Below are 72,089 nucleotides of genomic sequence, written 5' to 3'. Positions count from 1 at the left end.
TGTGAAGTCAATATTCAGCTTCTTTTATCTCACATTAGAGACATTTGGTGAAAATAGAACGGCAGAATGACAACATTTGTGCTCAAAAAGCATCTCACAAAATTTCATTTTAGACTTGTTTTCTACATGTTAGAAAGCCCATGTTGTTTGTGATATTAATATGTTCAGTGAACCAAATACCATTCAGTTACATTGTGTTTTTAGGTTAGTTTACGTAATTCCGACGCTCATGAATGCATCGCGGTAATTCCGACGCTCGTAAACGCACCACACCTGTGTGAGATGCCGTAGCTGCAAAGTTTACTTTCCTTTTTCCTGATGCAGCAGTGGACAGCTCGTAATTTCCTTTTACCTGTACTTACCCAACCTTCACCTGTACATCCTGGGTTTATGTGTGTTAATGCCAGAAGGTGAGTTTATGTTGTTTACTGTCCAATTTGGACGCTACGTTGAGTTAATGTATTGTTTACCTGCTAATGCTATGCTGTTGTGATGGTCAGCTAATAAGCTAATTCTCACCGTGTTCTGTGAGCCTTGTGTGAGGTAGTTGTTTACAATATATGATTAATATCATATGATTCATATTACTGAATACAGTCCTTTATGTTAGTGTTATATTATTATGTACATTATGTATGGTGTGTTCTGTACTGATTGTTGCTTTGTATCTTATTATTATAGAACCACATCAAATAAATCCACCATAACCTGGACATCTGTATCCTGTCTTTTAACGGGGACACCCACCATACACCTTGCCGCTCTAATAACCCAGCTAAATCCCGGAGAACACCACTTTCTCCTTTTTATGGTCCTTCGAGCCGGATTAGAGTAACAACCAAGGTATGGATCCTACAGATGCCCAGACTGAGCCAGCACCCCCACGTGCTTCGCAGAGAGAGCGACACCCCCCATCTTACCTGAGTGACTATGTGGTTGCAACTCTCCCTTCAGAGGGACAACCCCACACCACACAACAGGCTCCCTCCACCCAGAGTTCACATAGCCGAAAGGCAGGCTCATCTCGGAGGAGCTCCAGTTCCAGCTCCAGGTCTGCACGCTCATCTCGCTCATCCACCAGCCGATTCCCCTCTCACATCTTGTCAGAGCTAGAAACAGCCCAGCTCGAAGAGCGCGTGAAGGAAATGGAGCTTGAGGAACTACAGCAGCACATAGAGGAGGATCAACAAATCGACCATGAGCGTCAGCGACTTCAAACCCAAGCCAGAGAAGCTCAACAGCTGCAGGACGAAGCCATTAGAACACAAGAATTGCTAACCAGACAGATGGAAAAACGACGTCAGCTAAAGAAGAGAGTAAATGAGCTGGAGATAGCTAAGATGGTTACTTCTCTCCTTAAAGAGAAATCACAGGATCCTGATGGTGCCGGATCCTCACCACCTCCATCAGATCAGCACAAGATAAGTAACCCTGTGCCTCTGCTTCCAGTACTACACATAGCTCCACCTCCGCCAACTCTAGCTCCGTCTCCCATGACTATGGCTCCATCTTCAGCTAACCAACCTCTGGTTCCGCCTCCCGCGCTCCACACCGCTCAACCTGCTGCAGCCCTGGCTCCGTCTCCAATGAGTGTAGCCTTGCCTCTCACGGTCCCGGCTCCGCTTCATGTGGCTCCACCTCCAGCTCTCCGTGCAGCGCCGCTTCCTGCAGCCCCAGCTTTGCCGCCAGCGATAGTGGTTCCGCCTCCCGCGCTCCATACAGCTCAGCCCATTGCGGCCCCAGCTCCGCCTCCAGTGAGTGTAGCCCCACCTCTCACTGTCCCAGCTCCGCCTCCAGCGCTCCGAGCAGCTCAGCCTCCAGTGAGTGTGGCTCCTCCTTCAGCGCCCCGCGCAGCTCCGCTTCCCGCTGCTCCTCCTCCAGCGCTTCGTGTGGCTCCGCCTTCAGTACCGTTGGCTCAGCCTATCGCGGCCCCTGCTCAGCCTCCAGCGCAGTATTCATCTCTTCCCCCACTGCTACAGACTGCTCCTCCTTCTGCATACTTGCCTCCTAGTTTAGCGCCAGTGAACTACAACTTGGTCCAAACTCCATACTCAGCTCATCCAGCCCAGTATCACCCAGCTCAGTCAGCCTACCCCTATTCTGTCCCAGCAGCGTCGTACTCCGCTTCAGCCTTGCCTCAATCCAGTCCACAACAGCCACAAGCAGCTGACGCGTCACCGTTCTTCACCCCATCCTACGGCATCCCCAAACCGATGATTCCCTGCTTTGAGAGTGGCAAAGAAAGTGACTTCGCCTTACTGAAGATGGCGCTCGACAACCTCCTGAACAGCCATGTGCACCTGAATGAGCAGTACAAATATCAAGTGCTCCTTGGCCACCTGAAGCTGCAGAGTGCTCTACAACTGGCCAAAGCCTTCATGCACGATCCAAGGCCGTACACAGCAGCTATGCAAGCTCTACAGGACAAGTATGGTCAGCCTCGTCAGCTCGTCCAAAGTGAACTGGGTGCCATCCTAAACGCTCCAGCCCTCAAGTTTGGTGACTCTGAAGCCTTTGATGCATTTGCCCTATCCATCCAATCACTGGTAGGCATGCTTCGGACCCTGGAGGGACAGAACGGCTACGAACTGCGATGTGGATCTCATGTCGACCGACTACTGAGCAAGATGCCACCAAGCTATCGTGATGGGTTTGTGGAATACTGCCTGAACCAAGGTATCCTCAGGACAGGTACCGACCAAACTTACACCCTACCTGATCTGAGTTCCTGGCTACAGATGAAATCCCAAGCTAAACGCATAGCAGGTCGAGCAGCTTCACTTTACAACTATGAAGCACCCAAGCCACCAAAGAAGGATCAACGTCCCTTCAACCGACCGAAGGAGAAGTCGACAGCTTTCCTCCTCACTGCCAGTGGAGACCAGAGCCCCACAGGACGGTCTTCACAACCAAAGTTCCCGTCCAAACCGAAACCATATTGTCCCCACTGCGACAATAAAGAACACTTCCTGAACGCCTGCACAGAGTTCAAGAAACTGAACACAAACCAGGTTGTGAGGTGGATAAAGGACGGACATCGATGTTGGAAGTGCGGACGATCTCACAAGCCCGAGGTTTGCACCCTCAAACGACCGTGCAACACCTGCAAAGAGCAACATCTCACAGTACTACACGATGCAGTCCAGCAAACCCAGAAGAGTGTGCTCATGGTGACCGCTCCGACTGCAAAAGTGTACCTGGATAGACCAAACAGATCCCCCAAGGTGATGTTGAAGGTCGTGAAGGTTCTACTTCATAATCAAGACAGAGTACTGGAGACCTATGCAGTTCTAGACGACGGTTCGGAGCGAAGCATCATCCTGCCAAATGCTGTACAACGCCTGAACCTCACCTTGCAGCCTGAAACACTTACCCTCCGAACTGTTCATCAAGATGTGGTGCAGCTTCACGGTGCATCAGTCGCTTTCTCCGTGTCTTCGCTGCCCAAACCTGAAGAGAAGTATCACATACGTCAGGCCTTCACCGCTGACAACCTGGGACTCTCAGAACATTCATATCCTGTGAGAATCCTCCAACGGAGATATAAGCACCTGCGCTACCTACCTTTGCCTCCTGTGGATCACGCTCAACCCCTGTTGCTCATCGGATCCGACATGGCTCATCTCCTGACACCTATAGAGCCGGTGCAATTGGGACCCCCCGGGGGACCCATTGCAGTCCACACCAAGCTTGGCTGGTCACTTCAAGGTCCCACCAGTGTCGACCAAGTTCCTGCATCCAATCAGCAGTGCTTGCTTACAGCAACGGTCTCGCCTACTTCTGAACTCTTCAAGAACGTTGAACGCCTTTGGCAGATCGACACGCTGCCGTACACAAGCGAGAAGCAGGTGACCCGATCGAAGCAAGATCAGCAAGCTTTAAACCTGCTCCAGACCTCCTCTGTCAGAGTCAATGTTGAAGGGGTCCAAAGATATGCTACACCGCTGCTTCGCCGAACCAACTCCACCCTCCTCCAAGCTCCCATGGAAGCCGTGTTGCCTAGTCTTCGTAGTACGGAGAGGAGACTCGCCAAAGACCCAGAGCGCGCCGAGGTCTATTGTCAGGAGATCCACAAGCTAGAGAAGATGGGCTACGTAGCAGTGGTGCCACCAGAGGCAGCAACATCAACTCCAGAATCCTGGTTTATACCTCACCATATGGTGCGACACAACAACAAAGACAGGATTGTCTTCAACTGTTCCTTTCAGTACGAAGGAAAGTCACTCAACGACCTTCTTCTTCCTGGACCTGCCCTAGGCCCGTCGCTGCTAGGAGTCCTCATTCGGTTTCGGCAGTACCCAGTTGCGGTGAGTGGTGATATCAAAAGTATGTTCCACCAGATACGCCTTCTGCCAGCCGACAAACCTGTTCTGCGCTTCATCTGGCGGGACATGAAGAGGACCGAAGAGCCGAAGATCTACGAATGGCAAGTCCTTCCTTTTGGCACTACGTGCAGCCCTTGCTGTGCCATCTACGCCCTGCAGCGGCACGTCCAGGACATGGGTGAGTCCAACAGCCATCTTGTTGATTGTGTTGAGCAGTCATTCTACGTGGATAACTGTCTCCGCAGCACCCACTCAAAGGAGGAAGCGAAGGATCATGTCGATGGTCTGCGCCAGCTACTCCTCACTGGGGGCTTCGAGATACGCCAGTGGGCTAGCAACATCCCGGAGGTCATTGAGCACCTTCCATCCGACGTCAGATCCGAGAGCAGTGAGCTGTGGCTTTCCCAATCCAGCATGGACCTGCAGGAGCCAACTCTTGGGCTACGTTGGGATTGCCTCCGTGACTCCCTAAAGTACAAACATAGACCAGTGGAGAGAACCGAACCCACGTTGAGGAATGTCTACAAGGTACTTGCCTGTCAATATGACCCACTAGGTTATATTGTACCGTTCACCACCAGAGCCAAGATTCTAGTTCAGGATCTTTGGAAGGAACAAATCGGCTGGGATGAGCCGATCCAGCCACAGAGCCTCCGTGACAGATGGATTGCCTGGGAACGAGAGATTCCAGACCTCATCCAGATGGAGATCCCCAGATGTTATGCACCAGCGTCAGCAGACTCGCCAACATCAGCCAGAGACCTGCACATATTCTGTGACGCTTCTGAGAGAGCCTATGGGTCTGTCGCTTACCTACGGACTGAAGACACTCAGAATGAAGTCCATGTCTCCTTCGTCCTGGCCAGGTCCCGTGTGGCGCCAAAGAAGCAGCTGTCCATGCCACGGCTAGAGCTGAGCGCCGCACTCACCGGTGCGCAACTAGCCAGCGTTCTCCACACCGAGCTCACCTTACCCATCAGGAAGATCACACTCTGGTCCGACTCTACTACAGTTCTACACTGGATCAAGTCGGAATCCTGTCACTATAAGGTCTTTGAGGGTACACGTGTGGCGGAAATACAGAGCCTTACGGATGTGAGCAACTGGAGGTACGTGGACAGTGCAAACAACCCCGCTGATGACATCACTCGGGGCAAGACCCTGAAGGAGCTGTCCCGACCACATCGTTGGCACCAAGGCCCTGATTTCCTGCGTTACTCAGAGGATCACTGGCCGACCAGCCCATCATCCTATCCAGAGACAGATGCTAGTGAGCTGAAGAAATCATCCTTCTGTGGACATGTAATTGTCGACACCTGTCCTCAACTCCCTGATGTCAGCCAGTTCTCCACGTGGAAGGACTTGATGCATACAACTGCACGGTCCCTTCACGGGGCGGCCGACTCAAACTCTGACTCACCCAGTGAAGCAGCTGACTACATCAAGGCTGAGAACCTCCTCCTGAGACGGGCGCAGTTGGAATCATTCCCAGAGGAGGTCAAAGCTCTCATCTCCGACCGACCTTTGCCAGCTTCCAGTCGTTTGGGCTCCCTATCTCCTGAGTACGACAAGGACGCAGGACTTCTCAGAGTCGGGGGGAGGTTACGGAGAGCAGAGCAGCTACCACAAGACACCATTCACCCGGTCTTGCTAGACCCAAAGCATCCGCTGACCAACCTCATCATTCAGGATTTCGATGAGACCCTCCTGCATCCTGGACCTGAAAGAGTGCTAGGTGAGCTGCGTCGTCGATTCTGGATTCTGCGGGGGAGGGAAGCGGTGAAGAGGTGTCAGAGTCGTTGCATGCAATGTCAGGCATGGCGAGCCAATCCTTCTGTCCCAAAGATGGCGGATTTACCACCTGCTCGTCTACGCCTCTATAAACCACCTTTCTATTCGACTGGAGTCGATTGCTTCGGTCCATTCACAGTCAAGATTGGACGCCGGACGGAGAAGCGTTGGGGCATCGTTTTTAAGTGCATGACAACCCGCTGTGTGCATTTAGACCTCCTGGAGAGCCTCGATACTGATGCTTTTCTGATGTCTCTACGACGTTTCATGTCCAGAAGAGGCAAACCTTTCGAGCTCCTGTCCGATAACGGAACCAATTTCACCGGTGGAGCCCGAGAGCTACGTGAGGCCTTCGAGGCCATGGGCCCTCAACTGAAGGAACAGTTGGCAGAACAGCAGATTGAGTTCCGCTTCAATCCCCCCAGTGCTCCCCACTTCGGAGGAACGTGGGAGAGAGAAGTGAGGTCCGTCAAGACTGCTCTCAAAGTGGTACTTAAGGAGCAGTCCGTGCCTGAAACAGTGCTCCGCACAGTTTTGGTGGAAGTGGAGGGCATCCTGAATGCTAAGCCCCTTGGTTACGTCTCGTCAGACGTAGCTGATCCGGATCCCATCACGCCTAGCATCCTGCTAATGGGACGCTATGATGCATCTCTTCCACAAGCTGTTTACGACCCCTGTAACACCCTCGGGAATCGTCGATGGCGACACAGCCAAGTCCTTGTCGACCACTTCTGGTCCAGATTCATCAGTCACTATTTGCCCAACCTGCAGGAGAGACAGAAGTGGCTGAAGGACGGGAAACAGCTTGAACCAAACCAAGTGGTGCTCATCGTGGATCCACAGCTCCCACGAGCTTTATGGCCTGTTGGAAAGGTAACAACCACTTACCCTGGAGCTGATGGACGCATCCGGACTGCGGCCATCAAGGTCAAAGAGCGGACATACGTTCGACCAGTAGCTCGTCTGGTCCAGCTCCCTAAGCTGGAAGATGCAGCCGAAGATTCAGTTACTTGAGTGGACTTTCTATCTTGGATTCGACTGTCTGTGTAGACAGTCGGGGGCGGCTGTGTTAGAAAGCCCATGTTGTTTGTGATATTAATATGTTCAGTGAACCAAATACCATTCAGTTACATTGTGTTTTTAGGTTAGTTTACGTAATTCCGACGCTCATGAATGCATCGCGGTAATTCCGACGCTCGTAAACGCACCACACCTGTGTGAGATGCCGTAGCTGCAAAGTTTACTTTCCTTTTTCCTGATGCAGCAGTGGACAGCTCGTAATTTCCTTTTACCTGTACTTACCCAACCTTCACCTGTACATCCTGGGTTTATGTGTGTTAATGCCAGAAGGTGAGTTTATGTTGTTTACTGTCCAATTTGGACGCTACGTTGAGTTAATGTATTGTTTACCTGCTAATGCTATGCTGTTGTGATGGTCAGCTAATAAGCTAATTCTCACCGTGTTCTGTGAGCCTTGTGTGAGGTAGTTGTTTACAATATATGATTAATATCATATGATTCATATTACTGAATACAGTCCTTTATGTTAGTGTTATATTATTATGTACATTATGTATGGTGTGTTCTGTACTGATTGTTGCTTTGTATCTTATTATTATAGAACCACATCAAATAAATCCACCATAACCTGGACATCTGTATCCTGTCTTTTAACGGGGACACCCACCATACACCTTGCCGCTCTAATAACCCAGCTAAATCCCGGAGAACACCACTTTCTCCTTTTTACTACACTTATCTATTACTGTATTCATATCCTATTTCAAGCACCAAAACAGTTCATTCTCATGACTGAAGGTGTGTTTTCACAAGGGATTTGAAATGTTTCAAAAAGCAGACCTCAAATTTCCAGCATTTGGCCTAAATTATTTCTTTCTACAGTGTTCTAGGACAAACTGGCCTCAGTGTGCTTACAGCGGAGGTTCTAATATTTAGACATAAAACACTTGAGTGTTGTTACATCTGCAAGTATCTTAAAACGATACATTTAAGAAAATATGTAAAAGTTGAGAAAATGGCCTCAAACCTCAGAGGGATAAACACGTCTGTATTCAGTTTTAACCAGTGATTTGGTGTTTGCGCTTAGAGTGCAGGGCCACAAACAAAAACCTTGTTTAGGGGGCCACCAAAATCCTAGGGCCGGCCCTGTCTATCTGAGTTCTTAGAGTTCTTGGAGTCGTGGCGTTGGGGGGCGGGGCCAGAGCTCGCCGGCGTTTATCTACGTCACGTGACTTCCTCTTTAGTCCAACCTGGAGAAAAAACATATAAATCGTCCTCAAAAACAGTTTTACGCTCAAACTCCACTCTCTCTCTCTCTCTTTCCTCTATTTCCACGTGTTTACAACAACCACACTGCAAAAACTCAAAATCTTTCCGAGAATAATTGTCTTATTTCTTGTCAAAATGTCTCATTTCTAGTCCAAACTAATCTCGTTCCCCTTAAAATAAGACTCATCACTTCATTTTCATCATTTTCACTTGTTTCAAACTAATTTTCACTTGAAATAAGTAGAAAAATCTGCCAGTGAAAGTAAGTTTTTTGTGCTTGTAATAAGGAAGAAAAACTTGTTCCACTGTCAGATTTTTCTACTTATTTCAAATGAAAATCTGCTTGAAAGAAGTAAAAAGTGTCTAAAAACAAGCTGCTTTTTAATGTGATGAGTCTTATTTTAAGTAGAATGAGATTTGTTTTGACTAGAAATAAGAGAAATATTCTCTGTAAGATTTTGAGTTTTTGCAGTGCATATTCTAACTTTGTTAATATGTTGACAATCAAATCTCATATTTCACTTTACACAGACTTTAATAAAAGAATATCATTAATGGAGACCCAACAAGTTTCCATGGCAACAGGTAAATAAAGAGCAGCGCCTCAGAGAAAGTGTCATGTGAGACAACAACAACCACAAATACTTAACTAGGCTATGGTCCACTAGACTTTATTTTCTTAACGTTACTGTAACAGCTGGATTAAATGGATAGTAGCATTTTTTTTAAAAGTGGGGTTGTATGATCTACAAATAGCCCCTAAGTACTTTAATTGCAGTAGAAGACTCTCTGCACTCCTCCCGTTAGCAACGCCAGCCCATAATAGCCCTGCCCAGAGATTTACAACATTGTTGTGAATGGACCCAAAGAAACGGCCTATTTTCACGGCCTAAAAGAGGTTTCACCTGAAAACAAATACACAGTTCCATTGTTCGCTATAATATAATTTATTATTAATATACGTTTTTATTTGGACCTAACCAACTGCTGATCGGCAGGCGCTAACCCTGGGCGGAGGGATACGTGAGTTGGTTAGGTCCAATTCAAATAAAAACTGTGTTTTTCCTGCACTTTGAAGGGCTGGAAAAAATTATATTATAGCGAACAATGGAACTGTGTATTTTCTTTTTCAGGTAAAACCTCTTTTAGGCCGTGAAAATAGGCCGTTTCTTTGGGTCTGTTCACAACACTGTATGTTGTAAATCTCTGGGCAGGGCTATTATGGGCTGGTGTTGCTAACAGGAGGAGTGCAGAGAGTCTTCTACTGCAATTAAAGTACTTAGGGGCTATTTGTAGATCATACAACCCCACTTTAAAAAAATTCTACTATCCCTTTAATGTTTAAAACATCATAATGTAAACATGTATCCATTCCTTTCTGTCCACCTCTCACACTTTCCCAACCCCCCCAGGTCAAATGAAAGGTCACTGGGGGCTGATTTTTGGCGAGGAGGTGTATCTTTGGGTCAACTCTGGATGTCCCGAGTTTCAAAATGAAAGTCAATTTTTTGGACTCGTAATACATTTTAACGTCATCCATGACCCTTCGCCACCTCCACCTATGGGTTTTTTAATGTACGGTATTTTAAAGTTTAAAAAAAAATTTAACTAACAGATATCACCATGAAACTTCCCAAGTTTATCACTCACATTAAGACAAATATTTTTTGTGTTACAAGTTTTGTCAAATTTTATGTTTAAATATGTAAATGAGGCAATATCTAATGAAATATGCGCTAATTTCCAGAACCGGAATCTGAATAATGGATAAAGCCCCTTTCAAAATTCTTGTTTTATTTTTTTGAGATATTAGTGAGTCAGAAGTTTTTACAGAGGAGGATTTTGGATTTTTATCACTCTGTAAATGAGAAAATACTGTCACCAGCCCTAAAGCCCATAGAGCCCTATATGGAAATCATGTGTTTTTGCAGCTAAAGTGGTTTTCATGTTTAGTCCAGACCACTGTTCCCTCTAAGGTGTTTTACTGTGAAATTGCACACTGCTCCCCACCTCTTTGCTCAGAAGACAAAAAAAGTTGCGCACTCAAATATCCCCGACTAGTTTACTGTTTATTTCTCCCTAATGTGGCTTCGAATTGTGAAATCTATGACCTTAACCGTGGTCTGTAGTGCAACTACAATTTAAGTTTTTGCTTGAGAATTATTATTACTGTTCATATCAAGAATGCTTCTGTGCCAAGAGTTGATGACATCAACTCGATGTTAGTTATTTTTTTCATATTGTTCATATGGCAATAAATGCAAAATCTATTTTGCCAAAACAATATTGTATTTTGTTACTGACCTAGATATGGAGCAGCCTAGGTAATGTTGTCAAAATAATCTGTTATTAATCATTATAGTAATAGCCAATAGTATTGATATTTGGAGTTGTAGAGGTGAGGCCACAGCACCAGCATGTGGACGTAGCTACTGTGGACGCTTAAGCTGTCGCTCACAGTCGCTCAAGCAGCTCATCAGGGGAGTTGAATTTCTGCTCAGGAGTTTTGAAAATTAGAGGGAACATCGGTCCAGACCCAGCCCTATGTGCATCACACATATTTTGGGAGTCACTGATGTCTAGATTTTGTCCAGGGGTCATGGATGTCGTTGAAGGATCATCATCCGAACATCATAATGTTAAACATGTAGATATTATTGTGGTGTGTTTGAGGCTCTACAGACACAGAGGTCAGAGGTCACAGACAGACTGTGACGTCCTCAACACTTCTCTGAAGCCGGTCGGACCAAAGTGTAAACAGGTGAAAACAGGTAAACAGGAAGTGATGAGAAGAGGCCGGTGTGTTTCTGTACAAGTCTGGAAACATGTGGAGTCTATGGAGACTGACTCACTCTGGTGGCCAGGAGAGGAACTGCAGCTGCTGCTCTGATAGATAGATAGATAGATAGATAGATAGATAGATAGATAGATAGATAGATAGATAGATAGATAGATAGATAGATAGATAGATAGATAGATAGATAGATAGATAGATAGATAGATAGATAGAAAGAACGATAGATAGATAGATAGATAGAACGATAGATAGATAGATAGATAGATAGATAGATAGATAGATAGATAGATAGATAGATAGATAGAAAGAACGATAGATAGAACGATAGATAGATAGATAGATAGATAGAACGATAGATAGAACGATAGATAGATAGATAGATAGATAGATAGATAGAACGATAGATAGATAGATAGATAGATAGATAGATAAATAGATAGAACGATAGATAGATAGAACGATAGATAGAACGATAGATAGATAGATAGATAGATAGATAGATAGATAAATAGATAGAACGATAGATAGATAGAACGATAGATAGAACGATAGATAGAACGATAGATAGATAGATATAGATAGATAGATAGATAGATAGATAGATAGATAGATAGATAGATAGATAGATAGATATAGATAGAACGATAGATAGAACGATAGAACGATAGATAGATAGATAGATAGATAGATAGATAGATAGATAGATAGATAGATAAATAGATAGAATGATAGATAGATAGAACGATAGATAGAACGATAGATAGAACGATAGATAGATAGATAGATAGATAGATAGATAGATAGAAAGAACGATAGATAGATAGATAGATAGATAGATAGATAGATAGATAGATAGATAGATAGATAGATAGATAGATAGATAGAACGATAGATAGAACGATAGATAGAAAGATAGATAGATAGATAGATAGATAGATAGATAGATAGATAGATAGATAGATAGATAGATAGATAGATAGATAGATAGATAGATAGATAAAAACACCGCAGAAAGCACACAATAAGATTTACAAGAACACATTGATCATAAAAATAGGGTATTGCACAAACTCGTTCGGTCGGTATCCCTCCCTCCCCCTCCAGCTCTGTGTTGGCAGGAGCATCATGTACCCTAAGACCACACAATTTATGATTAAAATGTATAATTAAACAAAATTAAATTAGTATTCCCCTTCACCACATCACGGCCCCACAACGAACCCACAACAAAGCATACAGTAGACTTTGTTGTGGGTTCGTTGTAGGGCCTTATAAACTACATCATCTCAATACTTCACTCATGAACGTTCTTCAACATGAATCAGTCATAAATCATAATCAGATAATCCCTCACATAAAGACCAAGCCAAACCGCCCCCCCATCCCATCCACTTGGTGGGACATGGTATAGACCTGCTTCAACAGGTAGCCACCACCACTATACAGCAGCCAAGTTCAGCTGCTCTGGTTCAGCCCCCAGGACCAAGAGCAGCAGCAGCAACGCTAAACATGATCCAACAAACCCTGTGTGTGTGTGTGTGTGTGTGTGTGGTGTATTTCTTCTATGTAAGTCTTGGCTATCAACCAACTTCCTGCTACTAAACTCAGCTAAAACTGAGGCGATAGCTATTGGACCCCCGACCGGACTTACAGACAACAGTTTGATAATTTCTATCTATCCTTCGACAACGATATCATACATTCTACAGATAGAGTAAAGAATCTCGGTGTTGTCCTGGATCAGTCCCTTTCATTTGATTTACACATAAAAGAGGTGACACGTGTTGCATTTCTTCACCTATACAAAATATAGCCAAGATCAGACAAATTCTGTCAATGAAAGATGCCGAGGTCCTTATTCACGCCTTTGTTACATCTAGGCTTGATTATTGTAATGTCCTCTTATCTGGACTATCCAAGAAGAAGAGCCTTCATGGATTACAAATGGTTCAGAATACAGCAGCTCGTATCTTGTCTGGCTCATCTAGGTATGAGCACATTACGCCAGTGCTGGCCTCTCTTCATTGGCTCCCTATTCAGTTTAGAGCAGATTTTAATTAAGGTGCTTTTACTAACATTTAAAATCTTAAACCAAACGGCTTGGCACCTTTGTATTTGAGTGATTTAATTAAAGCAGATATCAGCTTCACGGCCGTTTCGGCTAATGCTGCGTTCAAGGCAGGCTTTTGAAACCGTAAGTTACAGCTTCAAGTCACAACTACGACTTGGTAGCGTTCCAGGTAACCCGTAGCTCATGTTTTTACCATCCTGTTGTCTGTGAAAGTTCCCTATAACGGCCACTCGTAACTTCCGACCCGTGAACTCGTACCAGATCGAACTGGTATGACTTCACAGGAAGGAAAAACACAAAGTACGAGTTTCTTTGAACGCACCATGAGTTAGCAGCCCCCGCCCTTGTCAGGCATCAATTGGTCCTCGTGCTACGTCACCACATTCACGCGCATCCCTTGGCTGCACACACAGCCCTTCATGCCGTTCTCTCTCCTCATTGGATAACACTTGTATCCCACAAGGAAAATTTTCTCCTCGGGTTACAGCAGAGCAGAGTGACGGAGAGACTCGTGTTTAGGCTGAAATACTTCATGTAAGTGATTGCTGACGGAAAATAGGACTATTTAGGACTTATATTAACAAAAACATTCCACTGATATCTGCTTTAATGTGTATGTGCCCACGCGGTCTCTACGCTCCCAGGGGAGTGTGTCTCTTTGTGTTCCAAAGGTTAGGAAGAAGACGGTTGGTGAGCGTGCCTTTTCCTATCGTGCTCCAACACTGTGGAACAATCTCCCTTCGGACATCAGGCAGGCCTGTTCAATTGGGGTTTTTAAAACAAAGCTTAAGACCCACTTATTTACCGTTGCATATGGGTCTTAGGTTTTCATTATTAAAATCCTGCCCTGTTTTAAAGCAGAAGTAAGCGATATTTTTGTGTTAATATAAGTCTTAAATAGTTATATCTTCCGACAGCAATCACTTCTATAGAGTGTTTGGTCTGAAACACGGGTCTCTCAGTCACTCTGCTCTGCTCTGAGCCGAGGAGAAAACTTTCCTTGTATCCTACAACCTTTATCCAATGAGGAGAGAGAACGGCATAAAGGGGCGGTCCTCTCTGTGTGTGCAGCCAAGTGATGCGCCTGAATGTGGTGACGTAGGGACGAGGACCAATAGATCCATGACGAGGGCGGGGGCTGCTAACTCCATCGGCTGACAAGACGTTATGGTGCGTTCAAGGAAACTCGTAACTCGTGTTTTTCCGACCTGTGAAGTCGTACCAGTTCGATCTGGTACGAGTTCACGGGTCAGAAGTTACGAGTGGCCGTTATAGTGACTTTCACAGGTAAAACAGGTCGGAGAAACACGAGTGGTTTGCCTGGAACGCTACAAAGTCGTAAGTTGTGACTTGAAGCTGTAATTTACGGTTTCAAAAGCCTGCCTGGAACGCAGCATTAGCCAAAACGACCGGATCGCTTACTTCTGCTTTAAGACCCACTTATTTACCGTTGCATATGGGTCTTAGGTTTTTCATTATTAAAATGCTGCCCTGTTATTTTGTTGTTTTGGAATGATGTAAAGCGCTTTATAAATAAAATTATTATTATTATTATTATGTTATTGTAGGGAGTGTGTATGATGTTTACGTAAAGGGACAACGAGGAGTTTCTCCATCGACAGAACAAAAAATTCCGCGACAATAAAAAAGTCTCACGTTAATGTGGATGAATCTACGTTACCACTTGTTAATGGTCCATTTTAGATAAATACATGGTTTTGTCTCTATCGTTATTTTGTTATTATTAGTGATGGCAGTTTCGTGGACACTGCCCAGCGAGTCATGAGAATAACGCCACCGAATCTCCGTTTATGGTGGGAACTACGACGGTATGTGATCGTCTTCCAACCTCTGACTTTAATTCTTGATGAATGAAAACATGAGTCTGTCTTGCGCCGGTCAAAGAATTTCACAGTGCGGAGGCTCATAAATGTAGTGTGAAAACACTTCGCTTTTCCAAAACTCCTCGTTGTCCCTTTAAAAGAACATCCAAAGTGGCGCGTCGTGCACTCACCACAGCAACAGTGAAGAATAGCTATGTGTGGTGTTGTTGTTAGAGTCAAGTCAAGTCAAATTTTATTTATAAAGCACATTCAAAATAACCGAAGTTGCCAAAGTGCTGTAGCCTACAGGTAGAAAAGATAAAATAACATAGAATGCAATACAACACAATTTTACATACATACAGGCTCGGGCCTACTTGGGACACGACAGGAAGCAAAAAGGGCTCTACCTCAACCTGAGTGAAGGCCATGTCAAATAAATGAGTCAGGTGTTTGTCCTGTTTGTCGCACCGAGGTTGTCACGAGTTGCTGCACGAGTTTACCTGAGTAAGGAAAACACATTTTATTGGTTGTTATCGAGCGGGCGGGATATTCAATGTTTGGGGCGAGTCCGAGCTCGGTGTGTGTGTGTGTGTGTGTGTGTGTGTGTGTGTGTGTGTGTGTGTGTGTGTGTGTGTGTGTGTGTGTGTGTGTGTGTCAGACGTTTGATTGACGGATGACAGATCCAATATCAGTGGCTGATGAATCGTGAGCAGGCTGACGTATAATCCGTGCGCCTGCATTATCCAATGAGAAAAAAAATACCACACTTTCATCCCGGATTTACTCAAAAATAGAATTTTGCACAAAGTTTGGCCTACAACGTCTGAAAGATGAGTTATTACACTAATGTTTAGACCCACAGTGGGCTCAAATTCTTTTCTGTACAGCTTTAAACATCTCTAGGGTATGGACAGATAAATATATTATACTATATAAATTCTATATTCCAGAGCCTATGGGCTGCCACACTAAAGGCTATGTCGCCTTATATTAGTCCTCAGCCTGGTTTGAGGGACCAGGACTCAGTGATTTAGTAGTAGGAACAGAAAGGTTTAAAAGGTCGGATAAATACTGGCGGGCCAACCCATGTAAGGCTTTAAAAACTATCAATTAAAAGAAAAATGTATTCTAAAATGCACCAGGAGCCAGTGGAGTGAGGCAAAGACTTAGAGCAATCCAGCCATGATGTGATAAAAGCATGGATTAGCTACTTGTTCAAAGTCTGAAGGAGATAGATAGCCTGTTAGCCTTTGCCTGAAGCCTTCGATGGAACAAACTGTTATCTGCATAGCAGTGAAAGTAAATGATATGCTTCCTGAAAATCTATAAGTAGGCTATATAGCAGGAAGAGGATCGGGCCCAGGATGGAGCCGTGGGGCACCCCGGAGGTGAGCAGAGCTGTGCCCGAGGAGAATTCCCCTAGATGAACCGAAAAGCTACGATCAGTCAGGTAGGATTTACTTCCAACACACTGTTCCAGATCAGATAATAAAATCTGCTGTGATCTACAGTGTCGAACGCAGCTGTTGGGTGAAGGAGAACCAGGACAGCAGGGTTTCCTGAGTCAACAGTTAAAAGTAGGTTGAAGGTCATAGTGCAGTTTCAGTGCTCTGGAGTGGTTTAAAACCTGACTGAAACTTTTCATGAATGCCATGGGCAAACAGGAACGATTACAGCTGAGTAAAAAACTGTTTTTCTAAAACCTTGGACAAAAGGTTTTAGAAAGCGCGGCTGAAGCCAGCTTGAGCTCACAGGGGCGCGAGGCTGCTGCAGTTGGTTAAGTTTAGTAAAAAGACCAGGTAGAGGCTTTTGCAGTTAATTATGCACATGATCCGTTTGACCCCAAAAAGGAAAAAAGGATCAATGCGCACTGGGGTTTTCCCCCAATAGCCCTTTCGGAATAGCAGGGTCTTTAGAAAAAAGAGAAAACCCCGCTATTACGATGAATGGAAGTCTATTGTCGGAAAGGCGGGGCTTCGGAAAGGCGGGGTGTAACCAAGAGGAACTAAGAGAGGTAAGAGCTAGGAACTAGGGATAGGTGCTAAGAGGTAAGAGCTAGGAACTAAGAGGTAAGAGCTAAGAGCTAGGAACTAGAGCTAGGAGCTAAGAGCTAAGAGCTAAGAGCTAAGAGCTAGGAACTAGAGCTAGGAGCTAAGAGGTAAGAGCTAGGAACTAGAGCTAAGAGCTAGGAACTAGAGCTAGGAGCTAAGAGGTAAGAGCTAGGAACTAGAGCTAAGAGCTAAGAGCTAGGAACTAGAGCTATAGGAGCTATAGGCGGGTGCATATATGAAAAAAAAAACACCTAACCCTAAAAAAATTCTAACAAAAGGTTTCTCAGTTGTTTTTTTATAGTATTAGATGTCCTTAATAACATACTAAAAGTTTACCAAAATTTTACCACTAGAAAGGTGTTATTTTCAAGATGGCGTCCAAGATGGATAGGAAGCCTGAGGAGACACCACAGGTGAATAGGGTAAAAATTTTAACTAACAGATATCACCATGAAACTTCCCAAGTTTATCACTCACATTAAGACAAATATTTTTTGTATTACAAGTTTTGTCAAACTGTATGTTTGAATATGTAAATGAGGCAATATCTCATTAAATATGCGCTAATTTGCATACATTTCCAGAACCGAAATCTGAACAATGGATAAAAGCCACTTTCAAAATTCTTGTTTTATTTTGTTGACATACTAGAGTCAGAAGTTTTTACAGAGGGGATTTTGGATATCTCTCTTTATCACTCTGTAAATGAGAAAATACTAGCAGTCTCTGCTGCCCTCTACTGTCCTCTAACATTCTCTAGTCCAGGAGAATTCACTGGTTCTGAAGTTTTGATTTTTCTGTGTCATCTGATCTGTCTTTACTATGATCAGGGTCTTGTGTGCTTGGTTGTAAGTTGTGAGTAACGAATAGGACGAACTGGTAATAAAGGTTTATTTTAAAACTCAAAAAATCTCTACTGTCCTCGACTGTCCTCTCTACCATTCTCTACTGCCCTCTATTGTTCTCTACTGTCCTCTACTGCCCTCTACAGTCCTCTGACATTCTCTACTGTCCTCTACCATCCTCTACTGATCTCTTCTGTTCTCTACCATCCTTTACCATCCTCTAATGTTCTCTACAGTCCTCTACTGTCCTCTACTGTTCTCTACCGTCCTTTACCATCCTCTACTGCCCTCTACTGTCCTCTACTGCCCTTTAATGTTCTCTACAGTCCTCTACTGTCCTCTACTGCCCTCCACAGTCCTCTACTGTCCTCTACTGCCCTCCACAGTCCTCTACTGCCCTCTAATGTTCTCTACAGTCCTCTACTGCCCTCTAATGTTCTCTACAGTCCTCTACTGCCCTCTACTGGCCTCTACTGTCTTCTATCTAGTTTATTGATGAATTTCACCTACACCTATGAGAGTTGACAGATTTCATGTTTCCACCCTGACTCCTGAGCTTTGTTTCCTGTCGACAGAGGGAAACGACTGATCATCATCCTCACTGTGTGTGATGGTTTATTTATTTTACAGAGGCACCTGAACGCAACATGAACACAGCGTCAGGACGAGGTTACAGGACTGAATGAAGCGGCAGCAGCTGGACTCTCTGGACAACCCTGTGTCTTGTACGAGGAGGACTGACTGAATGTAAACATGGAGCAGAGCAGAGGTCACGTCTGACTGAGAGACGCCGGGGGGACAATGGACAAAGACACAGACGTCCTCACACATGTCCAGCTCTCACTCACTCACACACTGAGGATTGTTGAAGTGGGAATATGTGAGTCCAGCGACAGAGACACCAGAGCTGCCTCTAATGCAGCCGATGCGTTCACTGTCTGTCTGTGAATCTCAGCTCTGACCCGCTGTGGCCCGAGAGACAGTGGACGTCCCGGCAGGGCCGTTGCTATGAATTCTGGGCCCCCTTAAAGAATACTAAAGTGGGCCCCTCCCCCTAACTTTTCCTCTTTTTTTCTTAGACTACGTTTTTATTTTTTTTTTATTTAGCCTTCTTTGTTTTGATGCTAATGCAGCATTACACTGCAAAAACTCAAGTATCTTAGCAAGAATATTTGTCTTATTTCTAGTCAAAATGTCATTTCTAGTCAAAACAAATCTCATTCTACTAAAAATAAGACACATCATATTAAAAGCAGCTTGTTTTTAGACACTTTTTACTTCTTTCAAGCTGATTTTCACTTGGAATAAGTAGAAAAAATCTGATAGTGGAGCAAGTTTTTCTTCCTTATTACAAGCACAAAAAAATTACTTTCACTGGCAGATTTTTCTATTTATTGTGAATTTAAAGCAGATATCAGTGGAATGTTTTTGTTAATATAAGTCCTAAATAGTCCTATTTTCCGTCAGCAATCACTTACATGAAGTATTTCAGCCTAAACACGAGTCTCTCCGTCACTCTGCTCTGCTGTAACCCGAGGGGAAAATTTTCCTTGTGGGATACAAGTGTTATCCAATGAGGAGAGAGAACGGCATGAAGGGCTGTGTGTGCAGCCAAGGGATGCGCGTGAATGTGGTGACGTAGCACGAGGACCAATTGATGCCTGACAAGGGCGGGGGCTGCTAACTCATGGTGCGTTCAAAGAAACTCGTACTTTGTGTTTTTCCTTCCTGTGAAGTCATACCAGTTCGATCTGGTACGAGTTCACGGGTCGGAAGTTACGAGTGGCCGTTATAGGGAACTTTCACAGACAACAGGATGGTAAAAACACGAGCTACGGGTTACCTGGAACGCTACCAAGTCGTAGTTGTGACTTGAAGCTGTAACTTACGGTTTCAAAAGCCTGCCTTGAACGCAGCATTAGCCGAAACGGCCGTGAAGCTGATATCTGCTTTAAAGCAGAAGTAAGTGGTCCGGTCGTTTTCGCTAATGCTGCGTTCCAGGCAGGCTTTTGAAATCGTAAATTACAGCTTCAAGTCACAACTTACGACTTTGTAGCGTTCCAGGCAACCCACTCGTGTTTTTCCGACCTGTTTTACCGGTGAAAGTCACTATAACGGCCACTCTTAACTTCCGACCGGTGAACTCGTACCAGATCGAACTGGTACGACTTCACAGGTCGGAAAAACACGAGTTACGGGCTGCCTTGAACGCACCATAACAGTCCTCGTCCCTACGTTGCCACATTCACGGCGTCCCTTGGCTGCACACACAGCCCTGCATGCCGTTCTCTCTCCTCATTGGATAAAAACTGTAGGATACGATAAATGTTTTCTCCTCGGCTCAGAGCAGAGCAGAGTGACTGACAGACCCGTGTTTCAGACCAAACACTAAGTGATTGCTGTCGGAAGATATAACTATTTAAGACTTATATTAACACAAATATATCACTTACTTCTGCTTTAAGTGAAAATTATCTAAAAACAAGTAGTCTTATTAGGAGTCTTATTTTAAGTGGAAAGAGATTAGTTTTGACTAGAAATGAGACATTTGGACAAGAAATAAGACAAATATTCTTGGAAAGATGTTGAGTTTTTACAGTTCATCCTCCTGAGTGTCTCTATGATGGCTGAGGGCAAGTGAGCGAGGGCGACTCAACCCGCTTTTGGAACGCAGCCCATGTCTCAGTGATCCCTTCACTGAACACAAGCATAGTGACCTCTGACCTCTGTTTGTTTTGTTTTTTTAAACTTTTTATTGAGATATTTTCATTTTCCCACAAAACAAAACATTCACTGACATAGGACCCGATATATATATATATATATATTATTATTATTATTATTATATTATTCTTTTTAAAATTATGATTAAAAACACCACACACAATCTTAAACAACAGTATTCTATACTTTCACTTTCTCAAATATAAATAAAATGCAGCATATAAAAATATCTGAGCTGGTGCATCTGAAGGGTCGCCAGAAAATTGTGACGTCAAAATGGGGTCACGAGCCAAAAAAGTTTGGGAACCACTGGTCTAAGGGCAGAGGATGTTGTTATGATGGGATGTATGGACCTTTGAGACAAACTGGTTGTAAAAACGGGCTATACAAATAAAACTGCCTTGCCTTGCCTATGAATTAAAACACAAGTTAAAAAGAATGCAATAGAAATACCATAAAGGTAAATCACATGGAAAATAGATATTTGTACCAAGAGGAATTACAGCAAAACAATATCAATCACAGAGAAACACAACAATCTTATAATAATAATAACCCATATTCCTCCATCAGACATCCACATACAGAGTAATACACTTCCCCAGGGACAACAGATGAAAACTGACATGTTAAAGCAGAAGTAAGCGATATTTTTGTGTTAATATAAGTCTTAAATAGTTATATCATCCGACAGCAATCACTTCTATAGAGTGTTTGGTCTGAAACACGGGTCTGTCAGTCACTCTGCTCTGCTCTGAGCCCAGGAGAAAACTTTTCTCGTATCCTACAAGTTTTTATCCAATGAGGAGAGAGAACGGCATAAAGGGGCGGTCCTCTCTGTGTGTGCAGCCAAGGGATGCGCCTGAATGTGGTGACGTAGGGACGAGGGCCAATAGATCCATGACGAGGGCGGGGGCTGCTAACTCCATCTGCTGACAAGACGTTATGGTGCGTTCAAGGCAGCCCGTAACTCGTGTTTTTCCGACCTGTGAAGTCGTACCAGTTCGATCTGGTACGAGTTCACGGGTCAGAAGTTACGAGTGGCCGTTATAGTGACTTTCACAGGTAAAACAGGTCGGAAAAACACGAGTGGGTTGCCTGGAACGCTACAAAGTCGTAAGTTGTGACTTGAAGCTGTAATTTACGGTTTCAAAAGCCTGCCTGGAACGCAGCATTACAGCAAAACAATATCAATCATAGAGAAACACAACAATCTTATAATAATAATAACCCATATTCCTCCATCAGACATCCACATGCAGAGTAATACAACAACAAAAACAGATTCTGCTTAAAGATGAGTTTAATGAAGTTTCTGTGACTGAGGAGAGAAAATAATCTTTCCTGAAAATTTACTGTTTGTCAAGACACACACACACACACACACACACACACACACACACACACACACACACACACACACACACACACACACACACACACACACACACACACACACACACACACACACACACACACACACACACACACACACACACACAAAGACACACGCACACACAGCCTGGTACAACAGTAAACAATGAGACAAAAGCTCTCTGTGCTTCTGCTCTGCAGCCTCAGACCCACAGCTCCGCTCCGCTCAGTCTCACAGGGACACCACCACCCTCCAGGACCCCCCAGGACCCTGTAAGACCCCCAAGACCCCCCAGGACCCTGTAAGACCCCCCAAGACCCCCCCCCCCAGGACCTCTTTTAGGGTCTGTAGGACCAGGACCAGGACCAGCTCTAAGACTTCAGGGCGACAGGAACATGGACCCAAAGCGTCTGTCGTCCAGCTCACAGCAGCAGATTCGATTCAGAAGGGTGAGTGTGTGTGTGTGTGTGTGTGTGTGTGTGTGTGTGTGTGTGTGTGTGTGTGTCTGTGTGTGTGTGTGTGTGTGTGTGTGTGTGTGTGTGTGTGTGTGTGTGTGTGTGTGTGTGTGTGTGTGTGTGTGTGTGTGTGTGTGTGTGTGTGTGAGCAGCAGAGACACAATGGTGGTCACATGTTTATCACATGTTAATTGGTGTTGATGGGGGGGGGGACTCAACGTTTCACCTTCACCTGAGTGTGGGACCATGTGGACTCACACAATCAATAATAATCAATAACTAGAATTTAAATTTAAATTTAATGAAAAACATCTGATACAGGATATAAATCCTCTACATCAGACTCACATAGCCTAAATAACAACATACAAAAATTAAACACAAATATACCAACCCATACATAATCACTAGAATACAGATAACAGAATAATCCCCAAAAATTCTCAAGAAAACTACAAAAAAAAAGAAAGAAAGAAAAAGAAAAACAAGAAAAAGAAACAAAGAAACAAAGAAACGACAAAACAAAATAATTCATACCCTTGCCCTGTAATGATATAAAAAGTCCTTGTATTTATTTTTATCTATTCATACATCAATTTATTCATTTGTTTATTTATTTACCCACTTTTTCTCTTCCCCTGTCATCATCATTATTATTTTTTTATTTTTATTTTGTTTGTCTTTAATTTACTTTTAACTATACATGTCCATCTGCTGGGGCTGGGTGCCGGAGGGATGCACTGCAAAAACTCAAAATCTTTCCAAGAATATTTGTCTAATTTCTAGTCAAAACTAATCTCTTTCCACTTAAAATAAGACTCATCACCTAAAAATGAACTTGTTTTCAGATAATTTTCACTTGTTTCAAACTAATTTTCACTTGAAATAAGTAGAAAAATCTGCCAGTGAAAACAAGTTTTTTGTGTTTGTAATAAGAAAGAAAATCTTGCTCCACTATCAGATTTTTCTACTTATTTCAAGTGAAAATCAGCTTGAAAGAAGTAAAAAGTGTCTAAAAACAAGCTACTTTTTATGTGATGAGTCTCATTTTAAGTAGAATTAGATTTGTTTTGACTAGAAATGACATTTTGACTAAAAATAAGACAGATATTCTCGGTAAGATTTTGAGTTTTTGCAGTATGGGGGTTGGGGGGTTGGTATCTGTTCTGGGGTTATGCTGAATTTAGATATGTAATTAGAACAAACTCAATAAACAGACTGTTAAAAAAGAAAAAGAAAAAAGAAGTGGTCAGGTTGAGACCAGGTGTGAATGGACGTGATGCAGCGGTCTGAACACTTTGTGGCTCTCCCCTGTCTCATAATATTTATAATAACATTTTATTTGAGTAGGGACAGTGCATATTAATGAACATTTATTATCATTAAAAATAAATACTGCTGTAAATATGCCGGATTATAGCCAGGCGGCTAATTTGCATCCGTCGTCCCTAATTAATAAATAAATAAAATACAACAGTACACCACAAGACACCATCTGAGACACCTGTCTGTCCCACTCACATGTCCTGGGAGGTGGCTCATCATAACTAATCTAACAGTCAAATGAAATAATAATATCTAAACAGTTGTGCTCCAGTTCAATAATATGAATAATAATAATCAAACAAAATATGCAAAAATATTGATTATTGTTTATTGTCTTTGAGCCGTTATGAAGAACAAGTTGTTAAAGAATAGAATAGCCCCGCTGTCACACCGGTAATCAATCAGTGATCAATAACCACAACCTTTAAAAAATTAAAAAAAAAAGACTGTCAAAGTAAAAGTCTTTTATTGGAGGACAGGAAACCGGAGGAAATACAAAATAAAAGTCCGGGCAGAAACAATAACAGTGTGGTGTTTTGCTTCATGTGGTTCTCCAGCGGAGGGAACAGCGCCACCCTCCCTATAGCCTCCACTCAGCGGCCACCTCCGGTACTGCACCCGCTGTTAGTTTGTTGAATCTATAACACATTTATTTTTTCATTGTTTACATTGTCAAATGTTTTGGTTGAATGTACAAAATTTTATTGAAAACAAAACTGGACATTCACTACAACTACATGAAAAGGACATTTTGTTTTGCTTTGAAAATAACAAAATGGAAAATGATTTAATTTTTTTTGTACAACTTATTTTATATTTAGGTACATTTCACATACACAAAAAAGTAAGGAAAACGAATTTGATTGGTCGTTATCGAGCGGGCGGGATATTCAAAGCTTGGGGCGAGACCATAGACTGTAAAAGGGCGAGACGAGCTCCGTGTGTGTATGTGTGTGTGTGTGTGTCTCAGACGTTTGATTGACGGATGACGGATCCAATATCAGTGGCTGATGAATCGTGCGCAGGCTGACGTATAATCCGTGCGCCTGCATTATCCAATGCGGAAAAAAAATACCACACTTTCATCCCGGATTTACTCAAAAATAGCATTTTGCACAAAGTTTGGCCTACATCGTCTGATAGATGAGTTATCATACTAATGTTAAGACCCACAGTGGGCTCAAATTCAATTTTCTTTTCTGTACAGCTTTAATTAATATGTTTTTTTTTCTTTTCTTTCTCTCTCTTTGTATATTTATACCTTTATTTATTTTTCTCTCTTCCCCTGGCTTGACAGGTTTGGTTATGTATATAATTATTAAAAAAGTAAAAATAAATAAATAAATAAAAGACTGTCAAAGTAAAAGTCTTTTATTGGAGGACAGGAAACCGGAGGAAATACAAAATAAAAGTCCGGGGCAGAAACAATAACAGTGTGGTGTTTTGCTTCATGTGGTTCTCCGGCGGAGGGAACAGCGCCACCCTCCCATTAGCCTCCACTCAGCGGCCACCTCCGGTACTGCACCCGCTGCTGCAGCTCCCGTTGGAAAACCGTTAGTTCTCTATCTGCCTCTGCTTTGCCCTGGCTGCTGACTGGCAGTGGCACGGCCGCTCACTGCGCATGCGCAATGAGATGAATGGCCGCTGCACCTGACGGCCCACCAGGAAGTGTGGCGGTGGACAAATCCTCGGCCGTTAATCCCCCCTCTGCTCTGCTCGGTAACGTTAAGTTACGGTAACCGGTCGGAGGAGGAGAGGAGGTAACCGGACAGTAAGACCTCCAGGGGGGCTGTCCGTGTCCTCCCCCCCCCCCCCCCACCCCGCCTGTCGGTGCTGCAGAGCGGCCGCTGCTGAGCTGAAGCCCCGTTAGAAGCTCCGGGAGGCTCCGGGAGGCTCCGTGAGGCTCTGCAATGGGATGCTGCGGGAGCGCGGAGGTAAGTTAAGCACGGCTCGGCACGGCTCGGCTCGGTTTGGCTCGGTTCCGGTGCCCTTCATCTATCTCCGCCCGGTCGGTGCGTGTTTATTTGTCTAGTGTGACCGTGAAAGGGAAACCGGTCCCGGTCCCGGAGCAGAGAGAGGCCGAGCGGGATTAGAGCCAGAGCCGCTAAATCCTCTCAGCTGCTCCCGGTGACAGCGGAGCTACAGGCCGGGGCTGCTCTCCTCACCGTGTGTGTGTGTGTGTGTGTGTGTGTTTCAGAGGACAAAGAGAGAGTGGAGACCGCTGGAGGACCGGAGCTGCACCGACCTGCCCTGGTTCCTGCTCTTCACCGTCTTCTGCGTCGGCATGGTAACCACTAACCAGTAACCAGTAACCAGTAACCATGACACTCACCATGACTGTACTGATGTAGGCTACTGTGATGGTACTGATGTACTGTCATGGTAACCAGTAACCAGTAACCATGACACTGTACTGTAGGCTAGTACTGATGTAGGCTACTGTGATGGTACTGTAGTACTGTGATGCTGTACTGTAGTATTATATGATACAGTACTGTCATAGTCCTGTAGTACTCATAATACTGTGATACTGTACTACTTCAGGTTGACGTTGACTCAGTTTCAGTGAAATGTTCAGATTGAGTCTTTTGTTCCTGTTTCTGTTCTGAGCGTTTTGGAGCTTCAGCTGTTAGTACTGCTTTATTATTACAGCAGTACAGAGCTGTTAGTACTGCTTTATTACTTACTGACTTCTGGCTAAGCCCCGCCCCCTCCACTCACTCGGACAAACAGTCAACATTTGGAGACAGTTGCTATGGCAACAGCTGTCACAGTAGGATACATTTCACAGGAGGCAATTGATGATTTTTGGAGACAAAAAGATTAAATAAAACTTCACTTAACTTTACTGCTATGGCTGTCGGTTGCCGTGAAACGCCGATAGTGACGGGCTAATTTCTGTTAGCCTGTCTATGGAGTTTTACATTATACGTTAGCATTAAGCTAGCTGACTTTATGCTTAGTTGTGATACTGGCTAACATCTAAACATCTCTGACAATATGTTGCCTCAAATACGTTGTTGACTTAACTTAGAACAGATGTAGACATCCTTGTTCATTTTATCCACGTTTAGTTGGTGTTGTGGTCTACCGCATAACTTTATCCAGAGCAGACACTTCTCTCGGTTGAGATGTGGCTTAGGAAAAGGTAAAAAAATCCCCCCCGTGGCCTCTCGGGATACCTAGTGTCAGAGTTGCATGTACCCCATGCACACCGTTTGACCATTTTAAACTTAAAATGTCAAGAAAAAACATATAAAAACGAATGAAAACTGACTAACTGCAATGCATTTCAATGGACGTGGAAGCAGAGAATGTCCGAGTATATGGGCTAGCTATGCGCACTGTGATTGGCTCATCGTGTTTGGGGGCGTGGCTTAGCCATAGGTCAATTACACCTAGCTGTTAGTACTGCTTTATTACAACACTGCTCTGTGATGTATTTACTTTATTACAACAGTAATGAACTCCCAATGCTCAGTTGATTCCTATTACTACTATAGGACGAATCTCCTTGTTGTCTACAACTACTTCCTGGTAGAAAACCAGCATTCGAACAATAGTGATGGACGAGAGTTTCTCTATATATAACAAATTTTTCGTGTCACTATATCACCGTTTAGACTAATCTGATGTTTGTAAAGTTTATAAAACCAATGATTGGACAAACATTACTATTTCTGTGTACACATTTTTGTAATTAGTCATGGTTATCATAGATTAGCCGGGCTAACGGTTAGCTACCTGTTTAACTTTAATAACTCAGTGACTCAATAAACGCTCCATGAAAAAATATTTTCTCCAGCGGATATCTGAGTTACAACATGACTGAGCTAACTGGAGTAGTTTCATGTCGTGTCCCACAACGGGAGGGTTTTAACAGCTGACGTCCTGGTGTTAGCTTAGCTGCTGCTGGTAGCTTAGCTAGCGCCGTTAGCTTAGCTACCGTTAGCTGTCCCTGTCAGCTGAGCCACTGATGCTTTCTAGACACTGTGATTCCCCCAAACTGAATAAATACAACACATAGCAACACAAAACACACACACAGAAATAGTAATGTTTGTTCAATCATTTCAGATTTGTCTAAACGGTGATAGGGCGTGAAAGATATGATATATAGCTAAACTCTCGTTCGTTACTATTGATCTCATTCAAATTACGTGCTGGTTTTCTACCAGGAAGTAGAATGTAAACAACAAGGTGATTCGGTCTATTGATAAGTGATTGTGGTCGTCTAACCCGCTGCTTCCTGTGGTGCAGGGCGCCATCTGCGGCTTCACCATCGCCACCGGCGGCGCCGATCGACTCGTCTTTGGGTACGACAGCTACGGCAACACCTGCGGCCAACGCAACGAGCAGATCGAAGGCGTTCGGCTCAGCGGCCTCGACCACCGCGACAGGAAGTGAGTCTGGTTCTGTCAGCTGACTGGTGTTTGTGTGTGTGTGTGTGTGTGTGTGTGTGTGTGTGTGTGTGTGTGTGTGTGTGTGTGTGTGTGTGTGTGTGTGTGTGTGTGTGTGTGTACACTATCTCTAACCCTAGTACCCTACACTGCAAAAACTCAAAATCTCAAAATCAAGAACATTTGTCTTATTTTTAGTGAAAATGTCATTTCTAGTCAAAACTAAACTCTTTCCACTTAAAATAAGACTCATCACCTACAAATGAACTTGTTTTTAGATCATTTTCACTTGTTTCAAACTAATTTTCACTTGAAATAAGTAGGAAGTAGGAAGAAGAGGGGATTGCAGCTTGTTGAACGCGGAAGTGAGCTTCACTTCTCAGACCGACAACTGCCCCCTTGGGTGTCACACTTACTGTAGTTTATAGTATTATTGTTATACTGTTAGGGTAAGTTTACTTTAGTACAGTAACTGTAGTTTACTGTAGTACTGTTGTAGTTTACAGTATTATAGACCGAATCTCCTTGTTGTTTACATTCTACTTCCAGGTAGAAAACCAGCACGTAATTTGAATGAGATCAATAGTAACGAACGAGAGTTTAGCTATATATCATATTTTTCACGCCCTATCACCGTTTAGACAAATCTGAAATGATTGAAGAAACATTACTATTTCTGTGTGTGTGTTTTGTGTTGCTATGTGTTGTATTTATTCAGTTTGGGGGAATCACAGTGTCTAGAAAGCATCAGTGGCTGCAGCTGACAGGGACAGCTAACGGTAGCTAAGCTAACGGCAGCAGCTAAGCTAACAGCGGTAGCTAAGCTAACATCAGGACGTCAGCTGTTAAAACCCTCCCGTTGTGGGACACGACATGAAACTACTCCAGTTAGCTCAGTCATGTTGGAACTCAGATATCCGCTGGAGAAAATATTTTTTCATGGACCGTTTATTGAGTCACTGAGTTATTAACGTTAAACAGGTAGCTAACCGTTAGCCCGGCTAATCTATGATAACTATGACTAATTACAAAAATGTGCACACAGAAATAGTAATTTTTGTCCAATCATTGGTTTTATAGACTTTACAAACATCAGATTAGTCTAAACGGCGATATAGTAACATGAAAAATTAGATATATATAGAGAAACTCTCATCTGTCACTATTGTTCTCATGCTGGTTTTCTACCAGGAAGTAGTTGTAAACAACAAGGAGATTCTGTTAGGGTTAGTTTACTGTAGTACTGTAACTGTAGTTTACTGTAGTACTGCTGTACTTTTACTGTAGTTTACTACTGTAGTACTGCTGTAGTTGCTACTGTACTGTAGTACTGATACTGTTTGCTGTTCATCATGTGATGTGTTCAGGTCCTGTGGGATTTTGCTGTGTTGCTTGTGCTGACAGAGCTGCTGCTAGTCAGGGTGTGTGTGTGTGTGTGTGTGTGTGAGCTCACCTGTGTGTGTGTCCAGTGGGCGGAGCTTGGCTGCAGGTTCAGGATCAGATGTTTGGAGCTGGAGGAGGATCTACAGAGTCTTTGTTTCTGTCCCACGACCTCAGGCTGTCTGACATTCAGCTCACGACCTGATGGACAGATAAACAAACTAACAAACAGACAGACAAAGGAACAAACAGACAAACAAACAAACAAACAAACAAAGGAACAAACAGACAGACATCCGCGGAGACAAGTATACCCGACTATGTGTGGGCCTTTAATGTGAAACGACTTCCTCTCCTCTAAAGCCAGGAACACACCGCCCCGACTGCCGACCAGAGCGACCGAGTGGCGAGGACTCCCCCATAGAAATACAGACAAATTCTAAGTCATAAAGTGGTAGTAATAATAATCTTTGCCATGTACAGTAACCATATAAAATGTATTAGACTGATCGGTTCATTGTAAAACATTTATTTATTTAGGTAAATATGGTGATTTCAGTCCGTAGCCCAGAGGCAGCCCTGCTCACTTTTCATTCAAACAAACTAATGCCACTGCCACAGTTGTTAAATTTCATCAATGAGACCAACATTAATCTCCTAAAAACAATTTAACCAGCCACGTGTTAACAGCGCTAAAGCCAAAATTAAAACAGTTTTTAGCAGCTTACTGCTGTGGCTCCGTTGCTGCGAATTGGCGATAGCCGATGCTAATTTCTGTTAGCCCGTCTATGGTGTTTTACATTATACGTTAGCATTAAGCTAGCGGGCTCTATATGCTTAGTTGTGAGCTGTGTGTGTTTTGAACGTTGTTTCAAACTATGTGGGTTTGATTGAACATCTCTGATGTTTAAATATATATATATATTGCCGCTTAATATATTGCTTTACTCCTCTTTTTATTTTGTATTCCATTTTTACTGTAGCACAGGCTAGGACAGGACACCGTTTGTTTACTGTGGTCACTTCCGTCCCACACACCGCGCTGATTCGCTTAGGGCACCGCCAATCAGAATCGCCATAGCTAGCACACAGCCAATCAGAGTACCCGACGAGTCTACTCTCCCGACGGCCGACGAGTCCCGACTGAGCATGTTCAATCGGCCCCGACGAGACCCGACGCTCCCCGACGGAGAGGTCGGGCCGGTGTGTCCCTGGCTTAACAGCTGATTGGCTCCCGTCCTGTGACCTCTAGTGACCCGGTGTGTGTGTGTGTGTGTGTGTGTGTGTGTGTGTGCAGGTTCGTCTTCTTCCTGGACCCGTGTAACATCGACATCGTCCAGAGGAAGATCAAGTCTCTGGCTCTGTGTGTGTCCCTGTGTCCTCCGGAGGAGCTGAGGAGCTACCAGGACCTCAAGAGGTTCGCCATGCTCAACGGTGAGGGCAGAGCGCCGTGTGTGTGTGTGTCTGTGTGTGTGTGTCTAAATGTGTGTGTGTCTGTGTGTGTGTGTCTAAATGTGTGTGTGTCTGTGTGTCTAAATGTGTGTGTGTGTGTGTTTCTAAATGTGCGTGTGTGTGTGTTTCTAAATGTGTGTGTGGTCCATCATCAACACACTACACCATGTCGTTGCCCGACTTTACCCACAAACGATTCACAGACATGTCTCGTCTGAGGTAGGAGTGTATTATAATCCCCAGTGTATTATTAGTGTGAATGCTGATTCAGCACTCCTTCCTTTCTTTCTTTCTTTCTTTCTTTCTTTCTTTCTTTCTTTCTTTCTTTCTTTCTTTCTTTCTTTCTTTCTTTCTTTCTTTCTTTCTTTTTACTCCTCTCTATCTCCATCTATCTATCTATCCCTTCTATTCTTTCTGTCTGTCTACCCCCTTTCTCTGTCTTTTTGCTTCCTTCTTCAGCTGCTTTCAGCATTCACATCTTTTTCTAGTTTTATTTTAATGTTTATTTAACAGAGATGATACAAACAACATTGCCACAGAAAACTGTGAAAATGTGATGCATATAAAACGTCTAGCTTCAACCAATGTGCAGTCTTTGTTCCTGGTCAAGCTTCAGAATAGAATAAAATACACTGAATACAATAAAATATATACAAATATAGTGAATAGTAGAATGAATAAATATAAGTAAACAGTTTCAGTTGTAAGTTACAGATTAAAACACAAGTTGAATTTAACATTAAACACTGGTAAAGTGCTGTTGTGTTGACAATGACTTGTGAGAAATGAATGTTGTGTGAGTTGACCAGACTTCAGTCGCATTTCGTAGGATGTGTTGACATGGTTGCCTAGCAGCAGCAGGTGGTTAGCTGCTGGGTGTTGTTGGCTGATGAAGCAAAGCACAAGTTTTTTTTTTACAATCTGGACCTTATTTCTAGCATAAAATCCGATCATTTCCTCACCCAGATAACTTTGGTGTCATTACAAGTCGTTCAGATGAAAGTAGCTACGGTTCGTTTCTGAAATGAGCAGCTGGATGAAGTTCAGCTTCCACAGGCTTCCTCTCCTCAACCTGGACTCACTAAAGCTCCGGCTAGTTGAGATAAAAATGGACCCGAATGCCGAAGCAGAATGATTATTATCAGAATGAGCCGCGCGGCGCTCAGAGATGACATCATCCAGGTCAGAGGTCAGTAGGTCAACCTACAGACCCCGGATGTTGATAACAGCTAACCCCGGACTCAGAGGGGAATAGCACTAGCCTATCAGAACTAAATATTGGTGAAATGAAGGAGTTTCTCTGCAGATAATGTGTTATTTAGAGGCTGCATTCTGCTGCCCTGTAGACTCCATTATACGGATATACGCGCCTCTCGGCTGGAGCTCATTTCATCACAACCACTTGGAATGACACCAAAGTTATCTGGGGGAGGAAATGATCGTAGTTTATGATAGAAATAAGGTCCAGATTGTAAAAAACGGCAATTATCCTTTAACTCAACTATCCACATCGTAGTTTTTATCAGTAATTTTTTAATTAGCTACTAGACCTTCCAGGCGTCCCGACCCCGAGGTTGAAGTCAGTGTGTCAGTGTGAAGCTGCTGCAGGTCTGTTACATCAGCAGCTCCAGTCGCTCAGCATCACGTCATGCTCATGACTTCATGTCTGCACACACACAGTGTACAACACACACACACACACACACACACACACACACACACACACACACACACACACACACACACACACACACACACACACACACACAAACGCTGCCTTTGTCACTCTGTGTGTGTGTTGGTGCCACTCTGCTCCAGCTGTAAACGTGACACAGATGATCTGGTCATGTGACTCTGCTGCTGCAGCGGCGGCCATGTTGGTTCTGTCAGCTGACCAGCTGCTCTGACCTTTGACCTTTGACCTGAGTCACTGTGACCTCACAGCAGCTGTGACCAGAAACTATCCTCTCTCTCTCTTTCTTTCTTTCTTTCTTTCTTTCTTTCTTTCTTTCTTTCTTTCTTTCTTTCTTTCTTTCTTCCATCTCTCTTTCTTTCTCCTCCTCCATTTCTCTCTTTCTTTCTGCTCCGTTTCTCTCTTTCTTTCTCCTCCGTTTCTCTTTCTTTCTCCTCCATTTCTCTTTCTTTCCTCTCTTCCGTCTCTTTCTTTCTCTCTCTCTTTCTCCTCCATTTCTCTCTTTCTTTCTCCTCCATTTCTCTTTCTTTCCTCTCTTCCGTCTCTTTCTTTCTCTCTCTTTCTTTCTCCTCCGTTTCTCTCTCTTTCTTTCTCCCCTTCCGTCTCTTTCTTTCTCCTCCTCAGTTTCTCTCTTTCTTTCTCCTCAGTTTCTCTCTTTCTTTCTCCTCCATTTCTCTTTCTTTCCTCTCTTCCGTCTCTTTCTTTTTCTCTTTCTTTCTCCTCCGTTTCTCACTCCTTCTTTCTTCCCTTCCGTCTCTTTCTTTCTCCTCTGTTTCTCTCTTTCTTTCTCCCGCTCTCCCTGTCTCCCTCCCTCTCTCTTTCTTTGTCTCTCCCCAGTCTCTCTCTATTTCTTGCTTTCTTACCTTCCCTTCCCTCTTTCTTTCTTTCTTTCTTTCTTTCTGTCTGTCCTTCTCTCGCTCTTTCTCCCTCTCTCTTTATTTGACCCCCCACCCCCCCTGTTTTGAATGAAGTAACTTTATTGGCTGTTGCCGTGGTAACCATTGTCCATTGTTTGATCATCAGCTGATGAGATGATCCATCGAGTTGATCAGTTTGTTTTGAAAGATGCTGTGACACCTTTGATCATGATTGGTCAGTCGGACAGTGGCGTGTCTGTGTCAGAGCTCTGTGATTGGTCTAAGAGACAGGAACAAGGCGTGATGTCATCATCTCTCTGTGTGTGTGTGTGTGTGTGTGTGTGTGTGTGTGTGTGTGTGTGTGTGTGTGTGTGTTCCAGGCTCCGAGCTGTGTTCATACGAGTTAGCAGGTCACAAGTATCCAGGTTTACCTGAGAGGTTCGACAAGTGTCCCAGACTTCCTGTTCCACCCAGGTGAGTCCACGTCTTCACCTCTGACCTCTCTGACCTCTGACCTTTGTCTGTGACCTCTGACCTCTGACCTGTTTGTTTCCAGACACTTCTGTGCATGCACCAACATTTTTCCCGACAACGAGTTTCTCTGTCGTCTTTAGATTTAGATTAAATTGAATGTAGGAACGGTTACTTACTAAACGGTTACTGTCTCCATGGAAACATATAGAGATCCAGTTTTTTCCGGTCCAATCCGATACCGATACCTGGGCTGAGCGTATCGGCCGATACCCAATACCCGATACCGATCCGATACTACTGTTGAATGAATGAACCGTATACCTCGCCATGTGAGTGAAGGCATCAGGCTTGACATAAACATTTAGCCCTGTTAAAAAAAGGTAACAAATTAACACAGATATAAATGTAATTAAAGCAGAAGTAAGCGATATATTTGTGTTAATATAAGTCTTAAATAGTTATATCTTCCGACAGCAATCACTTCTATAGAGTGTTTGGTCTGAAACACGGGTCTCTCAGTCACTCTGCTCTGCTCTGAGCCCAGGAGAAAAGTTTCCTTGTATCCTACAAGTTTTATCCAATGAGGAGAGAGAACGGCATAAAGGGGCGGTCCTCTCTGTGTGTGCAGCCAAGGGATGCCGTGAATGTGGTGACGTAGGGACGAGGACCAATAGATCAATGACGAGGGCGGGGGCTGCTAACTCCATCGGCTGACAAGACGTTATGGTGCGTTCAAGGCAACTCGTAACTCGTGTTTTTCCGACCTGTGAAGTGGTACCAGTTCGATCTGGTACGAGTTCACGGGTCAGAAGTTACGAGTGGCCGTTATAGTGACTTTCACAGGTAAAACAGGTCGGAGAAACACGAGTGGGTTGCCTGGAACGCTACAAAGTCGTAAGTCGTGACTTGAAGCTGTAATTTATGGTTTCAAAAGCCTGCCTGGAACGCAGCATTAGCCAAAACGACCGGATCGCTTACTTCTGCTTTAATATTATTTATTAACAAATAACAAAGTGTACATTAGCAGAAAAAATAAATAAATAACACTAGATCGCTGTAACTGTATTGCTGTGTATGACATTTATAAAAAAGAAAAGACTGGATCGGAATGCTGGATCGGCCTCATTCATCCGATATCCAATCCAGCTAATTAGTCAATATTGGAAATAATCGATTTTCCTGAATAGAGAACAGGAGAAGTTACACAATGTCCCTTTAAAGAAACTACACTTGATTCTCTCAGAGTGATTCTTGATGCAGTATTTCACTAATGCAGCATGAGGTCTGAAATCTTTGTTCCACTGTAAAAGATGTCGCATGTGCAGAAGCGTCTGGAACCAATCAGGACCCCTGCCCTCTGCCCTCTGACCTCTGACCTCTGACCCCTGACCTCTCTGACCTCTGACCCCTGCCCTCTGCCCTCAGTAAGCCGCTGCCGCTCTTTAACCGCTGCACGCCGGTCGACGTGTCGTGTTACGCCAAGTTCGCGGAGGCCGTGGTGACGTTCGTGGGCGACAACAGCAACCTGCACCGACTCATCGCCGGGGTGGCGGCGAGCAAAGAGATCATCGTGGGTCTGTGTGTCCTCGCCCTGGGTGAGTCACATGACCTCACACACACACACACACACACACACACACACACACACACACACACACACTAGGGGTGGAACGGTTCGGTTCATATCAGGGTTTTGTGGTTCGTTGATCATTATAAAATCCAGCCAGTCTTGTATCTTCAGGTTGAAAGTGAATGTGACAGTCTGAGGTTACAGCAGGTGAGATTCTGGAGACACTGACAGCTCCAACATACTTTTAATTTATTAGTCAAAGAAAGTTATCTTTAACAAAAGCTGAGAACAATTTGTTATTCACTGAAATATATAAGATGTGGTTCTTACAGAAATTATATCTTCTGAAATATAAAAGTAAAAATGTCTATTAAAACTCTGACCTTTGAATTAGTGCATACAAAATAATTCAACTTTACAACTTTTATTTTTTTTATTTTTTTATTTTTTTTACGTGTCTAGAGTTTTGTCAGCTCTGAGACGAAGATCGGCCCGCCGGTTTCCGTTTAGAGTTGCTGAAGAGTTTCTCTGATGACTTTAGGTGGAGGCAGGCTAACACTACCCATACACTTCCAGTGTTTGAGCTAAGCTAATTAGCGACTTTAGGTGGAGGCAGGCTAACACTACCTATACACTTCCAGTGTTTGAGCTAAGCTAATTAGCGACTTTAGGTGGAGGCAGGCTAACACTACCCATACACTTCCAGTGTTTGAGCTAAGCTAATTACGGGCGATACGGCTCTATCTCCCTTGTTACTGCACGCACAGTCGAAAGGATGGTGTCTATCTGCTGGTCATGGACTCGGGAGTGAGGCAAGACACAAGAAAAAATGTTGGTGTATCCCTTTAACAGTGTGTTAACTCCTCGCTGCTTCTTCTTGTTTACTGGCGCTGTCATCCAGCTTTAGGCTCAGTGCTGCCACCTTCTGCTCTGGAGTGGTGTTAGTTGGTTAAAATCATAACATTTGGGTCCAAACAATAAACAACAAAACCCATGAACACACACACACAAAAGAAAGAGAAGATGATAAATTATTTATTACAGGGTTCTTACGGATCCTTAAAAAGTCTTAAAAGGCATTGAATTCATTAATCTAAAAACAAGGCCTTAATTGGCATTAAAATGTCTTAAATCAGTTTTTCAAAAGTCTTAAAAATGTTAACAATTGGTAAGTGGGATTTTATGATTGTAATTAGTCTCAAATCTCAAAATAATTGGTAACATTCTGACATAGAGAAGTTAGTGGCGGCCGTCAACGTTAAATTTCTCACCGCCACCAGCTCCCGAGTCAGTGTTTTCTTTTTTTTCAGACTTTTTATGCATTTATTTTGAAAGGACAGCTGGAAAGAGACACAATCCAATGTTCATGTAGCAGTCACTTTACCTTGGATCACATAGGAAAGTGGGTAAAATTGTCCCTAACCCTATGTAATTGATGTGGTGTTTTTTTTCTTTTTTCTGCATTTGTGTTTATTATGAAATCGGTCTTACATTTCATTTCAAGTGGCTTTAAAAAAGTCTTAAAAAGTCTTAAATTTAACTTGGCTTAAGCTGTAGGAACCCTGTATTACTACTTATCAGAGAGCTCAGCTCTGTGGAGTCACGTCTACGAACCGAACCGAGACCGTCGGACTGAACGGTTCAGATGGATTTTATAAACCGTTCCATCCCTAACACACACACACACACACACACACACACACACACACACACACACACACACACACACACACACACACACACACACACACACACACACACACACACACACACACACACACACACACACACACACAGCCCTCTGACCTGTGACCTCTGACCTCAGTCCTCTCCATGATGCTGATGCTGATCATCCGCTACATCTCGGCCGTCCTGGTCTGGATCCTCACCGCGCTGGTCGTCCTCGGCTCCCTGGGTGAGCTCACTTCCTGTCTGCTCTCTGTCTGTCTGTCTGTGTGTGTGTGTGTCTGTGTGTCTGTGTGTGTGTGTGTGTGTGTGCACTGCAAAAACTCAAAATCTTTCCAAGAATATTTGTCGTATTTCTTGTCAAAATGTCTCATTTCTAGTCAAAACTAAACTCTTTCCACTTAAAATAAGACTCATCACCTAAAAATTTACTTTTTTTGGGTCATTTTCATTTGTTTCAAACTAATTTTCACCTGAAATAAGTAGAAAAATCTGCCAGTGAAAGTAAGTTTTTTGTGCTTGTAATAAGAAAGAAAAACTTGATCCACTATCAGATTTTTCTACTTATTTCAAGTGAAAATCTGCTTGAAATAAGTAAAAAGTGTCTAAAAAATCACTGAATGGTTTAGGTCCAGAATACATGAATGACATGTTAGTAGAGTATAAACCCAGTAGAGCTCTGAGATCTACTGACTCAGGTCAGATAGTGGAGCTCAGAGTTCAGACCAGACATGGTGAAGCAGCATTTAGCTGCTATGCTGCAACAACTGGAACAAACTACCAGCAGAACTGAGGTCAGCCCCAACTGTAAACACTTTTAAATCCAGGTTAAAAACATTTCTCTTTTCACATGCTTATAGCTGAGAACTTAAAACTTTATCTTTTTTTCTTTTCTTTTACTTTTATTTGCTTTTGCTTTTAACTCTGTTTTTAGTGTTTTGTTTGTTTTTATTCTGTCTTATGCTTCTTTTTTTAATGTTTTGTCTTTATGTAAAGCACATTGAGTTGCCTTGGTATGAAATGCGCTATATAAATAAAGATGCCTTGCCTAGCCTTGCCTAAAAACAAGCTGCTTTAATGTGATGAATCTTATTTTAAGTAGAATGAGATTTGTTTTGACTAGAAATAAGACAAATATTCTTGGTAAGATTTAGAGTTTTTGCAGTGTGAGCTGACCGTGTGTGTTTGTTGTCGTGTCAGCGGGGACCAGCGTCCTCTGGTGGCTCTACATCGACCACCGTCTCTATGGCAACGACACCTCCCCCCCCAAGGACGTGAAGGAGGAGGAGCCGGAGCTCGGTCGGGACAGTGGACAGGCGCTGCTGGTCTACGCCGTCGCCGCCACCGTCTTCACCGTACGTCAACAAACACACACAGACACACAGGTTCCAGTTGTTCAAAAGGTGTAATCTGGATAAAAATTATCCAGATTATGAAATCTCTTTTTTCCCATCCAGGATCACGTAATCCATCTTAGTTTTATCCCAGTTGTTCAAAGCAAAGTGATCTGATCCGATCTCAGAATCCGTTTTTGGTTTTGAAACAACCAAGGGGGCAGTTGTGGATCTGAGAAGTGAAGCTCACTTCCGCGTTCAAAAAACTGCAATCCCCTCGGCTTCCTCTGGGGGCTGGTGTCAGAAGGGAGCATTCCCCATAGACCCCCATGTTAAAATCGCCGATTTTACATCCTCAATAAACATGTTAAAAGCCTGGTGTCAGAACGTTTTTTTTTCTCAATCTTTCAGATCATCCTGCTGCTGCTGATGCTGTTCATGAGGAAGCGCGTGGCTCTGACCATCGCTCTGTTCCATGTGGCGGGGAAGGTCTTCCTCCACCTGCCGCTGCTCACCCTGCAGCCCTTCGTCACCTTCCTGGCTCTGCTGCTCTTCTGGGTCTACTGGGTTCTGGTTCTGCTCTTCCTGGGAACCACGGGTCAGTTCAGAACCAAGACGCCCCGCTACGAGTCCGTTTCCTCTGTCCCTGTGTCCCGTGGGTTTCTCCGTGACTCCGCCCCCTTTAGGAGACCGGCAAACCGTGACTCCGCCCATTTTAGGAGACCAGCAAACCATGACTCCGCCCTCTTTAGGAGACCAGCAGACCGTGACTCCGCCACCTTTAGGAGACCAGCAGAGCGTGACTCCGCCCCCTTTAGGGGACCAGCAGAGCGTAACTCCGCCCCCTTTAGGAGTCCATCAGACCGTGACTCCGCCCCCTTTAGGAGACCAGCAAACAATGACTCCGCCCCCTTTAGGAGACCAGCAGAGCGTGACTCCGCCCCCCTTAGGGGACCAGCAGAGTGTGACTCCGCCCTCTTTAGGAGACCAGCAGAGCGTGACTCCGCCCTCTTTAGGAGACCAGCAGAGCGTGACTCCGCCCCTTTTAGGAGACCGGCAAACCGTGACTCCGCCCCCTTTAGGAGACCAGTAGACTGTGACTCCGCCCTCTTTAGGGAGACCGGCAAACCGTGACTCCGCCCTCTTTAGGAGTCCAGCAGACCGTGACTCTGCCCCCTTTAGGAGACCAGCAGACCGTGACTCCGCCCTCTTTAGGAGACCAGTAGACCATGACTCCGCCCTCTTTAGGAGACCAGTAGACCGCGACTCCGCCCCCTGTAGGAGACCAGCAGACCGCGACTCCGCCCCCTTTAGGAGACCAGCAGACAGTGACTCCGCCCCCTTTAGGAGTCCATCAGATGGTGACTCCGCCCCCTTGAAAATATAAACATCTCACTTTCATCTATGACAACTTTTATAAATCCTCACACACACGTTCACAACAGGACGTGGAGGGACGACGGTGGCCACGCCCACTTTAGGAGACAGGGAGTGAAGCTGTAACATTTCATATAATTGGAGCAGCTTGTAGTGAGACATCTTGGTAGTAATAGAGGATCTTTGTCCCCGCTTACGCTGTGTCTCTGTCCCCTCTGGTCCTGGTCCTGGTCTTGCAGGAAACCCGGTCCAGAACGAGGAGACGGGTCTGACGGAGTTCAGACTGACGGGTCCTCTTCAGTACCTGACCTGGTACCACGCGGTGGGTCTGGTCTGGATCAGTGAGTTCATCCTGGCCTGTCAGCAGATGACGGTGGCCGGAGCCGTGGTCACCTACTACTTCACCAGGTGAGTCCTGCACACCTGGACACACCTGGAACACACCTGGAGAAAACTCCTGAGGCTGGTTGATGGGGGTGTGGTCTCCAGGTGTCTTTCTCTTTTTATTGAAGGCAGGACACTTTGGCCTTTACAAAGAGTCCACTGGTGACCTGTGTGCGATTATCAGGAAAATCAGCCGTAAATGCAATAAATAATGCATTTTAATTGCATAATTTAAAGCAGAAGTAAGCGATCCGGTCGTTTTGGCTAACTTCCTGTCAGCCGATGGAGTTAGCAGTCCTCGCCCTCGTCCCTACGTCACCACATTCACGCGCATCCCTTGGCTGCACACACACTCTATGTAAGTGATTGCTGTCGGAAGATAGAGCTATTTAAGACTTATATTAACACAAGCTTTAATGCATTTTAATGCATAAATAATGCATTAAATACCTAAATCTCCACACCAGATAGTTGGACCAGTCCCAGCCTGGTCAGATGCTACAATAACTGATGAAGGTGAAACGTCTTCCTAGACAAATAACCAAGTCCAGTTGCTTTTGATTTACATTTCTTTGGGGATAACGATGACCTGGAAAAATTAGAATATTCACAGGCATGACATAATGCATAGATTTACTGTCTATTAATTTTACACAAGCTAAGACCAAGACATTCTCCTTCCATCATATGGAAGGAGAAAGTCAATTCACTGCAGGAAACAAGACAAAAATCTGTGCAGCCAGACCAGTGGGCATTTTTGTAAATAATGAAAATAATATATTTTGCATCATAGTTAGAGCCTTTATTCTTTTCCCCCCTGATCCACAAGACCTCAAAGAACAGGTATATAATGTCTAAAAACAAGTTTGTAATAATTTTCTGTGTGTTTCCAACAAATATATGTAAAATGTATTTTCTGGTTTTTATTTTCCTTTCTTTTTCTGATCATATATCTTTTCCTACATCCATATGACACCACTACAGGATGAATACTCTGAAAGCCCAGGTTGTCCTGAACAAAGAGAGAGAAACTCTTACAGACTGTAAAGGGTTAACCGGTTGACTTGATGTTTCAGGGATAAGAACCGCCTCCCGGTGACGCCCATCCTGTCGTCGGTCCTGAGGCTGGTCCGGTATCACCTGGGAACCGTCGCTAAGGGATCCTTCATCATCACGCTGGTCAAGATCCCCAGACTCATCCTCATGTACATCCACAACCAGCTCAAAGGAAAGGTACCCAAACCTTCATCACCTTCATCGCCATCATCATCATCATCATGGCCTTAGTTGTTGTCATGGTCGTCGTGGTAATGCGTCATGTGACCTCTTTCAGGAGAACGCGTGCGCTCGCTGTCTGCTGAAAACTTGTATCTGCTGTCTGTGGTGTTTGGAGAAGTGCCTCAACTATCTCAATCAGGTAACACACAAGCCCCGCCTCCTCTGAGACACCTGGTTCACCCAGCATTAACATGTGTTCTCAGTAATCAGATTACAATCATATAGAGCTGATAGACCACATGGAAGTTCAGGTGTAAACGCAACCAAGACACATTGAGGACAGATTGTGATCTGATCGGTCAAACCACCTCTGAAGGTCAGGGACGCACTGTGACCTCATTGAACACAAGTGTAAACAGTGATGAGTCCTGTATCCACATACAACTACACAGGCGGAAATACATCAACGCGATGCGCAGAAAACACAGCATTCAGAAACATAGTGTTCAGAAAACAGTGTTCAGAAAACTCAGAGTTCAGAAAACACAGCATTCAGAAACATAGTGTTCAGAAAAAAATGTTCAGAAAACACAGAGTTCAGAAAACAGTGTTCAGAAAACAGTGTTCAGAAAACTCAGTGTTTAGAAAACACAGTGTTCAGAAAACACAGCGTTTAGAAAACAGCGTTCAGAAAACACATTGTTCAGAAAACACAGCAATCAGAAAACTCAGTGTTCAGAAAACAGTGTTCAGAAATCACAGCGTTTAGAAGACTGAATGTTCAGAAAACAGCGTTCAGAAAACGCAGCATTCAGAACTCAGTTCTCTCCTCTTTTATTGGCCGTCAAGATATTGAAGACGGCTTCTTCCGCCGCTTCAAAAAGCCAAAAAAAGTGCGTACAATAGCGCAACTTCATGGATGGCTTTTATTGATTTCACTATTTACTTTATTTTTTATTTTTTAATTTACCTGTTAATGTGATTGGATCGTTAACGCCGGGTGGAACCGGGTTTGAGACACTTGACTCTGACTCCGCTGCCTTTTCTTTCCCAGAATGCTTATGCAGCCACGGCCATCAACAGCACCAGTTTCTGCACCTCTGCCCGCGACGCCTTCGTGATCCTGGTAGAAAACGCTCTGCGCGTCGCCACAATCAACGCCATCGGAGACTTCGTGCTCTTCCTGGGGAAGGTGAGGCCAAAGACGGTTTATAAACCAAGACCTTCCATGAGGAGTCAGCTTCCTGTATGATGTCACTAGGCTTCTGCTCGGCCACGCCCCTTTAGGGAGACCAGAGGCAGCCTGGAGTGTATTGACTCCAATGGGACAATTGAACGTGAACACAGATTATGGTCGATTCTTTCTCCCCACAGTCACTGAAGTAAATTTTGGACTCATTTTTCACAAGCCACATCTCTTCTGAACAGTTTGACACCAAAATGGCAACTTTCAGACGGACACATCAGGAGAAAATCCACTTTGTTCCAGACCTGTCTCTGTCTCTACGACACACTCTCGCCAGATTTGGCTCAGATCTCCATGGCAACGTCAAACAAACGGCCGCAAACTCCCGTGAAAATGATTTAAATTATTTTTGTCATGCTAAATATGACTGTTAGTAGTGTAAATATTTAATGTTATCATAAGAAAATATAAACATCTCACTTTCATCTACCTACAAATTGTATAAATCCACACACACGTTCACAGACGAGGTGGTGACGGTTGGCCACGCCCACTTAGAGAGACAGGAAGTGAAACTGACGGTTGGCCACGCCCATTTAGAGAGACAGGAAGTGAAACTGACGGTTGGCCACGCCCATTTAGAGAGACAGGAAGTGAAACTGACGGTTGGCCACGCCCACTTAGAGAGACAGGAAGTGAAACCGTTTCTATCATTGGAGCCTCTCATGGAGGATCTTTCCATTTATTGAATATCTTTGGTGAGGCCGTCGTTTCACAGCGGGGGGGGGGGGGGGGGGGGGCGTGACCCGGTGACCTCTTGACTGAGCCGTTCACGTTGTGTCTGTCTGTCCTCAGGTCCTGATCGTCACGACGACAGCGTTCGCCGGCGTCCTCCTCCTGAACTACCAGCGGGACTACGCCGAGTGGCTGCTGCCGCTCATCATCGTGTGTCTCTTCTCCTTCCTGGTGGCTCACTGCTTCCTGTCCATCTTCGAGATCGTGGTCGACGTCCTCTTCCTCTGCTTCGCCATCGACACCAAGTACAACGATGGCTCCCCGGGGAAAGAGTTCTTCATGGACAAGGCTCTGATGGTGAGACACCTGGACACACCTGGACATATAGTCCATGGTACCACTCAGAGTGGCAAAATCTAGTAACATTTTTTGAAAAGGTACATGTCCATAGATGATATTTTGGTATGATAACCCATCCTAAGTGGTAGCTTTTTGACAGTTATCAGCTCATAAAGTTATCAACCCCCTGCAAAAAATAGGCCTCTAAACGCAGGGGGCATATCTTGTTTTGTGCTCATTTTCAGACCTTTACTCATATGTTATGAGGGCATGTTTGGTAGCATTTTAAAGTGTACAATCCTAGCTTTCATTTAGACCTAGTTTTGGGCCTATCTACAAAATATAAAGGTCACATGGTCAAAGGTCAATCTGTCTCAACAACTATTTTTGTGGACAAATCAGAGGGTGGAGGAGGATGAAGAAGTTGCCTTAACTCTGGACTATAATGATGATGATGATTATAACTAGCCTATAGAAAACATAAAAACTCTTTGAGAAATACAGAGGAATTAGCAGTTATTGACAATTCTCGCCTGGGCCCATGTTCCACTTTAAGACCCATAATCATCCCTCATAGTAGGAAATTATGGGAAGATTATGCATTTCCTGAATTGTTACAGTCCTGTGAGTATTTCAGTTTTTGTTATTTGTGTCAGTGCTGTTCCTACATTTCACAGTGTTAAAAGAAAGACTTCAGTTTAGGCGAAAATAGTGGAAAAATAGTTGTTGAGACAGATTGACCTTTGACCATGTGACCTTTATATTTTGTAGATAGGCCCAAAACTAGGTCTAAATGAAAGCTGGGATTGTACACTTTAAAATGCTACCAAACATGCCCTCATAACATATGAGTAAAGGTCTGAAAATGAGCACAAAACAAGATATGCCCCCTGCATTTAGAGGCCTATTTTTTTGCAGGGGGTTGATAACTGTATGAGCTGATAACTGTCATAAAGCTTAGGATGGGTTATCATACCAAATATCATCTATGGATAATCTCTCAACATCACAGCTCCTCAGCCTTTCAGAGTATTTAATGTTGAACTTAGCTCTTCCTGCTGCCTGACAGGCGTAGTCCCTCCCCTGATGTTTTAGGCTGAATATAATAGACACAAGGCTGAAAATGACAGCACATGTCTGTTCTGATGATACAAGTCGGAGGTGTAAAACTCAATCACGTGGAGCCTCTGTTTATATATATATAATAGAGGGGGGGGGGGCAATATCTGACAGCTGTCAAGATGATTATTTTGACAGTTTTATGCTGCGTTCAAGACAACTCGGAAGTCGGAAAAAAACGAGCTCTGAGTTGTCAAAAATGAATTGAACGGCGTCGAACTCGGAAATTAGAGGTCAGAAACTCAGGTATCATATCAGAGCTCCGACTTTCGACTTTGACAGTTTAGGGGTCATGTGTAGTAGGAGACTCTTGGCTGAATCGTCCTTTAACAGAAATGTGCAGCTTTAAATCAGTGAAGCAGTTGAGGACCAATCAGAACCAGCTTTAAAGGGATAGTTCAACATTTTGGCAAATTGGCCCATTGCCATAATCCCTATAGTCATAGCAGTAGGTTCGTTACCTTTAATTGTCGGTGCAAGCTGTTTTTAGAACGACGGAGCAGAGCCGTGAGCTGCTCAGAGCTACGCTACGGAGGCTCATTATGGGATTTCTTGGTTTCCCTCATCATCAAACTCATCAAATACACAATCCAACAACTCCACAACGCTCTGGTAGACAAGTTGTGAGCTGCACATTCACCACGCTATGAGATAATAACACAACGTTACCAGACAGAGTTGTTTTAGAGGGAAATTTGTGCAAAACCGCTGATGCACGTTGCCTTCAGGGACAGTTTTTCATCAAGCAGTCTCTGTATTTCCCTCTAAAACAACTCTGTCTGGTAACGTTGTGTTATTATCTCATAGCGTGGTGAATGTGCAGCTCACAACTTGTCCACGAAAGCATTTTGGAGTTTGGGGATTGTGTATTTGATGAGTTTGATGAGGGAAACCAAGAAATCCCATAATGAGCCTCCGTAGCGTAGCTCTGAACAGCTCACGGCTCTGCTCCGCCGTTCTAAAAATAGCTTGCACCGACAATTAAAGTTAACGAACCTACTGCTGCTATGACTGTAGCGATTATGGCATTGGGCCAATTTGCCAAAATGTTGAACTATCCCTCTAAGGTGGATCCCTCTGTGATTGGCTGTTTGACCCAACATCCTCCTCTTCTTCCTCTTCCTCCTCTTCTTCCTCCTTCTTCTTCACAGGAGTTCGTGGAGAGCAGCCGGCGGTTGGAGCGAGCGGTGGAGCGCGGCCGCAGCCGAGTGAAGGAAGCGGTGTCGGTGTCGGAGGGAGCGGAGATGAAGCCCATGGTGAGTGACAGCGGCGGCGGCGGCGGCGGAGGAGGAGGAGGAGGAGGAGGAGGAGGAGGAGGGGGAGGCGGCGTGGCCACCAGGCGGAAGAGCTCATCGGAGGAGGAGAAAGAGGAGGAGGAGGAGGAGGAGGTGGAGGAGGAGGGAGTGTGCGGGGCGGAGTGGGAGGAGCTGCAGGAGTTCCAGGTGTACTACCTGCTGGTGGGCGTGCTGGTGGACTGGGCGCTGGCCGCCGAGCCCAGCGGCTTCGTGCTCTGTCTCAGCGAAGACGTCGTCCTCTTCCTCTGCGTCTACCTGCCCACCTCCACCCTCTTCCTGTTCGTCAGCCTGCTGCACACGCCCGCCGCGCCGCCCGCTGGCCCCGCCCCCCCCTCGGCCGCCGCCACCGACCCCGTTGACCCCTCCCACCACCGCGCCGCCGCCAAAAACACAGCCGCCGTCACCGCCGCCGCCTGCTGACACATGCTAACGGTGCATGCTAACAGACACGGTCCATTCTAATTGGACGAACACTGATGCATGCCGCTAACCCCTTCATCACCTTCATCACCTTCATCATCATCATCATCATGTCTCTGTGTGTGTGTGTTCAGAAAACGCAGCGTTCAGATAACGCAGCGTTCAGAAAACTCAGCGTTCAGAAAACGCAGCGTTCAGAAAACGCAGCGTTCAGAAAACAGTGTTCAGTAAACTCAGCGTTCAGAAAACACAGCGTTCAGAAAACGCAGCATTCAGAAAACGCAGCATTCAGAAAACGCAGCATTCAGAAAACTCAGCATTCAGAAAACACAGCATTCAGAAAACACATGCTAATGGTGCATGCTAACAGACACGGTCCATGCTGCTAATTGGACGAACACTGATGCATGCTGCTAACCCCTCACCTTCATCATCATCATCACCATCATCACCATCATCATCTTCATCATCTTCATCGTCATCATCATCATGTCTCTTTCTGTTTGTAATTTATTTTTTTTTACTTTTGTATCTTTATACTTTTTATAGTTTTTACTTTGCAGCTGTGTGTGTATGTGTGTGTGTGTGTGTGTGTGTGTGTGTGTGTGTGTGTGTGTTGAGCCTTACCTTCTCACTGTGGTGCTTTAGTTCAGGGGTTCCCAACCACCGGGCTGCAGAGAGAGAGAGAATGAAAAAATATAAAATAGTTTGTTTTGTGAAATTTTCACTTCCGGTCGTTCTATTTAAAAATGTTCTGTCTGTGCAACACGTTGACAGGCAGGTCCACAAACGTAAAAAGCGTAAAAAACACAGGATGTTTACGGCGCTACGCGCTGGTGCTCATGGGAGATGGAGTCTTCCTTCAGGCAAAACACTACCGCTTCGGGCCACTGGCGCCGCCGAACTCAACCAAAATTGAAAGTTCTTAAAGGTTCATGAGGCAAGATTTGTGAAGAAATGCACATGCGTTTTAAGTTTTTTACTGCTAATGCTAATTCTGGGTCCGAATTTCCCGCGCTGTCCGCGGATGTGACGTCAAATGACGCTGCATGCGCGTCCTCGACAGCTTCGGCTTTCCACCGCTTGCGACCAGCGGTCGGCGGATGTCTTGCAGCCTGAACAGTTATGTGAGCAGCGAGTAGAGAAATAACGTCACTTTCTTAAATTTTAATATTTTTTCATGCGAGAAAGTGACAGTTTAGATTCCCAATCTGTTGTCAGTTTATCCAAATAACGTCTGTAAGTAGATTTGCTCCGACATTTTTCGGAGGAGTGCAGAGCCAAACACGCAGCAGCAGCGGCTCGTCACAGAGGCTGCAGCCGGGGAGCTGAGCTCATCGGCCGGGCAACCTCTGTCCTCCTTACAGGGGAAGAAAACGAGCCGATGTACGGCTAATGAGTTTTATTCCTTGATCTTGCCTCAAGCTCCTTTAAGTACTGCTTTAACCGTCATAAACAAAAGATTAGGGGTTACGGAGCGCGTTTGTGTGGCGGTGCCACAGAGACAAGAGCTGGGACACCGGGGCGGCGACCAGGTACTACACTGATGTTGGAAGATTGGTTTTCAGCCGTGAGATGCCAGGTGAAGACAGAGAGCCTCCGTTGTCACGGTAGCAAGTCACAGGTCATGTAGTTAACGATCACAATTACTCCGGAGCTTTTTAATTAAGGTAAAAATGTAGCATAGCCACGGGAGAAATCCTGCTTAGTTCCACTTTAAAGCAGAATATCTCGAATATAATATAGTCAAAACTGCTTCTCGACTGGACCGTCACCCCAGATGACTGATCATATATTATTATTATTATTATATCATTGTGAGTTGGAACAAAGAACGTATTAATGAGCAGGCGATGAACAGGTTGGGAGCCCCCGCTGTAGCAGAGCGAGGACTCAGCAGCTCTGTCTGCTGTAAACTGAGCCCATCATCAGTACTGATCCTGTTATTAGTGATCAGATGATCAGAGTGTATCGATGACTATCGGTGTTGTGGCATCTAAACCCACAAGCTGCTTACAGCTGCCTTACTACTTCCTGTTGGTTTCCATGGTGACAGTGCTTCTGCTGAGTCTGAGTTTCTCCATCAGGACGTCGACTTCGTCAGAACCCGATCGGTACCGGAATAAGATGGAAAAACAAGCACGTCGCACCGAGTTTCCCTCTGTATTTAGATTTAAATGTAATTTAATGTAGACGGATCAGTTGGTTATAAAACATTTATTTGTTGATGTAGATGAGGCAGCGCTGCTTCTCTGCTCCTCTGTCCTGGTCACCTGAAGCTCCACAGACTGGGATCTAAACAGCTACTGTCTCGCATCAAGAAATGTTAAAACTTGATAAAGTAACAGAATTGAAGTGATACGCCAACATTTTTTTTCGTGTCTTGCCTCACTCCCGAGTCCATGACCAGCAGATAGACACCATCCTTTCCACTGTGCGTGCAGTAACGAGGGAGATAGAGCCGTATCGCCCGTAATTAGCTTAGCTCAAACACTGGAAGTGTATGGGTAGTGTTAGCCTGCCTCCACCTAAAGTCACTAATTAGCTTAGCTCAAACACTGGAAGTGTATAGGTAGTGTTAGCCTGCCTCCACCTAAAGTCACTAATTAGCTTAGCTCAAACACTGGAAGTGTATGGGTAGTGTTAGCCTGCCTCCACCTAAAGTCACTAATTAGCTTAGCTCAAACACTGGAAGTGTATGGGTAGTGTTAGCCTGCCTCCACCTAAAGACGCTAATTAGCTTAGCTCAAACACTGGAAGTGTATGGGTAGTGTTAGCCTGCCTCCACCTAAAGTCACTAATTAGCTTAGCTCAAACACTGGAAGTGTATGGGTAGTGTTAGCCTGCCTCCTACCCGAGCTGAAATCAGCAGTCAGAAGCTGATTTCATTTTAGCTCTAAACTCTGTAAATATATCACTTTATCAACATTTCAAACATGTTTAGGTGAGAAAGTAGCCGTTTAGATCAGCAGTGTGTCGTTAATTTGTCTAAATACCAGCTGTTTACAATTTTGTTCGGACGAATTCGGCGCTACTCAAGCTAGCCGTTGTGACCAACGCACTTCCGGTTACTTTCACAAAGTAAAACACCCATTGCCCTTTACATACAGAAAACCATGAGGATAGAATTTGTGCTTTTACTTTGAAATAGGAAGCTAACCTACCCTCCATGTAGCTAGCTTGAACCAAAATAAAGCGTCTTTGCTTGAACCCTCCGTTTTGACCGATCTTGTCCCGTTAGCGGCATTTGACCGCTCAAGATGCCTTACCGGAGAGTTTTGTCAGCTCTGAGACGAAGATCGGCCCGCAGGTTTCCCTTTAGAGTTACTGAAGAGTTTCTCTGATGACTTTAGGTGGAGGCAGGCTAACACTACCCATACACTTCCAGTGTTTGAGCTAAGCTAATTAGCGACTTTAGGTGGAGGCAGGCTAACACTACCTATACACTTCCAGTGTTTGAGCTAAGCTAATTAGCGACTTTAGGTGGAGGCAGGCTAACACTACCTATACACTTCCAGTGTTTGAGCTAAGCTAATTAGCGACTTTAGGTAGGAGGCAGGCTAACACTACCCATACACTTCCAGTGTTTGAGCTAAGCAAATTACGGGCGATACGGCTCTATCTCCCTTGTTACTGCACGCACAGTGGAAAGGATGGTGTCTATCTGCTGGTCATGGACTCGGGAGTGAGGCAAGACACGAAAAAAAAAAGTTGGCGTATCCCTTTAAAACAGCTGCTTTACACCACCGCTGTCGTTGGAGCGAATCACATTCAGGACAGACATGTGACAATGGAACCAGTCTTGTTCTGGTACCGATCGGGTTCTGACACCTGAACCTCCTCCTCTTCTCTTCTCCTCCTTCTCCTTGTTCTTCTCCTTCTTGTTCTTCTCCTTGTTCTTCTCCTTGTGCTCCTTCTTGTTCTTCTCCTCCTTCTTGTTCTCCTCTTTCTCCTTGTTCTTCTCCTTGTTGTTCTTCTCCTCCTTCTCCTTCTCCTTGTTCTTCTCCTTCTCGTTGTTGTTCTTCTCCTCCTTCTTGTTCTTCTCCTCCTTCTTGTTCTTCTCCTTCTACTCCTTCTTGTTCTTCTCCTCCTTCTTGTTCTCCTCCTTCTTCTCCTCCTCCTCTCCTTCCCCTTCTTCTGTGAGTGACAGGTCACATGACCCAAGACTTGTGATGTCACACCAGCTCAGTGTCTACAACACTATATTTATATACGTTGAGTGTGTGTGACTGAGTGTGTGTGTGTGTGTGGGGGGGGGGGGGGGGGGGGGGGGGGGGGAACCTGAAAACCCTGAAATAATAAAGTTTTAAGTTGTAATGACACGTAGAGCGGAGCAGGTGAGGCCGTTGTCATGACGACGAGTAGAGAATAAAGATCTGGTTTTGGACTCGTGAGCCGAGTGTCTCTGCTGTTCTGCTTTTCTTAACACCACCACCACCACCACCTGACTGACTGACTGACTTCCCATAATGCTCTGCTGCTCTCACCTCCATCACCATAACAACCACCCGCCGCCGCCGTAGCATCCTGTGTGATCGTCACCATGACGACCGACCTGTGACCCTGGGTTTTGTGTTTTCAGGCTCCGGGGACGAGTTCAGCTTGACCAAAATCAGCCACTGGGACTTGATAGAGAGAGAGAGACATTCCAGAAGTTTATTTTTACCAACGTGTAACATGTTTACTATGGTTTCACTCCAGGGAAAACGATATTTTAATAAGAACTGTAAAAACGTAACAATGTAATGAAGCACTTTATATCGAAGCGCTGCAGATTTTAAAACCGGCTGATGCATCTTTTTTCGTAGTGATGTCGTTTTTTATATAACTGAACTCATCGCTCACCTCTTCAGTTCCGACTTCAGCCAAGACTCTTTTCGTTTGTTGTCACGGAGACGACCTGCGGCTCACTGATGACTGACACACCCGGACGCCATGTTGGATCTGTTGCTCAGCAGGAGGAGGAGGAGGAGGGGGGCGGAGTGGGGGCACAGGCGGGGAAACAGCGGCCGCGAGGCTCCACATCCGACCGGTGGAGGAGGAGGTCGCCAGCCGACCGGGTTCGATCGCACTGTGAGCGCGTCCATCAATACGTCCGATTGATGCAGGGCCATAAACACTCTATGCGGTTGTTTAGGGCCACAGCCGTTAGGTGGGGGGCCACATGATCAGAAAGGTACCGGGGTTCATCAGGTCATTTAAACATCCTGAGGTCTGCACGTGCAGCTATGAGCTTTATATGTAATGTGAAGTCAATATTCAGCTTCTTTTATCTCACATTTGAGACATTTGGTGAAAATAGAACGGCAGAATGACAACATTTGTGCTCAAAAAGAAATCTTACAAAATTTCATGTTAGACTTGTTTTCTACACGTATCTATTACTGTATTCATATCCTATTTCAAGCACCAAAACAGTTCATTCTCATGACTGAAGGAGTGTTTTCACAAGGGATTTGAAATGTTTCAAAAAGCAGACCTCAAATTTCCAGCATTTGGCCTAAATTATTTCTTTCTACAGTGTTCTAGGACAAACTGGCCTCAGTGTGCTTACAGCGGAGGTTCTAATATTTAGACATAAAACACTTGAGTATTGTGACATCTGCAAGTATCTTAAAAAGATACATTTAAGAAAATATGTAAAAGTCGAGAAAATGGCCTCAAACCTCAGAGGCATAAACACGTCTGTATTCAGTTTTAACCAGTGATTTGGTGTTTGCGCTTAGAGTGCAGGGCCACAAACAAAAACCTTGTTTAGGGGGCCACCAAAATCCTAGGACCGGCCCTGGATTGATGTATTGATTATCAGTTGAAGGTCGACCGATCACCTGCCATGTAGCCGAGCCGAGACTGTTAGACTAGGGAACAGGAAGGGATGGAAACGCTGACGGAGCTCCGTAGACTCTATCGAATCTCCTTGTTTACATTCTACTTCCTGGTAGAAAACCCGCATGTTTGAATGAGAACAGTAGTAACAAACAAGAGCTTAGCTATAGCCTATATGTGTTTTTCACACCCTATCACCGTTTAGACAAATCTGAAATGATTGAAGAAACATTACTATTTTTGTGTCGCTATGTGTTGTATTTATTCAGTTTGGGGGAATCACAGTGTCTAGAAAGCATCAGTGGCTCAGCTGACAGGGACAGCTAACGGTAGCTAAGCTAACGGCCATAGCTAAGCTAACAGCGGTAGCTAAGCTAACAGTAGCTAAGCTAACAGCAGGACGTCAGCTGTTAAAACCCTCCCGTTGTGGGACACGACATGAAACTACTCCAGTTAGCTCAGTCATGTTGGAACTCAGATATCCGCTGGAGAAAATATTTTTTCATGGAGCGTTTATTGAGTCACTAAGTTATTGAAGTTAAACAGGTAGCTAACGGTTAGCCCTGCTAATCTATCGACTAATTACAAGAACGTGCTCACACAAATAGTAATGTTTGTCCAATCATTGGTTTTATAGACTTTACAAACATCAGATTAGTCTGAGCGGTGATATAACGACGTGAAAATTGAGATATACCGGTAGTAGCCTATAGCGAAACTCTCGTCTGTCACTATTGTTCTCATGCTGGTTTTCTACCTGTTAGTAGTTGTAGACAACAAGGTGATTCATTCTATTTTTTTAACGTTAATCTCTGCAGAGCTGTTGCCATAGAAACAAGATCTAAAAACATAACATAATCTGATTGGGCACACAAACTAATTATAATAACGATACGTTCTTAGCATGAGTCAAACACAAACATAGTGAAATGAAAAGAAGAAGTGAGGTCGTGACAGCAGAGGCTCCGCCCCCTTCGGGTTCCAGCCAATCACAGGTGTCAGAGCTGCGGGTGTAGGCGGGGTCAGTGAAGGGATCGAGGGACGCAGCTCTCAGTGTGACGCCCGTGTCGTCGACCTCCCGTCCACACGGCGGCAGCAGAGGCTCAGTGATGACGATCTGATCTGTCTTCATCTCCACCAACCGTCACCTGGACGTGAACTTCCTGTCCTGGACCTGGACGTCTTCACCGTCCCAAACCGCCGCCGTGGCCGCCGCCGCAGCAGCAGCAGAGTCAGGTGGGCGGAGCTTCCTGTGGAGGTGACGGCTCAGCAATAAAACAAACCGCATCATGTGACCACGTCATGACATCATCATCAACAACAACCAATAAGTCTTCCTGCTTCTGTTCGTCCACGGCGGTCCAGACTCACACACACACCTGAGCCACGGTCACACCTTGTCCTTCAGTTCAGAGGAGTCCACGTTCAACACCCAATCAGCACTCATCTGAGCAGAGTGGAGCGAGCGAGCTGATTGGCCGACCCATCTCCAGTCAGGGGGCGGGGGCCAATGATACTGATGCTGCGTTCAGAACAACTCAGAGGTCGGGAAATTCCTAACTCGAAAATTTCCGACTTCCGACATCATTGCGTTCACGCTGCAGGAACTCGGGAGAAAAAAAAAAACATGGATACCTGAAGGAAGTTTGGCGTATTGTGGCTCATCGCTGAATACGAAAAATAAATGCAGCAGTAAATGATGTTTATTTTGCAGGAGAGGAGACGCTGCAGATGAGTGCACATATGATGTTACAGCCTTGATAACAGTTAAACCTTATTCCCGTCACATATGAGGAACACAATTTTACACCATACAACAATCACAGCTTAAAGCAGAAGTAAGCGATCCGGTCGTTTTGGCTAATGCTGCGTTCCAGGCAGGCTTTTGAAACCGTAAATTACAGCTTCAAGTCATGACTTACGACTTTGTAGCGTTCCAGGCAACCCACTTGTGTTTTTCCGACCTGTTTTACCTGTGAAAGTCACTATAACGGCCACTCGTAACTTCTGACCCGTTAACTCGTACCAGATCGAACTGGTACGACTTCACAGGTCGGAAAAACACGAGTTACGGGTTGCCTTGAACGCACCATAACGTCTTGTCAGCCGATGGAGTTAGCAGCCCCCGCCCTCGTCATGGATCTATTGGTCCTCGTCCCTACGTCACCACATTCAGGCGCATCCCTTGGCTGCACACACAGAGAGGACTGCCCCTTTATGCCGTTCTCTCTCCTCATTGGATAAAACTTGTAGGATACAAGAAAAGTTTTCTCCTCGGCTCAGAGCAGAGCAGAGTGACTGACAGACCTGTGTTTCGGTCCAAACACTCTATGTAAGTGATTGCTGTCGGAAGATACAACTATTTAAGACTTATATTAACACAAAAATATCGCTTACTTCTGCTTTAAGATAAACATATTTAATATAGGCTACTGCAATAATACACAAAAATATGCATTCAAACCTCAACAAATAACTTAAAATGTCTAAATTCTAACCGTTCAAGACGAGGGCCGCCATGTTTTGATGTTGTCGTGACGTCAAGTCGGAAAGTCGGAGCTCTGATATGATATGATGATAGTTTCTGACCTGTAATTTCCGAGTTCGACGCCGTTCAATTCTTTTTTTACAACTTAGTCGGAGCTAGTTCGTTTTTTTCCGACTTCCGAGTTGTCTTGAACGCAGCATAATAAAGTCGCCACTCACTGATCCAGGTCCAGGTTCTGGATCTAGATCTGGTTTTGGTTCTGGTTCAGGTGTGAGGAGGAGGTCTGGGTTTCCTGTGATGATGTCACGGCTGCAGCTGACGTCATGGCGACTGTTTCCCATCATGCACCTCTTGTCAGACAGACTCTTCCCGCCCCCCCTCCCCCTTCCCGCCACCGCCACCACACACACACCGAGACGGACTGAAGAGCTGATGATCTGAGAGCCGCGTTCTTCAGTCACACGAGACACGTGGTTGTCGTGGTAACACCTGTTGGATGGACGTGACCTCTGAGCTCAGTGAGTCACAGGACGTGAAGCTCCGAGCATGTGGACTAATTGCACTAAAGATGGAGTTAATTCACCACTGACGTCCGTTTAACGTAGCTGTAAAGTATTTTAGATGAAGTGTTTGTAGCTCAGATATTAACACACACACACACACACAGACACACAGATACACAAACACACACACACACACAAACGTCCCTTAAAGAAAAACTTCAATCAATAGAATCAATAAATCTGCTTCTCAGACTTTTGGAGTTTGGGTCATGTGACCATGTTGCCGGGCAGATTTAAGCTTTTGACTGCAGGAGCTAAAGCTTCACTCACACAAACATCAATTAATTAATTAATTAAATTATCATCCGGTGAATTTTGGTATTGATTAATAGCTGGAACTAATCATATGTTGGTTTGGTCTGTGGCAGCAGCTGTTCAGGTGTTGAGTTTAAGACCTGTTAGTGTTAGCATCCTGAGCTTAAAGCTACGCATTAGCATCCTGAAAAGCTTACTACACCTTTACACAGGTGAATATTAAAGCTACATAGCATTAGCATCCTGAGCTAAAAGCTAACCACACCTTTACAGCCACATAGAGTTTGCATACCGGGCTATAAGCTAACTACACCTTTTAAACAGGTGAATATTAAAGCTACATAGCATTAGCAACCTGAGTGAGAAGCTAACCTCATATTAACGCTACACAGCGTTAGCGTCCTGAGCTAAAGGGCAATGACACATTTACACAGGTGAATTTAAAGCCACGGCAGCTCAGGTATAAACACATCATGATTGAATATTATGTTAATTCATGGAGAAATGTAATTACACAGTGAGACGTCTTCATACAGCTGATAATGATGAGATCTGTCTGACTGAGCTAACGTTAGCTACCTTAGCCAATGCTATTCAGCCATTTAGCCTAGCTAATATAATTAGCATGTTTTTAATTAGATTTAGTGCTAAAATTAATCTAAATGATGTGATCAAGGCTCATTCAGGCAGATGTTAGCAGGCAGATAGGCTAGGCTAGCAGTTAGCACTGTCAGCTAGAAGTTTTAAACCAGTGGCTCGTTAACACTGAGCTCATTAGGTTCAGTTCATCAGCAGCTGCTGCTCAGTCACATTCACATTGACAAGGTCGGTTTAGTTTCTCACTGTAACCAGGTGGACTCAGACCCTGGTCTGGACCTGGTCTGGACCTGGACCAGCTCCTCAGTTTCAACAGTTATTTCAGACTGATCTCAGTTCAGTTCAGTCGTGTTGAGGAAACATTTTTATTGTTGTCAAGGTGAACGTCACAGTTTTTACTAATCAACACACCTGATGAGAAAATATGATTTTACTGTGAAGGGAAAATGAACCAATCAGAGAGCAGCAGGTGGTTTGACCTCTGACACCTGCTGGTTTAATGTTTTTGTTCCTGTTTAAAGTTGGAATGAAACTTCAGCTCCTCCGTCACCTGCTGACCAATAATCTGCTTCATTCATCACATCAGACCAATCAGCACGCAGCAGGGTGGACAGGTGAGCTGTGGGGGTTAGGGACGCTCCAATCACAGCGTGGCGCATGAATTGTGCAGCTGCAAGGTCAAAGGTCACGATGACGACTCTGATTCCTCCACAGGTGATTGGCCGATCGATCAGCTGATCAGTGGAACATTTAAACAATAGATGAATTTAATTGTTTTGAGGTTTTTATATGTTTTTATATTAATGCTAACACGTTAGCCCGTCGCTCGGTGAGGCAGTGAAGGCACCACCATCCGTTCTACTGGGTTTGTTTCAGCATGTCAGCTGATTGGAGCGTCCTTAACTCTGCAGCCACGCCTCCTGTTTCTAATTACGCTCTGAGTCGCCATGGTTACGGCGTTTCAGACCAGAGCCACCGGCCTTCAGCCCTGACGTGGTAGAGAGAAGCTGATCCAGAACCAGTTTGCATGTCCATGTTTTTCTGCTCTGTATCACAGCACGTCATCTTCGTACGGTGAATAATCAGCTGTTAGATCCACGGGTCACGTGACGACGCCTCCGACACGTCTTCACACGAGGGACGAGTCTTAACGTCAGGTGTGACACTAGTGTTTAGCTTTTCTCTGCAGTAAAGACGTCGTTTGTAACATTGAAGAACTTTTTCTTTTTGTTCTGGGTTTGATTTTTTTTTTATATTTTTCATTTCTTATGTATATTTGTTTTTTAAGAAAAATAATAAAATGGAAAATTTGACTCTGTTTCTATCTGCTTCTTCCTGAACAGCCTCTCCACAGTTTTTTTTAAAATCAATTTTACATCAAGTTATTGAAACATTATTAAAGGAAGTTCCATTGATATCACTTATTAATCAGTCAGTCATTTTTCTTGTGTATCTTTAATGTCCGAAAATGGAAATATGAATCTCTGGTTTCTGGCTGATTCTCTGAACTCAGCGACTTTGGGTCGTCTGAAAAGTCATCAAAAATCCTTAATTAGCCAAGATGTAGCATCACATGACTTTAGGAAATCATGAAATTATTATATTTTTCAACATAATTGTTAGTATTTTCCTAAACAGTTGTTAAAGGAGTATTATCGCAAATCCAAATCCTTAATTCGGCCACTAGATGGAGCCAGGCGGAGCTTATCAGATATAAACAAGTGGTCAGCTGTCAGAGAGAGAGAGCAGCCTCGTTTAGTCCCCCCCCCCCCTCCTCCCTCCTCCCCCTCCTCCTCCCTCCTCATCCCCCCTCACCAGGCTGAATGAACGTGCAATCGCGGGAAAAAGAAAACTCGCTAGTGGAAGCGGCAGCTCTACGTCGCTCACAACCACAACAACGACAACAACAGCAACTGAAACGTCCTCCTCCTTAATAACGCTGAGAGGACAGCTGAAGAAAGACACAGGGACGTGGAGACAAAGTGTTCTACCAGCGATTCAGTGACTGTGAGCACCCTAACACTGCTACATTAGGCTATTTACTGTTGCATATTTGTCCGGTTCGGAGGTCGGATTTGCGAGTTCAGAGTGCATTTTAACGCAGCAAGCGCCGGGCCGGCTTGGATCATAACAAAGACAAATGCTGCATTTGCCCCACGGACACTATACTGTTGGCGATTTTTTTTGTAAATTTAGTTATGGCTCCCCCCGACCCATCTTTTGCATATTTCAGCTTATTTTATGCTATTACTGCTGTATTTGCGATAATGCTCCTTTAACTATCATTTATTTATATAATGGAGTTGAAAGGTCTCACAATAAAAACTATGAAATAGGAAAAGATACTAACACTTTCTTCTCTTTACACTTGGTTCTTCTAAAGACTTGAGTGTCAAAGCCGAGGACGATGGACTGAACCATTATTTTTTTTTAAACAGGTATGTTGTTATGGGTTTGAACAAAACTGGTGGACATGATAAAACATTGCTATTTCATAAATAATTGACATTTTCTTCACATTTTGTGTATTTTGGTCAAAGTACTGTATATTAAAGAGGAACTAAACCCCCAAACCACTTTTTTCTGCTGAAAACAAATATATTTGGGTATAAGGTAGTGTTGTCAGTTGATTCTGGTCCAACTTTTGACATTTTAGTCAAAATATTTCAATTTGGTGTATTTTGTAGTAAAAATGCAGTGTGACTGCCCTCTATGGGATGAAACACGGCTATTACAATCGAATTTTTCTATTGATAGCTTTCATGTGACGTCACGGCCCGTATGGAACGCCCCCCTGGCGGTCAAAACAATCCACTTCCCCGCTGTCCGCGGATTAGGACAAGGCAGAAAAACACACACTGCTCCCTGCTGCTTCAAAAATACCGGTGTTATGGCCCAACTGGTGTCTGATTTAACTGGTTACCGTACCGAACAACAGCTGTGCTGCACTTCCGTCCGCAGATTTGTCACAATTTCACAAATCAAGCCACAGTTCACATGTTACTGCAGCCAATATGCGTCTGTGAGTGAACCTGTTCAGGCAATCTACAGACATCAGCGCCACACGACACTCTGCACAACACTGCACAGTATGACAAAGCCTGTCATGTTAAAGTTACGAACTAATGGAAAACACTCTGAAAATACGCTAAACAACACCGGTCATCGTCCTCGCCGCGCCGCGGTCGGTCCCGACCCTCGTTACCGTGTCGCTGCCGCCGCGGGCGGTGCTGTTGCCGGTGTCCGGTGGCGGGCGGTCCCGCCGGGTTACCATCGCCGCCGCCGCCGCCGGTCCCGCTGCTGTCGGACCGCCGTCATCGTTGCCGTCGGTAGCGGTGCGTAGCAAAGCTCCGGGGGGTAAAGGGGGGGCAGCTGGTCACCGTGCAGCCCAGCTAAGGGCTCTGGTTTGTGGGTGAGAGGAGCAGGGAGCCTGGGCTCAGTGGGCTGGAGCTCAGACTGTGGAGCTCAGCGGAGCTGCGGTACCAGGACGGTGTTCCCACACAGGAAAGTTACAGGTACATTTCTACCACTTCAATGAGTTCAGAAACATTATTTTAAGATTAAAAAAAACTACAAAATGGGGCTTTTAATCAGAAACCAGTTGAGCCATAACACCGGAGGTATTGGTTGCAAGCGGTGGAGGATGATGGATTCTCCACCAGGTAAATGTAAACATCGCCCAACTCGAGCTTCGGCAGGGAACTGGTCATTTTAAACAGCTGGTATACAGCAGCTGGTGTTGAATATGGGTCACAAGTGCCCAAAACTTCAAAGTTGTTTTTATATCTTTCTTTCTCGGCCGCTGACAGATGATTTAAGTCATTACTCGGTTGTTTGTCCATAGAAAGTCCATTGCGGGGCCACTTTGGAATGTTGCTTTTGACCGCCAGGTCCCTGGGACGTGACGTCAGTGAAAGCTAGGCTGAGATGGAGGCAGATGACGTTTTGGAGGCAGCTTTCGTCACCGGCCACCAGCTCCCTGACCAATCAGCACCGGCTGCTGCCTGCCGCTAACGGTTGCTAGGCACTCTAGCAGCTCTGCTGCAGCTAACGGCTGCTAACAGCTGCCTGAACGGGAATCGTTAGTGCGGCCGCCGCTGGCGCTAACGAGCCGTTAACGAGCTAACGAGCCGGCGGATCAGCTGTAGATGCACTGTGTCAGGGCTCCTAGTAGTGTCCACGCTACTAGTGCTGTTAGAGTCGCTCGTTAGTAGCTCGTTAGTGCTAGCAGAAGTGTCGATGTGTGTTTATTACTTTTTTTTCTCTTTTGTGTGATTTCGCGGGTGTGAATGGGGCGCAGGGGAGGGGGGAGGGGGGATCGGAGAGTGCTCCTGAGTCCCGCCCATAATCAAAGCATTTTTTGAATTTCAAGCTTAGAGCACGTCATCCAAAACTGAGGGGTTTAGTTCCCCTTTAACCACTCCTTAGCAGGGTTAGGGTTGGGTTAGATGTCGATTGTTTCTTGTGTTTTATAATCCAAAGACACGATCCATCATTTTATGGCTTAAAAAAAAAGAAAGAAAAAAAAAAGTTATTTATTATGTAATATTTGGGGTAAACCTGAGGGATGTACAGTGACCGAATTCAGAAAATCACTCAGAGAATCAGACTCCAGGAGGTTTGATAACATTTTCGCTTTTATGTCATAATTTACATTTTTATACATCATTGGTCAAAACAAACTGGTTGTGATGAATCATCTGCTGCTAACTGCTAACATGCTGGTGTCAAGCTAACGATAGCCTTGATGCTTTGGCTAACAAGCTAAAGGAGATCATGGCCGACGGTTTGAAAACAGCTTTAGGAGATAAAACAAATCCAAGAGAAAAAGTTTAAATTATAATGTTTATATAAAACATACAGAACAACAACAGTACAAAAACATGAAGCAGCTAAAATGTCCATGCAGAACAAACAGTGCAAAGGTCACAACCTTTATGATCAGAGGCTGATTAAGTTTCAACCTGTTTTTATTTGGCACTTTGAGGCAAAAGCAGCTAGTGTTCAGCTAGCTGGCTAGCAGCTTAGTTTTAGTTAGCGTTTTTTTTGTTTTGTTTTTTTAAATCACTGTCAGTTTTCAGTTAGCCTAGCGGTTGCTAGCATCCACTGTTTATAAAGTCATGTTAGCTAGCTGAAGGTTAAAGCTAGGGTTGGAGATCATCAGGCCACATTAAGTCCCGATCTTTCCTCTTCTGCTCTCTGAAGCCTCCAGAGCTCAGCAACACCAGCGCTTGTTCAGTTTGTGAAGGTGTAGACCCAACAGGCTAATCCCAGTGTGAGCGACGTGGCTTTCTGTCGCTGCGCAGCATCACTAACTGTACGTTCACACCAAAAGCTTCCAAAGTGGCAAAATATGATTAGCCGCTTCTGTCGCTCTTCACGTGACTGATGTCAAAGTTTGATTGCGCTGGTCATTTAAAGGAGCCGAAGGACACAAATTCTGACAATTCTGAATTCTGGCTGTACTGAAGTGCTATTGAAGCTCATTCATTCTCCAGTCTACTCTCTGGTCGTGTTCATAAACAGAGATACCTTCAAAGTTATCTAGCAAACGTAACATTACCGCTACTAATGTCTTTTGAACTTTGTGAAGTTTTACGAGGAGAAACGGGAGATCGGCGGAGATTAAGCGTTAGCTTGTAGCTAACGTTAGCTAGCCTCGTTAGCTACTAGCTAGTGACCAAAACAATGATTTTTCGGAAAAGTCGGGTAATACCCGTTCAATTGCTATTAAGCCACGTAAGCGACCTGAGATCAGTTTAGTTTCCTGACGTGTCAGTGGTTCATTGATCATTAACTGGACTGGACCAGTTAAGTGTCTTTAAGGAGACGAGCTGAGACCTGATGGATCATTATCATTCATTCATGTGGGTCATTCCATGAAAGCTGTTAAGTTTGGGCTTTGGAAATTTGAGTTTTTTGATCTTAACGTTTTTTGTTTTGTTTGTTTCATTGCATGCAGAACATGTAACACTTAAAAAAAACATATTTTTCAAGCTCAGACACCCTTTTCCGATGGTCTTTTAGCACATTAAAACCCCGAAATCAGAGTTTCTTTTTCCACCCCGTCACAGGACAAAGGTTAACAAATTGAACAGTAATTTTAGATTAAAATAAGACAAACAAAAAGTTATTCACTTCAGAAGTTGTCTTTTTGTTCAAAAACACCAATAGTTTGTTTACAGTTTTTTTTTTTTTAAATCTTTTTATTTCATGTACAGCATTCATAAATAAATGTAATATGCTAGTGGTCATATTTTCTTTGCTAAAATTTACAGTCTTACTTCAAAATCTACAATAAAATGTATATATTCTGTACATTATTGCAATTACACACCTTGTGTATAATTGTTTTGACCACTAAATCACTCTGGTCTTTTTATTTTTGTTAAATCACACTGCGACGGGGTGGAATATAGTGTGACGGAGTGGAATATTGTGACGGGGTGGAATGGACAAAATTTTAAGAACATACTGATAACACAGAACAAAGTGTTTAATTTGATGGTGGGGGAGGGAAGTGTGAAAGTGATAGAGATTTAAATATTTTATACTAATTCAATATGAAAAACAGTGCCACCCATCACAATGATTCCACCCCGTCACAGGCTTTAGTGTGTGACGGGGTGGAATGTGAATGTCGGGGACCCAAACTTAACAGTTTTCATGGAATGACTCATGTACATTTACAGCTGCTTTCAAAAACTGATTATTGATCACAACAGATTCTGACTCTGTGGATGTTACAACTGATCAATAAAGCGTTAATAACAACCTTCCTGTTCAACACGATGAGAACAGCTGCGTTACCCAGCAGACTGTTCCATGACGTAAACATGTCTGTGCAAAGTCTCATTTGTCCAGGTCCAAGGCGTCGCTAGGCAACTGAATCAAGTCAACTGGACTTAGTTTTTGTCCAAGTGTAGACAGGGCCGTTGCTATGAATTCTGGGCCCCCTTAAAGAATACTAAAGTGGGCCCCTCCCCCTAACTTTTCCAGTTTTTTTTCTTAGACTACGTATGTATTATCGTTTTTTATTTAGCCTTCTTTGCTTTGATGCTAATGCAGCATTACACTGCAAAAACTCAAGTATCTTAGCAAGAATATTTGTCTTATTTCTAGTCAAAATGTCATTTCTAGTCAAAACAAATCTCATTCTACTTAAAATAAGACTCATCATATTAAAAGCAGCTTGTTTTTAGACACTTTTTACTTCTTTCAAGCAGATTTTCACTTGGAATAAGTAGAAAAAATCTGACAGTGGAGCAAGTTTTTCTTCCTTATTACAAGCACAAAAAACTTACTTTCACTGGCAGATTTTTCTATTTATTGTGAAAATTATCTAAAAAAACAAGTAAATTTTTAGGTAATGAGTCTTATTATCAATCAATAAATCAATTTGTTTATTTCGGGCCTGTCAATTTAAATCATCGTCAGCACACTTTATCTTAGTTCAAATAATACAATACACATGGCCGAAAGGGAAAGCGGGAGAAGCAAAAGCTGATCTAGTCCCGCCCCCATTACCCACAGAATAAAAAATCTTTATCATAATCTTTTCTTTTTGCTTTTTTTCCCCCTTTTTTTCTTTTGCATTTTGATATTTTAAGTGGAAAGAGATTAGTTTTGACTAGAAATTAGACATTTGGACAAGAAATAAGACAAATATTCTTGTAAAGATGTAGAGTTTTTACAGTGTACTATGAGTATTAGTCAGGGTCTTACGCAGAATAAATCAGTCATACAAAGATTAGACTACTGGGGTTTTTTATGGGCCCCACTGGGCGCTGGGCCCCTAGAGTTATCATCACCTTTCTCCCCTATACAACGGCCCTGTGTGTAGACTAGACTGGCTAGAGACGACGTAAACAAACACACAGTCACAGTCACAGGTGTGTACAGGTGTAGTGTGTAGTAGTAGTGCTACCAGTCACCGTTGTACTCTCAGTATCAGCTTCACAGTGAAGTAGCAGCAGTAACAGAGGAGATGATCAATGTGTTATTGATATTGATGGCGTATCAATAACCTCTAAACTGCAGGATTCCAGATGTACTTGAATAAAAACAGTACTCTTGTTACTTTCTAGCGGCGACGTCAGAGCTCGTCGTCGTCCTCGCTCGGCGCCGTGTCCAGCTCCTTGTCCTTCCGCTCGGCGCGCTCCGTCACAAACTCCCTCTGCTGCGCCTGCAGCTCCTGTAGCTCCGCCCACAGACGCTCCAGGTGCAGAGCTCTGCGGCTCCGCAGCAGCCGGCCGGGGAACGGGTTCATGTCACTGAAGGCCATGTAGCTCAGCTTCCTGCACACAGAAAATTATGTTTTGTATAATTTGTCTAAAACGTTAACATCCTCTCAGTGGAATGGTATCTGGAGATCTGCATTGTATGCTTCGAAATGTGTGAGATTCAGAATTGTACAGTACAAGATTTTATGCAGAGCTTACATTACCCCAGTTACATTATCCAAAATGAACAAGGAACACCAAGACTTATGCTGGCATAGCTGTGGCTCCCGAGGCACACTGCTTCATCTACTGTGGGACTGTCCAGCAGTTAAATCTCTCTGGGAAGACGCTATATCATATATGTCATCACTTTTCAAGGTGAAGTTCCCTATTTGTCCAACAATCTGCCTACTTGGTTATGAGACCAGTCAACACTGGGGGAGCCACAGTAAACCGGCTCTGGACTCTGGGCTGTCTTACCATCAAAAGACTTATTCTAATGAACTTTGAAGTTCGCAAACCGGGATGTTTCACCAGAGAGTCATGGTTGGGAGAATTCTTGGATCTCTTGAATATGGAAAGGGCAGCATGCCTGCTAAAAGACTTTGACCAAAAACTGGATGACCACTGGGACATTATTTATAACAGCCTCATGAATTGATTTGCATTTCCCTTTTTATTTCTTTTTCATTTTCTTCTTTATGAAAATTGAATGACACTCTTGCAACCCCCCCTCTTTTTTTTTTTTTTTAGTCCAAGTCTGTCCTGTATGTGTGTGGGATTTGTTTGTTTGTTGTTTTAAGTTGTAAATGCTCATAATAAAAAACTCTTAATAGCAAAAAAAAATGTGTCTAAAAAGAAAAGATCCCTGTGTGCTCAGTGTAGAGCTGGTGTTCTTGGTCTTCATATGGAGACAGGCAGATATGTCGGCACAACAGAAGACGACAGAGTTTGTAACTTATGTGACATCCAAGAGGTGGAGAATGAAATTCATTTTGTGTTCTACTGTCCTTTCTATGAGCAGTGGCGGCCGGTCAATAGGGGGCGCTAGGGCTAGGGACACAGTAAACATAAATAACATAATAAAAAGTAATTACCATATCTGTTCAGTGTTCACTCATACAATGGGTTTCACTCTGAAATGTATAAGCCTTTCCATTCCATATTGGGTTTATTCTGGGTTGTTTCATACATTTCAATAGCGAGGGGCGCCGCGCCGGCCTAATGAATGTGTATGTGGCCTCTTAACTTTTGGCTTCCATGTGACTTCATGCTAGTCTCTAATTGGTTACTTCAAGGCGGCCAATCAGCACGTTTGGGTCATTTTTTCATCCAATCAGATTGATTAATTTAATTAATGGGGGCGGGACTAGATAAACTTTTGCTCCTCCCGCTTTCCCTTTCGGCCATGTGTATTGTATTATTTGAACTAAGATGAAGTGTGCTGATGATGATGATTTAAATTGACATGCCCGAAATAAACAAATTGATTGATTGATTGACTGAATCAAAGTCACTCCCCTGGCAGCGGCGACGTGCCTGTCACTCAAACAGTTACAGACGCACCCGCGTGCACACGGAGCAGACACACAACAACAAGACAGGAGACAATGGCGGCCGCATCAAAAGAAAAATCAGTTGTTTCTTTACGAAATAATCCTTTCACGAGGCGTTCGCTGGAGGAAAAACAAAAAAGGATAAAAGAGCTTGAACCGGAGCAACCTGACTTAAAAATCCTGCAGCAGGAAAGTGACCGTGGACGGAGTTACACAACGCTTCTCCTGTCTGTGTCAGGCCAAACTCAGCTGGCTGGATGTGAAGTCAGCAATGCTCTTATGTATCTTATTTATCTGACACCCCCCCCCCCCAATTTATCTTAGCACCAGCCGCCACTGCCTATGACTCTATAAAAACAAAAACTGTTTAGTAAGGTCGATCCAAATAACAAATCTGTGTGGTTAGACGATGCTGAGAAGCTAAAACATCTTTTGCATTTTCTTTATTTAATAAAAAGGCTTGGCCAATGAGACGAAGAGCGATGTATAGTTGAGTACTGAAAGTCATCTGAAATAGTTTATTTATGTGTCACACCTGTGTGGCAGGTAACACCAACAGGAAGGACGGTCTAGTCTTTGTCTTCATCATTAAATGTGTCGTTGTAATCCCATATGGGATGGAACACAGTGGTGGCATGACAGGAAAAATACAAATTCATTCATTCATTCATTCACACACAGTGATGAGTGCTGCTGATGTGAGACCAGGTGAGACCAGGTGAGCTCCTACCTGCCGTCAGTGACGGTCTTGGTGAAGAAGCGCAGGTACTGGTAGATCTCCACGCTGTCCTGGATCTTCAGGATGTTGTCCTCTTTGTATTTGAAGAGAGCCAGAGCGTACCTGAAGATCACCTGTCACACAGACACACAACTCACGTCATAATTACACTGCAAAAACTCTACATCTTTCCAAGAATATTTGTCTCATTTCTAGTCAAAATGTCTCATTTCTAGTCAAAACTGATCTCTTTCCACTTAAAATAAGACTCATCACCTAGAAATTAACTTCTTATGTTAAACTAATTTTCACTTTAAATTATTAGAAAAATCTGCCAGTGAAAGCAAGTTTTTTGTGCTTGTGTAGCCAATGTCGATCTGGCCCTCTGCGTTGTGTTTCTCACAGCCTGCCCTAGGTGGGGTTCGATCCCACGACCTCCCGCACCGGAGGCGACGATGCTAACCTCTTCGCCAAGAGGTTGACAACCGCTTGGCAGGTTGGTTAGCACGTCTTTTATGGGTGGAGTGAGTGCACATCCGTTACACTTGTAATAAGAAAGAAAAACTTTCTCCACTATTAGATTTTTCTACTTATTTCAAGTGAAAATCTGCTTGAAACAAGTAAAAAGCTACTTTTTATGTGACAAGTCTTATTTTAAGTAGAATGAGATTGTTTTGACTAGAAATAAGACAAATATTCTTGGTAAGATTTTGCATTTTTTCAGTGCAGAGAGACACATGACACAGTTTTATTCGGATTGGCATTTGTTGCTACTGTCAGTCTTTTCTCAGTGTCTGTAGTGGTCTATAGTGGTCTGTAGTGGTCTGTAGTGGTCAGTAGTGGTCTATAGTGGTCTATAGTGGTCAGTAGTGGTCAGTAGTGGTCTATAGTGGTCTATAGTGGTCTGTAGTGGTCAGTAGTGGTCTATAGTGGTCAGTAGTGGTCTATAGTGGTCTATAGTGGTCAGTAGTGGTCTATAGTGGTCTATAGTGGTCAGTAGTGGTCTATAGTGGTCTATAGTGGTCTGTAGTGGTCTGTAGTGGTCAGTAGTGGTCTATAGTGGTCAGTAGTGGTCTATAGTGGTCTATAGTGGTCTATAGTGGTCTATAGTGGTCTATAGTGGTCTGTAGTGGTCTATAGTGGTCTGTAGTGGTCAGTAGTGGTCTGTAGTGGTCTGTAGTGGTCGGTACCTTGGTGCCCTCGTACAGGAAGGCGTCCCACAGCGGCAGCAGGATGTCGCTGGGTAAACTCTCCACAAAAACCACCAGGAACCAGTTGAAGGTGATCAGGGACACGTCGATGGAGTGGTCGTCAAAGTGAGCGGCGAGTCGGGGGAGTTTCTCTGACAGGAAGTCCTTCAGCACCCGCTGGTCCGCCTGCCACACACACACACACACACACACACACACACACACACACACACACACACACAAGAAATACACAAACAATCAATGTACGTTTAAATTAGGCGTACATTTTTGAAAGATTAAAGAGACATTTCTGGAAAAAAAAAGTGGTAAAATTTCTCCCATAAAAAAAGAGTTTAAACATTTCTAGAAAATAGTGGTAAAAATTTTCACAAAAAATAAACCAAAAAGTTTTAAATCTCTTTGGATTGATCTTTTTTTTTTTTTTTAGAAAAATCTGGTAAAATTTCTCAGAAAAAGTGGTAACATTTCTAAAAAAAAAAAAAAAAAGTTTAAAATTTTTCAGAAGAAACTGGTAACATTCCTCAAAGAAATTAAATTGACTTAGAAAAAGTCAAACAATTATAAAAAAAAAAAGTGGTAAAAAATAATATCTAGTAAAATAGTAAAAAGTTTTTTTTTTAATTGAGAAGAAACTGGTAAAGTTACTCAAGAATTCTAGAAAAAGTGGTAACATTTTTCAAAATATTAAAGAAAAATGTGGTAAAATTTCTCAAAAAAAGGGGGGGGGGTGGCAAACAATAATACAAAAAGGGGTAAAATTTCTTTAAAAAAAATAGTAAAAAGTAGAACAGAAAATTTGAGAAGAAACTGGTAAAATTTCTCAAAAATATTGTAGGAAAAGGTGGTAAAATTTCCAGAAAAAGTTGTGGAGCCCCTTGAACCGTGTCAACCTCCCACTTTGAGAACCACTGACATTTACTTTAGTTAGATAGTTTTGTTGGACTGAGTATCCTGAGTATCACATAGACTACACCACTGCTCTGACCAGGGTCTCTGACCTGCGAGGCCACCAGGTCCTTGGTGTAGTAGTCCTGGGGCATGATGGCCTCCACCACGGCCACCAGGCACCAGAAGGCGTCTTCTTCACTCTGGAGGACGAGCAGAGCAATGGCCGCCAACCTGAGACACATCACATCATCACGTCATCACGTCATCACGCCACATCATCATCACGTCGTCACGGATTCAGACCGATTCAGACGCCTCACCTATAGGACGAATCTCCTTGTTGTCTACAACTACTTCCGGGTAGAAAACCAGCATGAGAACAATAGTGACAGACGAGAGTTTCTCAAATTTTTCATGTCACTATATCACCGTTTAGACTAATCTGATGTTTGTAAAGTCTATAAAACCAATGATTGGACAAACATACTATTTCTGTGTGCACATTTTTGTAATTAGTCATGGTTATCATAGATTAGCTGGGCTAACGGTTAGCTACCTGTTTAACTTTAATAACTCAGTGACTCAATAAACGCTCCATGAAAAAATATTTTCTCCAGCAGATATCTGAGTTACAACATGACTGAGCTAACTGGAGTAGTTTCATGTCGTGTTACACAACGGGAGGGTTTTAACAGCTGACGTCCTGCTGTTAGCTTAGCTACCGCCGTTAGCTTAGCTACCGTTAGCTGTCCCTGTCAGCTGAGCCACTGATGCTTTCTAGACACCGTGATTCCCCCAAACTGAATAAATACAACACATAGCAACACAAAACACACACACAGAAATAGTAATGTTTCTTCAATCATTTCAGATTTGTCTAAACGGTGATAGGGCGTGAAAAATATGATATATAGCTAAACTCTCGTTCGTTACTATTGTTCTCATTCAAATTACGTGCTGGTTTTCTACCCGGAAGTAGTTGTAATTAACAAGGTGATTCGGTCTATAGAGAACACGTTACCTGTTCAGGCCCTGGCAGTAGCCAATGGCAGGGCTGTGCCAGGAGAAGGCCAATAGGATGCGGCGGAGCTGCTGGAGGGCGGGGCTAGAGGGGGAGGAGAAGTGCTGATTGGTCGTCAGCGTGCGGTGCAGGTCCAGCTGGATCTGCCTGGACGCCAGGTGAGGAGACGTGAGACTCTTCTCACACAGCTGCAGGGACAACAGGTACAACAGGTACAACAGGTGAGACAGAGCGGACAGGTGGACAGGAGTGGACACACTAGCACTGTCAGTCTCCCCCCAAATCAGATTCGACTTTCTAAAGCTTCTTATGTTAAAAATTACAATTATATTCAAATTTATAATGTTTTTTTTGTTGTTTTATTTTTTTTTAGCTCATTATAGAACCTACACCAAATCTGTTATGTAACATTTAACACACTTAAGTTTTACCAACTCGATATAAAACTTCAGGAGGGTAAATGGAAATATTATAAGTTGTGGTGCAACGGATTGCAGTTAATAATAATAGTTTACATTTATATAGCGCTTTTTTATCGATACCCGAAGCGCTTTACAGAAATCCTTATTCATTCATACTAGTGTTGTAGTCAAGACCACCTAACCCGAGACCAAGACAAAGGTAAAGGTACTTTATTTGTCACATATACAGCTAGTACAGTGAAATTCTTTCTCTGCATTTAACCCATCCCTGAGGAGCAGTGGGCAGCCGCGGTGCAGCGCCCAGGGACCAACTCCAGATCATGAGCCAGTGCCTTTGGTCAGTGGCGCTGACTGGAGGATTAACCTAGCCGACATGTTTTTAGTGGTGGGGGGGAGCACCCGGAGGAAACCCACGCAGACACGGGGAGAACATGCAAACTCCACACAGAAAGGACCTGGGCGGCCGGGGAATCGAACCCAGGACCTTCTTGCTGTGAGGCAACAGTGCTAACCACTGTGCCACCGTGCCGCCCAGAAAGGCCGAGACCAGAGTATACCGAGACCAAGACAAGACCAAGACCGTGGAGGGGCGAGACCAAGTCCAAGACCGAGACCAAACAGAAGAATTATAGTCTATTTGTCATATTGAAAAATAAATGTATTTCAAACTGTCGGTAAAGCCACCCAGGCTGCAGAAGTAGCTACTTAACCCTTTTTACATCATGGTGCTTTCAAATGCTGATGCTGTTACAACCAATGTATGAAGGAACAACACTTGAAAGGTGATTCTCTGATGAAAAAACAAACAAACAAAAAAATACTGTAGCCTACATGATTTTTTTGTTGTCATTTTTCCCAAAATGATTCAATTCTCCCTCTCCGCCCCCCCCTCTCTCTCTCTCTCTCAGCTCTCTCTCTCTCAGCTCTCTCTCTCTCTCTCTCTCTCTCTCTCTCTCTCTCTCTCTCTCTCTCTCTCTCTCTCTCTCTCTCTCTCTCTCTCTCTCTCTCTCTCTCTCTCTCTCTCTCTCTCTCTCTCTCTCTCTCTCTCTCTCTCTCTCTCTCTCTCACACATGACTTTTGATTGAAACCGTCAATATTCGGCTGATCTTTTGTCCTTGGTCGGAAGGAGGGAAATCGGGCCAAAATCAGACAGCTTATCTTTATGTGTGTGTGTGTGTGTGTGTGTGTGTGTGTGTGTGTGTGTGTGTGTGTGTGTGTGTGTGTGTGTGTGGGTAGAGCTACAGCTTAAATTAACTGGGAAGAAAAGACGCTCCACCGAGTGTAACATAAAGTGACATTCGCCGCCGGCGGCTGCCTGGGGCGACGTCAAACTTTTACCGTCACCTGGAACGAAAACATAGATAAATGTGGGTTGAAAATTGAATGATTGACGACTTTGACGGCATCTCTGCCGCAGCCGGTGCCTTATTCCTCCTCTCTCCCTCTTCTTTTTCTCCTCTCTGACACGTAGGTGGCAGCGTAAACACTTTCAAAATAAAATACCGTATTGTTACATTTTAATTCGGGA

The 72,089-nt window shown here is 44.0% G+C and overlaps 3 protein-coding genes across 4 annotated transcripts in view; 2 read left to right on the top strand and 1 right to left on the bottom strand.

Annotated features, from left to right (window-relative positions):
• Positions 1 to 25,532: 25,532 nt before the first annotated feature.
• Positions 25,533 to 52,040, top strand: slc44a1b (solute carrier family 44 member 1b). 2 transcript variants are annotated; one of them, XM_083980681.1, is made up of 16 exons: positions 25,533 to 25,809; positions 26,073 to 26,162; positions 28,136 to 28,278; positions 30,953 to 31,089; positions 34,038 to 34,131; positions 35,557 to 35,726; positions 37,527 to 37,616; positions 38,588 to 38,742; positions 39,133 to 39,319; positions 40,338 to 40,506; positions 41,559 to 41,715; positions 41,816 to 41,899; positions 42,755 to 42,892; positions 43,742 to 43,978; positions 46,231 to 46,335; positions 51,377 to 52,040. In XM_083980681.1, exons 1-16 carry the CDS (start codon positions 25,786 to 25,788, stop codon positions 51,398 to 51,400), a joined length of 2,004 nt encoding a protein of 667 aa, XP_083836807.1. In that variant the 5' UTR covers positions 25,533 to 25,785; the 3' UTR covers positions 51,401 to 52,040. The 2 variants fall into 2 exon arrangements, with proteins under 2 accessions (XP_083836807.1, XP_083836808.1); XM_083980682.1 differs by lacking the exon at positions 51,377 to 52,040 and adding an exon at positions 48,851 to 49,101.
• Positions 46,342 to 47,068, top strand: LOC310992856 (uncharacterized protein; the record flags this gene model as incomplete). The annotated part of the gene is made up of 1 exon (XM_083981083.1): positions 46,342 to 47,068. A coding segment is annotated over one exon (453 nt), but the record flags the coding sequence as incomplete, so codon positions are not given.
• A 12,578-nt stretch (positions 52,041 to 64,618) lies between the features above and the next one.
• tbc1d2 (TBC1 domain family, member 2) overlaps positions 64,619 to 72,089 on the bottom strand; it is a gene marked incomplete at both ends in the record, with an annotated part of 21,522 nt that continues 14,051 nt past the window's right edge. The window contains 5 exons of the mRNA XM_083981177.1: positions 64,619 to 64,820; positions 67,032 to 67,153; positions 68,210 to 68,395; positions 69,229 to 69,349; positions 70,140 to 70,327. Of these exons, the coding sequence (XP_083837303.1) occupies positions 64,619 to 64,820; positions 67,032 to 67,153; positions 68,210 to 68,395; positions 69,229 to 69,349; positions 70,140 to 70,327 (819 nt within the window). The remainder of the gene's footprint in view (positions 64,821 to 67,031; positions 67,154 to 68,209; positions 68,396 to 69,228; positions 69,350 to 70,139; positions 70,328 to 72,089) is intronic.

The sequence above is a fragment of the Trachurus trachurus genome, assembly GCF_905171665.1.
Source record: "Trachurus trachurus genome assembly, chromosome: 10".
Lineage (NCBI taxonomy): Eukaryota > Metazoa > Chordata > Actinopteri > Carangiformes > Carangidae > Trachurus > Trachurus trachurus.
This window is presented reverse-complemented; position numbering and strand designations above follow the sequence as displayed.

Coding starts and splice junctions, on each gene's coding strand:
- slc44a1b (XM_083980681.1), top strand. CDS start 25,786: ATGGGATGCTGCGGGAGCGCGGAG. Junction 42,893..43,741: donor TCGTGCTCTTCCTGGGGAAG/GTGAGGCCAAAG, acceptor GTCTGTCCTCAG/GTCCTGATCGTCACGACGAC. Junction 43,979..46,230: donor TCATGGACAAGGCTCTGATG/GTGAGACACCTG, acceptor TCTTCTTCACAG/GAGTTCGTGGAGAGCAGCCG.